At 35.5% G+C, this 72,089-nt stretch overlaps 5 protein-coding genes across 14 annotated transcripts; 2 read left to right on the top strand and 3 right to left on the bottom strand.

Moving 5' to 3' along the window:
• The first annotated feature begins 6,854 nt into the window (after window positions 1-6,854).
• SAM-2 (S-adenosylmethionine synthetase 2) lies at window positions 6,855-11,232 on the top strand. The gene is made up of 2 exons (XM_006840245.4): window positions 6,855-6,949; window positions 9,716-11,232. The coding sequence occupies exon 2, from the start codon at window positions 9,734-9,736 to the stop codon at window positions 10,925-10,927; it is 1,194 nt and encodes a 397-aa protein (XP_006840308.1). The 5' UTR covers window positions 6,855-6,949; window positions 9,716-9,733; the 3' UTR covers window positions 10,928-11,232.
• Window positions 11,233-14,919: 3,687 nt separating this feature from the next.
• Window positions 14,920-21,149, top strand: LOC18430084 (protein MANNAN SYNTHESIS-RELATED 1). Of its 10 annotated transcripts, none has more exons than XR_016050319.1 (7): window positions 14,920-15,474; window positions 15,585-15,726; window positions 16,204-16,274; window positions 18,414-18,499; window positions 18,600-18,792; window positions 19,067-19,660; window positions 20,628-21,149. XR_016050319.1 is itself a non-coding variant. In XM_088859747.1 (7 exons), exons 6-7 carry the CDS (start codon window positions 19,112-19,114, stop codon window positions 20,922-20,924), a joined length of 846 nt encoding a protein of 281 aa, XP_088715873.1. In that variant the 5' UTR covers window positions 15,146-15,474; window positions 15,585-15,726; window positions 16,204-16,274; window positions 18,414-18,499; window positions 18,600-18,792; window positions 19,067-19,111; the 3' UTR covers window positions 20,925-21,149. The 10 variants fall into 10 exon arrangements, 7 of the variants coding, with proteins under 7 accessions (XP_006840309.2, XP_088715873.1, XP_088715875.1 ...); XM_088859747.1 differs by having other exon boundaries at window positions 15,146-15,474; XR_016050317.1 differs by lacking the exon at window positions 18,600-18,792.
• A 982-nt stretch (window positions 21,150-22,131) lies between these two features.
• On the bottom strand, window positions 22,132-29,330 carry CAF2 (RNA-binding CRS1 / YhbY (CRM) domain-containing protein). The gene is made up of 7 exons (XM_006840247.4): window positions 28,575-29,330; window positions 27,709-27,836; window positions 26,482-26,707; window positions 25,160-25,287; window positions 24,388-24,493; window positions 24,212-24,292; window positions 22,132-22,655 (listed from the first exon to the last, which is right to left on the bottom strand). The coding sequence occupies exons 1-7, from the start codon at window positions 29,221-29,223 to the stop codon at window positions 22,261-22,263; spliced, it is 1,713 nt and encodes a 570-aa protein (XP_006840310.1). The 5' UTR covers window positions 29,224-29,330; the 3' UTR covers window positions 22,132-22,260.
• An 8,970-nt stretch (window positions 29,331-38,300) lies between these two features.
• PPR2 (Tetratricopeptide repeat (TPR)-like superfamily protein) lies at window positions 38,301-44,892 on the bottom strand. The gene is made up of 2 exons (XM_006840248.4): window positions 44,330-44,892; window positions 38,301-39,984 (listed from the first exon to the last, which is right to left on the bottom strand). The coding sequence occupies exons 1-2, from the start codon at window positions 44,768-44,770 to the stop codon at window positions 38,848-38,850; spliced, it is 1,578 nt and encodes a 525-aa protein (XP_006840311.3). The 5' UTR covers window positions 44,771-44,892; the 3' UTR covers window positions 38,301-38,847.
• A 3,653-nt stretch (window positions 44,893-48,545) lies between these two features.
• SPL1 (squamosa promoter binding protein-like 1) lies at window positions 48,546-60,254 on the bottom strand. Its single transcript, XM_006840249.4, has 10 exons — window positions 59,072-60,254; window positions 56,035-56,216; window positions 53,204-53,904; window positions 52,843-52,917; window positions 52,614-52,721; window positions 52,398-52,515; window positions 52,082-52,211; window positions 51,672-51,837; window positions 50,565-51,185; window positions 48,546-49,211 (listed from the first exon to the last, which is right to left on the bottom strand). The coding sequence occupies exons 1-10, from the start codon at window positions 59,620-59,622 to the stop codon at window positions 48,723-48,725; spliced, it is 3,141 nt and encodes a 1,046-aa protein (XP_006840312.1). The 5' UTR covers window positions 59,623-60,254; the 3' UTR covers window positions 48,546-48,722.
• Window positions 60,255-72,089: the final 11,835 nt, after the last annotated feature.

Raw genomic sequence — 72,089 nt, 5'->3', positions numbered from 1 at the left:
TGATGTCTTTGTATCATATAAAAACAATCTCATTGCATAATGTCCCTTTTTTAAGTGGGGCAACTTTTCATCCAGCTACCTCATGAAAAGACTCAATAATGTATTTGTGGTTAGGAATCTAGGAGTTTCTCAGCACCTCCAAAGTCCAAGAGGTGGTGATTTCAATTATAATTCATTTATTTTATTGATTTATTGTTGGCTGATCATATTGATATTATGCCCCTAGATTTCGGTCTCCATTCATTGTTGAGAAAAGTTGTTGGCCATTTTCATGACCTCCATGCTTGACCTGTAACTATACATACACTCGTCATTGCCAGAAAAACTCCAAATCTCAACAACCCAGTAAATGTTATAGGCACGTGAGGAGAGAGAAAGAGAGTCATAAAAATTCAGCAATAAATAAGAGACCTAAGTTATTTGACTAGAAAGTTATATAGAATGAGAGAGAGAAGAGAGATCTGAATAGAAGATTTACCTAGCAATTGTCAAATTAGTAATCCCATGAGTTTCACATAAGACTATGACCTGAGACTAACCCTTGATGACATAGACAACAAGGAACAGGCCAAACATTGAAAAAAATGAAATTTCCCTTGTCAAAACCTTTGATTAGTCCACCTGTTTAGGTGGAGGAAGGCCACCAAAAATCTCCATATTTTAGACCACGGCCCCTTTCCTTAACATCATTTGTTCTTACACATATGTTTTTAATTGTTTGACTTAAAATAGAAAAAAATTTATATAAGGTGTCAACTTTAAAATGTAGAATTAAATATGCATCTCAAAACTCAACCAGAAAAAGCTGTATTAATGTTGAAAGACCCTTTAATTGATCATCTCGACATTGAGATTTTTTTACATGAAAAAATAATAATTTTTTAGTACCAAAAATAGTGCATATTGCAACATATTATCTAGACCGTCTATTTTCAAGATTTTCATATGTTTATAGATCTACTTGATTTTAATTATTTTTGGAGTTTAAAATTTTATAATTAGAGATGAAAATTGATTTTCCGATTATCCTAATAATTTTTTACACCAAAATTACATATTATAACAAAATTTGAAGGTCTGTCTTAATTGGATTGTTTAAGGTTGCAACCTTGTATAAACCAAATAATGGGTTGGGGTTGGGGTTGGGGTTGTGGTCGTGGTAGTAGCACCACCTATGCTCTAACTAAGGTCTAGACTTTTATTCTCACTCAACGCTTTCAAAAACCACTAACGATTTAAAAAACAGGCAGGACTCATCATCCCCACTGAATTACCCCAAAAGAAAAACAACTATACAAACCACACCTTTTTTTTAATACTTTGATTTAAAATTACCAAACAAGGAAAGGTGTGGAGTCCCAAACCTTAAAAATGCGGAATTTAAACAACACAATATTTTTATTTCTTGTATTGTTTAGGTAGGTGGAGACTTGGACCGGGGTGATCCTATAGAATTTTATTTATTTGCCTTATTTATTTAAACAAAGTGTGGAAACATTGTGGTGCATGATCTATATCCTTATATGTAGCATGCTCCCGTGGGAGCAAGCTATGCACTTTCTCCCTCAGGCAAGAGACCTCCTTAGGAAGACGTTTTTTAGTTTTTACGTGAAAATTTGGGATCTATTTCAAAATCATCATATGCGTATTTCAAATTTTGAGCAATCAAGAACCATCTCCATGTTTAATTCTATGACATCAATTTCTTTTTTGGGATTGTATACAATGAAACTATTTACTTTTGATACAACGTGGTCACAATTATTTACAACCATTTGATGTGAAATTTGATAGCTTGGATGTGTCACAAAATTTGAAAATTTTCTTTTGAAGTTTGAGCTTGGTCAATAGAATCGTTGCAGCCACCAAATTTCACATCCAATGGTCAAGATTAATGTGACCATCTTGTATCAAAGGTAAATGGTCTCATTCTATACTTTTCCTTCTTTTTTAGGTTAGATATTAAGTGTGTGTGCATGTAGAGCTATTTTATGTTATAGTACTCTAATGGTGAGTTTAGTATTTTCTATTCCATAAAGTTTAACCACAAAATACCCTTTAGGTGTAAAAGTTATAATCGTAATAAATTTTTTAGAAATAAAAAAATATTATATTTATAAATATAAATTACTTTAAAATTCAAATAGAATTCAAAAAGACAAAATGAATCGCTTTAAATTTGAATTTAATTTAAGATGAATATCAAAATACATGGACAATCATAAGCAAAAAATAAATTTTTTATTGGTCGTTCGGTTGAGGAGGTCACATTTTTAGGTTAAAAAACCAGTAGTGATGCCTCCCAAGTTATTATTCTAAAAACAAAAAACAAAACTAGTAAGTCCAAGTTTACACGAGGGAATAACATGTTATCAATTCTTTTTAGCTTTGGATTTTAAGCTTAAACAGAAGCGAAGTGAAGCCTCATATTGTTGTTTCGGTTAGATTTGTGAAAGAAAAGTGTATATTATGTATCGGGCTAATATAGAAAGTATATATTACAATCAGTATTTATGGGAAGTGTTGATAGAGTATCTGTACTTTATTATAATTTTGGGTATGGTTTAGGTATCTATGATTTAGTTTCTATTATTGTCACTTGTAATTTGTCTATAAATGACAAATCTGTATATTCATGTGATTAACGGACACACGGAGTCTCTTCAAAGAAACCTGAAACTCTTTACAAGATTAAGTCCCCTTCGAAGTGCTTTGGTCAAATTCGGGTATGTTTCAGGCCGATTCGACTGAAGTAAATAAATATTTATATAAAAATATATTTTTATTTTTTAAAAAACATATTTTTAATTTTTTTTATTATTTTTATATATTATATATATAAATATCTAATTTATTTATATTAAAAAAAAAATTTAAAAAAAATCCAAAGCCTTCGCCTGAACTGAATTGCTTCATTTTTCGCACCAAACCAAAAAATACACCAAACAAAAATAACTAAATTGGTTAATAGAGTACATTACACTCCTGCGGGAGCACACAATCTTTTCCTTTGTACCTCCCTAGGCAAGTTATCCATATAGAAAGCGATGGACATAAGCCACCAACTCCCTCCCTGTTTGCTTCAGCTCCTCACCTACCGTTGAAACCGGATCGTGCCGGTTTCCCAACCTTTTGGGGGCTTACGAAACTTTAGCAATCGGCTCAAACCCAAACAACGGCTAAACCATCACAATGGTCAATGACCGACGCGTGTCCAACCTGAAGCAAAGGTGGACAGAGAAGTGTAAAATACACATGATGTGTATGCTTCACGCAATGAACCTTTGAGGCATCTACATCCATTGCCAAGATAGACGGTGATGGAGATGCATTGTAGCTAAGAGATAGTGATCGTGACTGTCATGCTTTACATAATGCACATTTATGGCATCTACATCCATTGCGAAGATAGACGATGGCGGAGATGAATTGTAGCTAAAGACAATGTTCGTTATTGTCATGGTTCTCCCCCATTGTCCATCTTGAAAATGGATGCCAATACTTGTAGGGATTGTACATTATAAGACTAGCGATAACCGAAATGCATTACCAAATAACTTAGTAAAATGGATATGGCCACTACAAAATGCCTAATACTTAATAAACGAATATCACCTCTAGATGGGAGAAGATCCTCTTTGAAAAGTAATTTGGTCTCATATGTTATAGCTTGAAGAATCCCTAAAGAACTGGTGTATTCTGGTCCAATGCATTGTTGTATCCCTGCAGATATTTATCTTTCAATGAGACTTGTGCGATGTTAAATCTGACAGCTTGAGATGTGTCATAAAGTTCGAAAAATTTCTTTTGGACTTTGAACTCCGTAAATGAGATACCCTCAATAACTTAATTTCGCATTCAACAGTTAAGATTAAGTATGACATCCTTGAATAAAAAAAAAATACTCGTATTAATGTAGTTTTCAATTTTTAACAATAAAATATACACTAATATTGTCTACTTATAGTAAAAAAATAATATCACAATTACTTCTACGTCATAATCATCGTCATCCAAATCTTATCTCAATTATTTGGGGTTGGTTATATGAATCTTGTTCCTCCATTCTAAAATATAATTCCAAAATTTATAATAAGATGTGGTAAAGCTTTATGCATATCAAACAAAACCCACCTCTTTTACCTAGATGTGGTAAAGTTTAAGATCTCACTCTTACTAAACCACTTTGGGACTGTCATATAAGTTACATACCATATCTCACTCTTATTATACCACTTTGTGGCTGGTGTGGGCCATTGACCCGCTCGATGTAAAATGATTTTCTTGGAACCAAAATAAGTTACACGCCCATTGCTGCTAAATTTTGCACCTAAAAGCAAGGGTCAATTATAAACCCTTTAAACTTAAGTATATGGTATTTTTAATATACAATCCCCTGCTTAAAATATTTGAGAGGAGTGGGATGAACTTGGATTCTAAATTTAAGGGGAAGGGACTTTACCTCGTTTATTTAGGAGTACAACATGTGCAGCACATAAGTCACATTTATGCTATACTTTCCTTGAAAAACACAGTAATGGTTATCATCTATTGAAATGGCTTCTTAATAAGTGATTATAGAAAGATATGGGCTCTAAATTTAGGAATAAGCATGAGAATCCTACCTCTTTCATCGCATATTGCTAGATAAAGCACCAGCTTTGTTGTTTATCTACAATTATAATTGTAGTAAATGCACAAAAAACCATTTAATGGCGTCTTCAAATAAGTGATTATAGAAAGATATGGGCTCTAAATTTAGGAATAAGCATGAGAATCCCACCTCTTTGATCGCATATTGCTAGATAAGCACCAGCCTTCTTGTTTATCTACAATTATAATTGTAATAAATCTATAATAATTATGTTAGTTTTTAAAGTCGTTTACAAAGGAAATGTATAAAAAAAATGCATTTTTTTTTAGTATAAGGAAGTCACATTTGAAATCGGATAGTTGTAAGAGCGTCATTGACTAGATCCGAAGTTAAAAAAAATAAAAATTTGAATTTCGTGACATTCTCTTAGCTTTCCAATTTGACATCTAATGACGAGAAGTAATTGTGACATCTTTATAACAAAGATGAATAGTCTCAATGTACAATCCCATTTACGAAATTATACTAATAAATGCTATTAAATGACATGTTTTCGTCTTCCACACTTTCCTTATGAGAGACTAAGGAGGATGCATCTACACTAAAAAAGAGGTCAGATACATTAAAACCGTGCGGCCCATGCCCATGTCTACCATTTGACCCGACATTTATTCCATGGTTTGTGCTCTTCGCATTTATTCCCTATCCTTCCATCACTCCAGAATATTTCAAAATCGAAATTTAGAAGCTTTGACCCAAAAAAATGATATGGGACCCAGAGCCGACCTGATCTGAAATCACCGAACTTGGACACGAACTCGAAAATATAATGTGGGACTCAGATATGGACCCAGTCCTGGACCGGATTGGACCCGACCCAAAAATTGGGACCCAAAAAATATTACTTGACCCAAACCAGAATAGTGTTTGGGTCCAAGATTTGGACCTGGACTCGACTTGTGTGGTCTAATTTTGGACCTATGCCTGGACCCCGATTGGGTCTACCTCTCGAGTTCTAGGTTAGGTCTAGGTCCATTGCGACCCATGCTTCATTGCGTTCACAATATGCAAGGTAATCCCAAAAACCCATCCCTCAACCACAAATGTTTGCTTAACGATCGCCACTCAACCAAGATCGGGCCAAGAATCATGGGCCATCCTAGTTGGTCTTCATTTTTACCATTTTTTACCTAGTTGCCCCCCAAATAATTGATATTAGGCTTAGATCATCATCATCATCAGAGTTTTTTTCTAACTATTTGAGATCAATTATATAAATCATAATTTGTTATTTTGCTCTATCAAGGGTTATATCCACAGTAAAGCTATAAGTCTTAATATATTTTCTCACGACTTCCAACCATGCCCTTTTAGGCTTTATTTTTTTTCTTTTTTCAGCCTTTTACTTGAACTAAATTAGCACTTCATAACAAGTTATATGCTGGGTTTGTACTGTACATGGCCAGCCCATTCAAATCTACTTTCTTTCATCTTATCACTTATTGGAGCCACGCCTAAATTCTCTCAAATGTATTAGTTTTGAATTCTAGCCCTTATTGTCTTTTCACTAATCTATATCAACATCATCATCTAAGCTACGCTCATTTGATAGGTATGTGCCCACATCCCACGTCATAAAGTAAAGCTGATTTCGCATTTGTCCTATAGAATTTCTCCTTCAACTTCATTAGTGTGCAACGAAGATATAAAACTCGAGTTGCACATCTCTAAATTGTCTACGAGCTGTAATTATATGTGCGACACTTTTCTTAATTATTAACCTCCTTAGCTTGGATGATGGTGACGATCTTTTTATTTTGGGTTTTCATTAGGCCCGACAGGCATGCTTGAACCTGGGCACAACCGAGCTGGACGCGGGTCTACCGTGCCCATTGCCTGCCCTAATTTAGCCTTTTTGGTGATTGCAAATCTTTTAATTATGAAAGTAAACAACAGGTTCAACAAGCCGAGCCGAGCCGAGCCGAGCCGGTGACTTAGCCGGTAGAAACCGGGGGTTGGTGAGAGGCGTTTACCGGGTACCGCCGGTTGTTAGGACGGGCCCCCGGTTGACGCGGCGCATTTGGAAAAAGGTCGCCTTCGCTCACCGACTCCCAACTATTCGCGACGCCCCATCCGACGGCTGAAATCTTGCGGTGGGTGTCTGGATCGCCGTCCGATCTGGATCCGAGCAAGCGGCTGAGATCGCGTCCAAGTGTGAGCCGCTGTACTATAAGTAGGACTCTCGGACGAAAATGGAGGTGTCGAACCGGTGGGTTTCTCACTATACAAAGTCTTTAAGGGCCTCTCTCACTCTCTCTTCGTCTTCATTTACAAGGCTTGTGCCGTAGGTTTCAGGTTTGCTAGTCTTTCTCTACCTCTTTCATTTCGCCATTGTTGTGAAGTTATTTGCAAGTGTTTAGATCTGCATTTTTTGTGGACGAGGGTTTATTTTTTGCTCGGTTTCTGCATTTATACTGGGTTTTTGCTTGGATCTGGTTCAATTTTTGTAGGAGTTAGCTTGGCTACTGTTTGTTTTACCGTACTTTTCATTTTTGAAATGGTATTTTGGTTTTTATTTCTTTGTGCCAATTTAGTGTTCTGCAGACTGCTAGATCACGTGTTTACTTTTTTTATTGCTTAATTGCAGTCTCTCTTCTGATAGTCCTGCTCGATCTGTGGTTTTTTAGGGATTTAAATGCTTTCTTTGTGTTGATTTTTTATTCTGGAGTGTCACCTAGGAGATTTTAGAGCTGGATTTAAATATGTGGAAGATCCCATGTTTTCTATGTTTTGTTCACTAGTTGATCTGGAAGTGTTTTGATTCAACTCCTTGAGCTCAATAGAGAGCTCGTGGGTTGTTTAATAGAAGGGTTTTCTCTGGGATTTGTTTTTGCTTTCACTCTTTGGGTTTATCAAGTGACTGCAACTCCACTCGTTAAATATTTGCTTGTTATGGCTAGTGCTGGAAGACCTACACCTTAGCTTATGGAGCCTCGTATTCATCTAATCTAGGCCATTATTACATTTTATTTATGAACTTGAGATCTGGCCTCTAATTGTGTGGTGAAAAACTAAGATAACCATTTCTCTTATTTTCTTTTGAAATTACCTTTCATTTTTATTCCTTTCTTTTAAAATTACTGGTCTTTATATCTAGGTTGTCTCATAAGATTAGCTTGAACTTTTCAGATACAAATGGTACACCAGATTTTTGTTTTGCCTTAATATTTGCATGGTTCCAGTCAGATGAAAAATGGAATGGTTTCTGATCTAGTTACAGTTTTTAGACTGAGATTTAATGAAACTATTAAAATGATTTTTTTTGTTGTACATACACTTTTAGACTAAGATTTGTGTTAATTTCTTTCGATTGAGAGCGAAAAGCATGCCTCTTTTTTTCCTCGTTTGACTTTTGACCAATTCCTTCAAACTGATGTTGAAGTCTTTGGTTGCATGATTCATGTTTACTGAGTCAACATTTTGCCTTTACCACTCTGCAAGTAATGGAGTACTGGACGAAATTGTAATAATAAAATTTATTGCGGTGAATAAATATTTGAGAGCTCCTTTGAACTTAAATAACAATATAAAAAAGGAAGAAATTAGCGTGAAAAAATCAGAGAACACAAAACAATGGAGATCCTAAAGGAAAACGATGAATTGATGACTACTTAATATTGAGGTTTCCCAAACAATGGTTTCGGAGGATTAGGATGTGATTGTAAGTTATGGAGAGGAAGTGCTGGTCTTTTCTTTTAGAAACAGAGAGCCAGTGGTCTTGTTCCTCCCAGTACCCTGATATGGAGCTTCTCCAGCTTTTTTTCCGAGTTTCAAATATGGAGCTTCTGATGCAGGAGATGCATCTTGATTTTGTTTATCATGGTATATTAACCCAAAAACAACTTTCAGTGAACTAGGGCTTCAATTACTTCTTGATTGAAATAGGACATCGTCCATCAAATTTCCTCATAGCAATCCATCCAACTTTTGTATATTTGGGTATATTTGGGTCAGATGAATGATAACTCTGTTCAGAAATAAGGTTGGATAACATGTGGGGATGCTATAGTAGAGGGACTGGTTTTTACAGCAGCAATAGTTTAGATGCCCTTTGTTTTTGTGCCCATTGAGTTTTTTTTTTTGAAGGGCAACGGCCCTCAGAAACTTGGGACCACCACAAGGTTTTTAGTTAGAATTTATGGTCTAGAATTCGAGATCAAGATAGTTTTTTTTACTCCAGAAGATATTTGGGGTCCCATAAATTCGCACAGAGTGTCCAAGTAAAGTTGCAGAATCCGATGTCGAAGTAGCATGAGGGGGCTCAGAAATCATATCCATTGAACCAACTCAAGTTCAAGCTGTTTCTGTCTCGTTCTATGTCCTACTATATTGATATTCCGACTAGCTTCTTGATATGATAGTTGCTTTTTATAAGAAAAGAAATTATCATACATACTTTTTCTGTAGGTATATAGATAATTGATAGCTTCAGTCATATCTTTTGCATGTGTATCAAAGATTGCATATATTGTACACTGATTGATAATTCACATGATCGCTCGCATCTACCTATGATTCCATACCACCTTCTACCTAAATGTTGATTTCCTTTGGGATAATTCTTTATAGTTTTTCTTTTTATTCAAGGTTCTTGGGGATTATTCTTCTGGGAATAATATTCCCTTAAATGAGAGCTAGAGTGTTCTAAGGAACCAGATGTTCCTCTAAGGCCCACTCTGCCCCTTGGATGAGTTAATAGGTCATATTTAGTTTGCTTTACAGCCCCTTTATTCCAGTATCAGAAGCTGAGTCTCAACTGATATATACCAAAGGCACCACCACCATTTTGATTCGACCCTTTAAAAATGAAGGCGTGCTTTTTGTGCGACAATTCATTTATAAAGCTCTCTGTTATGTTCAACATTTTAAGTCGAGTGGTTGCTTCTTCGCTCTCTCTCTTTCTCTCTGTCTCTCTCTCTCTAAAAGATTAATCCTGAACTGATATTATCGGTGCTATCTGATTTATGTGCTCACTGTCATTGCTCTCAAAGTTATTCTTGAACTGGCACCTTGATGTTTCTTGAGACCATTTGATTTACGTGTCCATTGCTATTATTGCAGAGTTAAAGGAGAGAGAAAATGGAGACTTTCCTCTTTACATCCGAATCTGTGAACGAGGGGCACCCTGACAAACTCTGCGACCAAATCTCTGATGCTGTCCTCGATGCCTGCCTTGAGCAGGACCCTGATTCCAAGGTCGCCTGCGAGACCTGCACCAAGACCAACATGGTCATGGTCTTTGGTGAAATCACCACAAAGGGCAATATTGACTATGAGAAAATCGTCCGCGACACCTGCCGCACCATTGGCTTTGTCTCTGATGATGTCGGCCTTGACGCTGATCACTGCAAGGTCCTTGTCAACATCGAGCAACAGAGCCCTGATATTGCCCAGGGTGTCCACGGCCACCTTACCAAGAGGCCTGAGGAGATTGGTGCCGGCGACCAGGGCCACATGTTTGGATATGCAACTGACGAGACCCCGGAGCTCATGCCACTGAGCCATGTGCTAGCCACCAAGCTGGGCGCTCGGCTCACCGAGGTACGAAAGAACGGGACCTGCCCATGGCTGCGCCCTGATGGCAAGACCCAAGTGACTGTTGAATACTTCAATGATGGCGGAGCCATGGTACCTGTTCGTGTTCACACTGTGCTGATCTCGACCCAACACGATGAGACTGTGACCAATGATGAGATTGCAGCTGACCTCAAGGAGCATGTGATCAAGCCTGTGGTTCCTGCCAAGTACCTTGACGAGAAGACCATCTTCCACCTCAACCCGTCTGGCCGCTTTGTGATCGGGGGTCCGCACGGGGATGCTGGGCTCACCGGCCGCAAGATCATTATTGACACCTATGGTGGTTGGGGTGCCCATGGAGGGGGTGCCTTCTCAGGCAAGGACCCCACCAAGGTTGATAGGAGCGGGGCCTACATTGTTCGCCAGGCTGCCAAGAGTGTTGTGGCTTCAGGTTTGGCTCGTAGGTGCATTGTGCAGGTCTCATACGCCATTGGTGTCCCCGAGCCACTCTCCGTTTTTGTGGACACCTATGGAACTGGCCTGATCCCTGATAAGGATATATTGAAGATTGTGAAGGAGAACTTCGACTTCAGGCCTGGAATGATTGCTATCGACCTCGACCTCAAGAGAGGAGGTAATGGGAGGTTCCTTAAGACTGCAGCCTACGGTCACTTTGGTCGGGATGACCCTGACTTCACTTGGGAGGTTGTAAAGCCACTCAAGTGGGAGAAGCCAGCCGCTACAACCACCGCATAATTGAAACATGAGATCTTCATCCATCGATTCGACCCTTTATGTTCCGAGCTGACGGCCAATAAGATGCCGAATTCTACTATTATTTCTACTGGTTGTTATAAGTGTTTGTATGAATTATGGTGGTTCTTTTTTTTTTTTTTTTTGGTTGCCTTCCTTTGGTGGTTTATTAGCTGTTTTTGTTTTTAAGGGTTGGGAGCATAAAGTATTTGTGGACTGGTATTTGGAAGCGAAAGACTGTAATTCTTTGACTCGGAATTTCTCTATGATCAACCCCATCTATAAAACCTTGGTGACTTTTCAAGGCAGCAGCGTCACTTGGTAACTCGTACGCAAGCAATTTATTGATGATGTTTGTGTAATTATTTTTCACTTGAACTTCTAGGAAAGGCGTTTGGTGCGTTGACATCTATATATATATATATATATATGCATTGTAGAGTTGGCGCTCGAATCTTGATTTTTGGGTGCAATCTCCACTTTTGAATGGTAAAGTGGAAGGTGGATGCATCGCCCCATCCTCGCCTGACGCATAAAAATAAAATAGAATCTGAGTATAAACTTCCTTAGCAGATGTTAAAGAAAAGAAAAAATAATTCATATCTTTTAAGCCGTGCATATTACATCATGGCTTCTTTTAGTCTGAATAGGTACGTCTAAAGAGAAGGGAGGAAAAACAATTGAACAAAATGTCTTCTTTTAGTCTGAATAGGTACGTCTAGAGATAATGGAGGAAAAACAATTGAACAAAGCAACATATATATCATTCTTTTATGAATTTCATTAGATTAAGCTCTTTCTCGTATGAATTTCATTTGATTCAGCTCTTTCTCGAGGAAATATAAAATAACAATAGATATCTATCCTTCTTTTATGAATTTCATTTGATTAAGCTCTCTTTCTCGAGGAAATATAAAATAACAATAGTGTTTAAATAAGTTTGATTTTTATCGGAACAAAAAAACCTAGAACAGCTCTTAATGTCTCTTTGGGGGTCTAACATCCCTCCATAGTAACTTTTCTTCTTATACGGTTCGAGAAAAAATAATTAAATTTATGTATTGTATTATGGCAAGGTAAATGAATCCATAAAATCGCAAATTGGATTATGATTTCATCGTCTTTTTTTGTCATCTTTTTTAAAACTTAATATATATATATATCTATATATATGAAAACATTCCTGTCAGCCCGTGGGCTGACATCTACAGTGGCAGATAATGATCCAGATTGAATCTAGGTTCAATCTAATGGTTACGATCTCATTTCATATTTGAATTTTTCATTTTTTTTATACAAATACAAATCACTTGAAATTTTGAGCGTCTATTTTTAAAAAATAGTAGAATCTAAAAAAGTATTAAAAAAATAATTCGAAAACTATAAATTGATCAAAATACCCCCGAAATATTTGGGGGGTATTTTGGTTAATTTATATTTTACGAATTATTATTTTTTATATTTTTATTAGGTACGCCTTGATGAGAAAAATATAACTTTAAATTTTTTAGTGCCTTGGATTTATAGAAAAAAATGAAAATTCAAATACGAAATAAAGTCGTGACCTTCAGATCGGCTGACACTATATATATATATATATATATATATATATATATATTATACTCAACTCAAGTTTGAAGCCGAATGATCCTCTCTTTCCATTTATATTGATCATCAGACTAATTAACATATGGGAAAAGTTTATATAGAGCCGAGAATCTAAACAATCACATTAGAGCCTACCTCAAAGTTTTCATTAGAAGAGGTTGTTTTGATGCCCAAATATCATCAAATTGATCATCTCAACATCAAGATGCATAGACATGAGAAAAAAATGGATTTTAAGTTTTGTAAATAGTGTATTTTGTAACGCATTTTTGGACCGTCAATTTTCAAGATTTTGAAGTTTTCATAGATCTGTTGATCTATACTATTTTTGAAGTTTTAAAGTTTATAAATAAAAATGAAAATACATTTTTAAGTTATCACAGATTTTTCGTATTGAAACCGCATTTCTCTTGAAGGTAGGCTCTATACTAGCCGCACCCCTTAAAAATTAAATTTTAAAATCCAACTCAAAAATAGATTTATTAAGAGGCCCGCATTTCTACATATGCGGGCTTGACTACATAGAAACCGGGTCCATCTATTTTTTGTGTTTAGAAATAATGATCTTGTGATTAATGGTCAATCATGAAATTTCATATTGAAAAGATCCTTATAGCTAGCTATTTCTTCAATAATGTACTTATAGCTAGCTATTTCTTCAATAATGTACTTCCACAAGAGCTATAAATCCTTTCTCAAAATTTTGTGAATGGAATCTGTCTTGATCTTCACAACTTTTTTTTTTTCTTTTCCATATTTTATACCCCTTAGAAAAAACAATTTTATAATAATCCTATCCTAATTGACGATAATGTCTTCTCTCTAAACCATCCAATTTTACATCTAATGAATGTGGGTAGTTGTGACCTCTACGAAAAGAAGACAAGGATTATTATAGAATTAAAATTTTCTTTGGAAAAATTACATAAATATCCGTTTTAGTTTACTTATTATTAAAATATCAAATACTTTCCGTTATTACTGATATGTTCGTTTTTTTAACTTCATAATATTTTTTTTAAAAAAGACAAAACAACCTATTATCAGTTTTTCAAAAACCGAAATCAAACCAATTTTGGTTTTTGAAAAACCGAAATTTTAAAATTTTCGGCTCTTCAAGAACCAAAAAATGTTTCTATCTCTTGTGGAGTATTCTTTCTCTACCTCTCGGAAGTTATAATTATCCGATAAAATTAAAGGGAACAACTAATTTGAACCCCTAATTTTAAAAAAAATCTACGGGATTATAAGATTAGAGATCTCGAAACAGCCTCCTTTTTCTTTCTATACGCCCACAGCGTAGGTTCCTCTCTCTCATCCTTCCTCTCTTACAACTTTTCTCTCTACTCCCCCATTACGGGAAATGAGCTTTGTGTCAGTCCCCTCCCTTTCCTTCCAAATTAAAAACTCAATTTTCCACACTTCTGCAACCACCCAATCCAACCCCAACTCAATCTCCCAACACTTTTGCAACTACGCCCCAACTCAATCTCCCAACACTTTTACAATCATCCAATCATACTCCAACTCAATGTCCCAACACTTTTGCTCCCATCGATGCTCTTCCTCGTCATTAATACGCTTGACCGCGGTAATTGTGGCCTCTCGAGAGAATCGATGATTGTATCCTCGATGCATTGATAGTACATTTCTTGAAAATTATGAATTGGCTAGTTGTAACCAGGGCTATCGAATAAAAGATTATCCCCGGATCTACACCAAGGTATTGACTTGACGGTAATTTTCAAATATCGCAGAATGTGATATGATGATATAGAAAGGAATAGAAACAAGGACAGGGAACGGGTTACCTACTCCTAACAGTCAAAGCGATTCCTTTAATGAATGAATCTCCCCAAGTAGGATTTGAACCTACGACTAGTCAGTTAATAGCCGACCGCTCTACCACTGAAATACTGAAAAACAACGGGAGATGGCCTGATTCAAAGGCGAATTTGCAATTGCAAAATACCATTATAAACCTTCTATCCTCACTTTCGCTTGGTTTCGATAGGCCCTCTCAATAGGATTCAGTTTTGGCTTGTATGAGAATGGAAAGTTGATGACCCATCCCATGATGACCTACCTTCAAGAAGACATCTTTCGTCCCTCTATCAATAAGCGGGGCGAAACTTACCCGAAAAAAGACCTTGGGTGAAGGGGAGAGAGAGTTAAAAAAAAAAACTATTTTTACCCTTGTAATGTAAAGAGAGTGAGGTAGAGAGAGAATACGTAACGAACCCACAAGAGAGAAAAAATTTTGATTGTTGAATAACGAAAAATTTTAAATTTTTATGATTTTGGTTTTTAATAATGACAAAAACTAAAACAGATATTTACATAATTTTTTTTATTTTTTAAATAAAAAAAAACAAATCTCACTAATCAAAGTTTTTAATCTCAAATTCAAAACTCTCTCTCTCTCTAGAAAGAGAGAGAAGCAATTCTCTCTCTCAGTCCTGTCCAAATTGGATTCTCTCTTGCCGCAATTGCCTGTCACTCCACTCCAATTAATTTATTTATCATCCCTCTTGTGAAGTAGAGAAAAGCAAACCTCTCTCTCTGTACCCATTAACCTCGTTCGAGTTTCTCTCTCCTCCAAAAAGTAGAGCTGTCTCTTCCAAAATCATGATAAACGTCATTAAGCTCACATTCGAGTTTCTCTCTCCTCCAAAAAGTAGATCTCTCTCTTCCAAAATCACGATAAAAGCGAGAAAGGGGAAGAATTGCAATAAATAAGCGTGAAACAAGTGTAGTCTCTCTCTTCAGCAGTCGACCATGTAGAGAGATCCCCAATCCCTTCAATCTTCTCAATTTATACTCTTTCTTTTGTCGTTATGAAGATGAAGGAGCTGAAACGGTTGGTTGCTGTTTTTGTCTCCTTTGGGGTTTTCGCCATGGTTATCAATCTTCGCAGCAATGGCCCCTTCTTTGATTCCAAGGTGATCATCGAAATCTCCATTTTTTATTCCTCTTTTGTCCTCTTTTTCTCCATTAAAATTTCTGATCTTTATGCCCTATGCTCTAATGGAGTATCTTTCTCTCTCTCTAGGAAGCAAATTTGCTTCCTAATTTTAACAAAACAGTGGTGTTGGAGAAACCACAGTTGAAAGCCATTAGAAAGGAGATTTATCGCCAGCTATGGCGACACCCTGAACCAGTTCTACAACCTTGTTGGGACAAGCATCTGGCCAGTAAGTCTCCCTTTGCTTTCTGAGTTTTATTGGCTTGATCACCTCTTCATCCTTCTGCTTTACTAAGGTTAGTGTTTTCGGTGCTGCCGCTTTATATGTTGGGATTTTAGTCTGCTTATTCATTGGTTCCTTGCTTTTGAAATTCAGAGAATTGCACTGATGTACCCTATTCTACTATAATACCATTTTAAGATGATTAATTTCATGTAATTTTTAGGCATTTCTGTCGTATGATGGAGCTTTGATGCTTGAATTAAAAGATCCAACCTTTGACAATTGTTTGATTGATTTCCTTACTGGTATCTTTTTTTTCCTTTTTTTTTTTATCACTGGCATGAAAGCCCATAATCAATTGTTGATCCCTACTGTAGTTATGTAGACTTCCTTTCCTTATTGAGTTCTGGAAGAACACAGATTTCACCAATCAAATTACCCATACATACAGATGTTTAATGATGAATTCTGGCTTTTCTTCAGTGCTGAAGACCAAGCCTTGGGGATTTTTAGGTGTTAGACTCTCGAAAGGTCCACATTACCATCGTATCCAGGTATTTCTTTTGCTATGAGATTCAGTTGCTTTTAGAACATTCACACACATGTGCAAATATGTATTGTTATTGTTAGTGAAGTAAGCTATCAATCTTTTGCATGGTGAAATAGTTGTTTCATGGTCAAGTATTGTTTGAGGATGAAGACTCGTTGTGGGTAATGAACTAATGATGTTCCTTAAGATTAGGACTGACTAATGATATTCCTTAAGATTAGGACTTTTTTCCCATTTCAGTGGAGGTGACGAAATCTGCATTTGGGAGGTGACGAAGTCTGCATTTGGGAGGTGACGAAGTCTGCATTTGGGTTGTGACTTTGTTAAGTGAAACCCTAATATATGTGTACATCAGCAAAAGAAGGGAATTGTGGGATTGTGGTGTACCAAATTACCATTTTTCACTCGTTTGCAGTGAAAGTGATGACAAGTAGCTTTCCTCACTGGTTAAGGCAGCAATCCTCAAACCTGTTGAAAACTTTTACCTCTTGATAACAAGTTAACATGTTCAAGAAAAAACTTTTACCTCAATAAAGAAGGCTTGTTATACGACAAAAGTAACATTTTTTTTTTTTATAATGTTAACTTTTAATTATAGTAATAAAGGAGTACAGAATTTGGGAAAGAAGAGGCTAACCACAAGGCGGAGAGCGCAAAGTACAGAACCCTTATGAAAAAAGGGGCTGAGAGAGAATAGAATAAAAAAGCCATCTTTTTAGGAGTTACAATGAAAGCATCAAAGCAACCAGCAAAAAGATGTCGATCCCAAACAAAAAAAAAAAAATAATGACCAACTTGTGCCGCTCCTTCCTTAACGAGTGTGTCTGCTGCTTGATTTCCTTCCCTCCAGATATGCCGCCATGAGACGTGCATATTGCTGCAAAGATGGTGAATCTCATAAAAAATATGAGTGAGGATCCATGGCGGGAAAGAAGATTTGGAAGCCCATGCAATGATGTTCTTGGAATCTTCCTCAATGGTGAAGGATTCAGAGTGGATGGGGAGTAGTAGCCTAACCCCCTCAACGAGCACAGTTGCCTCTGCCTCCATAGAGTCTGAATGACCTATAAATTTGGAGATGGAAGAATAGAGCCTGAGTGGTCCCTGAGAATCGCCCCTATACCAGCAGGCCCAGGATTTCCGGGTGAGCACCCATCAAAATTAAGTTTGAAAAGGCCTGGCTCAGGAGGTCTCCACAAAGATGCCCGAGGTAGGCGCTTGTTACTGTGTTGTAAAGTCTAGGCCCAATCCAGGAGAAAGGCTGAGGAGGGAAACCCTTTGAAGTTCTTGTGATTGGTTGCCCAAAACACAATAGAGGATTTCAGCTTGGTAAAAGGTATTGTACTAGAGAGAGTGCTCTCCCTGGAAAATCCTGTTATTTCGCTCAATCCAAATGGCCCAAATAGTAGCTGTCACTGCTGATTTCCATAGTAGAATACCTGACTTAGGCCAAGGATAAGGTTGCACTGATGTAAGAATGAGGGGTACTGAGGCAGGTAACACCCACTTACATTGAAGAGACCGAGCAATTTGCCCCAAATACTAAACGCATACGGGCAATGGAGAAACAAATGAATATTGGTCTCCTCATCATTCATACAAAGAGCACAACAATTCGGTAAAGGAATGCTGCGTCTTTGGACCATGTCCACAGTGAGGACCCTCTGACGTCTTTCACCCTGCAAGAATAAATAAATAAATAAAATAGAAAACAAATTATAGCACTTTGCTACATCATTGTGGCTTGCTGTCCTTAATAGCTTTTCTAGGGGAAATTCATTTGATTTTTCTTTTTCCATTGGTTTTCAAGTGAACAGGCCTAAGTATTGTTCATGAACTCAGCATATCTATATTTGCCCACTGTCATGTGTCTAGGATGTTTTAAATCTGAAACTTACATGCCTAGTATTTTAACCGTGACATCATGGCTTGCTGTCCTTAATAGTTTTTCTTGGGGAAATTCATTTGATTTTCTTTTTTCCATTGGTTTTCAAGTTAACAAGCCTAAGTATTGTTAATGACCTCAGCATATCTATATTTGCCAAGTGTTGTGCGTCTATGATGTTTTAAATCAGAATCTAGCATGCCTAGTATTTTAGCTGTAACAATACACCTATGTTTCTAATGCTAAGTGCACTCACAGGTGGCTGAGGCAGTTGTGATAGCAAAGTATGTAAGTGCTACTTTGTTATTACCAACAATTAAAGATGGTGATAAAGAACCCAACGGGTGAGTTCTTTTAGAAGCTTGTTCTCAAGCTCCATTTCCTCTTCTACTTTTATACAGTAATTTTTGCAAATCTGAAGTGAAGATTGTTTCTTTAAAACAGTAAATTCGAAACAGAATGAATGCTTAAACCTGTCCCCAAGTAGTTCATAAGTCAAATGAGCACCGAACCTAATAAGATCCTGATGCGCTCGAAGTTCTGCCTGTTTACAATCCGGCATACTAAGAGGACCATCAGAAGAATGGTGTCCTATACCAAGTTTGGCATATTGTGATTCCAAGCCCCAATAAGTTCGGTATCCTTGTTGCACTTAAATCAAACTTAATTATCAAAAAAAAAAATCTTCGGTGAAAATTGAATTTCAAACCTCACTCTTCCAGATTATTAAGTATATCATTCTTTCTTTGTAAATTGTCAAAATTGTTGAGATCTGCTGCTTATTTGGCAGTGCAGTCATATGCTACATTTCTTACAGTTAATTAACAATGAATTTGTTTTTGTCTTGAATCTTATTTACCATTTCACATGCAATTCTTTTATTGTTGACAGCTTGACTGAACCTTCACTAGATATGCAGGCAGTTTGACAACATTTACCACCCAACTGCATTTATAATGGGCCTGCAAAATGTATTGAGAGTTGTAGGTCGCCTCCCGGAGGACATGAGTTCCGTCACTCCTACAGTTATCAATGTTCCATATGGAGCAACTCCCAAGTACATAGAAGAAAACATTCGCCCCATCTTCAGACAAAAAGCTCTAGTAATCATAGACAATTTTTTCTATAGTAATAAATTGGAGGAAGCACAACCTGAACTGGAGGCCTTGAAGTGTCTTGTTATGTATAAAGCCCTTAAGTTCCACCCAAACTTGATTAGACTTGGAAATCATATAATTGATCGAATGAGAGAGGCAGGTGAAGTAGCTGATGGACGCTTCATTTGTCTTGACTTGCGGGTTGAATACTTACTCCGAAATGGTTGTAATTTCAGCATGAATGAGGGTGATATTTTGGATAATAAGAAATGTGTAAATGTAAGTTATATTGGAGGATTTTTGGAGCATATTGGGTTCCCGGAAGATACGGCCATATATTTGACACAATCTCGATGGGATATGAGGCTGAACCCTCTAGGAAAAACGTTTTTAAATATTCACACAAAGGTATGACTTGTTTCTTTTCTTCTTTGAGCTAATTATCTCTTTCACTTTCATCTCTCATCAAGATAGCCTTTTTTTTTTTGGGGCCAGGGGGGTGAACACATTCCTTCAACTGTAAATCTTGAACTATCTACATTATGAATAGAAAACTGCCCCATATTATATTAGAATTACAGTGGCAGCATGACTAAATCTCTCTCTTTCTCATAGTTTTCTTGACCGTTTATTGCACAATGTTTACTCGGATTGTCTACTGCTTGTGTCCTGCATTATTTCAATCATGTACATCACTGGCCGTGCACCACATACTGCACCTGCATCTTGTACTTCCTGTCACATAATACTAGTTGCAGAACAGACTTAGCTCTTTTTGAACACCAGGGTCTTTACTGCAGAAGTAGAAGCAGAATAGAACAGTTTAACACTTTCAAAAAAATAATGGTCTTTTTACTAGGCATGATCAATAAGATCTTTCTAGTTGGCATGTCAATAATCTATTATACTTAAAGTGAAAGATCAAGTCATGGGTTCTTTGATTGAGAATGATTTTCCTGATCGATAATGATTTTCATTTTCTAATGTCATGTTGAAACTCAGGAACATGTGGACGTCATTAGGTAATATATCTTGAATAAATCTAGCAGGTGTTTTCAATTGTTGGAATTGAATATTGCATCTGACTAAATTCAATCTAGCAGGTGTTTTCAATTGTTAGAATTGAATCTTTCATCTGACTAAATTCAATACCTAGGAATGAAAGTTAATTATTGCATTCTTATCTGTTTCTCATGATCTTGAAAAACTTCTAGTAAAATCTCATTATTGCATTGTCACAAAACGAATGAGAACTTTTTTAAGGTTCTTCAGACCATGCAGCATCTTTCTGCACAAATCAAGACTAAGGCCTGGTTCATTTCAATTTGAGATAGAAAACAAGGAAACTCATCCTTATCTTTTATTTATTATTCAGGAATACAGCATGCCATTCAATGAAGAAAAGCAGATTCTTTACTCCGGGAACACTCGGTTTGAGAGGGCCCTGGACTTTTATATATGTAGCAGAAGTGATGTCTTTGTGCCTGCATCCTCAGGCATGTTCTACACTCACGTTGCAGGAGAGAGAATCCTTTTGGGAAACACCCATATACTTGTTCCTTTCCGCAGGTGCAGTTCTCTCGCTAAAGACTGCCCCATGTCCAGGTATGTTACAAGAAGAGAACATTTTGTGTACAAGTGTGCATGTGCTTTCAATTATACAGAGCCTTAGAACCGGTAAACCTTCATACGATTTTTCAAGGAAGCCTCAGTGTTCTTTATGGGCAGAGATTGTAAATTTTTTCCGAGAATTAGTAATTGTATTATATTATGATTAATCTTCATTGTAGTCCTATCTTTTTTCAAGTGTTTGGCCTCTGAAGGTCACATATTGGTCAAATTTGTTGAATACTGAATGGTTCTTAAACAGAGACAGAAGCCGAACTTTTATATTTCAGTCCGGATTTTAGCTGAAATTTAAACCCTGATTTTCTTTTTAAAAAAAAACAATAGAGGGAAAAATGGGGGATCGAGAGCTTTGGCTTATATTCAAACAAAATAGGATGAGTTATAATTCAGAAGGGTGCTAACAAAGAAAATGTGCGAATCAATCTCTGATTCTCAATTCGGTTGAGGAAGAATGATTGATGCATGGACGCTGTCCTCTACACCCATAACATTGGTCTTGGCTGTTGGCCGAATCTGAAATTGGGTCAAAATTCACGGAAATTTGGTCCTGGGTCTCAAGTTCTCTCCATGATCAAGTCCTGAATCCATTTCAGTTTTTCAACAGTGAGCTGTCGTTTAAACCTAATCACGTATCCAATGAGCAAAGTTTTGAACTGAACATTACCCAAAATGGTTAATCAATATATTTGATCCAAGAGAGAGCATATTAGAAGACATCATTTGTCCCCCTATTGTTTTTTTCAGTTCGACATAACTCGCGAGGCTGGAGGTGTTCTACTGGTCGCTTTCATAATTTTTTTCGAACTCCATTGCAAAGATACAACACATCCCTCTTATACTAAAGGAAAACAGTCTTATAATTTATAATCCCTTGCAACGCAACTAATGTCACAAGAATGGTAATTTATAATCCCTTGCAACTAAGGTTACAAGAATGGCTTCTGAACAATCTCACTGTCCTTGAAATTTGATTGGTGGTTGCCAAAGACCAGTTGTTGATCATCGACTAGGCACATAACGAAGATCGAGGCAAGAACAAATAGAGAGCTTTATTTTGTCACTCTATTTAAATCTTTTTATTTTTATTTTGTAGGTTTATACTCACATATGAGGCTTTACATCAAGAACAATTATACAGTAAGAATAAAAGTATGCAATAAAACGTTGATACAAAAATTACCTTACCGTTAACTGCGCTCAAATGCTAGGAAAATATTTCAAACACTGTGAGGGAAAAACGACACATTGTAGACATACAATTTTACATTTTATTGCTCGAGGTGTTATGTGACCTTTGCGGATGAAAGCTAATGATCATTGCATATAATCTTAAGTTACATCTGGAGAGAGTGCGAGACAGAGACTCAGAGAGAGTTATATTAATCTGAACTCAACTGCTCTGCAAGGAAATCCACAGGTAAAGAACCTAAAGGAACTGACTCATCTATTACTTCAAAATCCTCACCAGAATCATCATCATCATTATCATCATCATCATCTTCGAACTCCCAACTTTTACCAGAGGAGTCTTCCTCCGATATCTTGCCTGCTTCAGCTTCAGGTAAAACTACAGCAGGATAAGAATGCTCCATTGCTTGAGACACATTCTGGAACTCCTCAACTTTCTTTAAAAGAGCATCAGGATCAAGGTTTATCTCTTCAAGGAACAACGCTTTCCTTGACTCTATTGCACTCTTCCACAAGGACATCATTCTCTTGCTTTTGATCTTAGGAGAGCTTGCTCCCACATCCAACCCAACCATTTGATCTGAAACTGCAGCAAAAATTAAGAAGGTGAAAATGATGATATTATGCACAAGGGGCACTTTTGCATTAGGAAAAGGATTCTATGAGTTTGCAGGTACAAAAAGCCCGCTGACTCTTCAACATCCATCTTTAAAATCGATGTTGTTTTAACTGCTTGAGGTCAAATCAGATATGGACGGTGCAAAAACATCCCAAAAAAAACACATTTTAAAGTTTCAATTTTTTTTTTTTTTTTTTTTTTTTTCATATTTATGATCAGCTTGGCTTTAGATGATGAATCCCTTAAATTTTGGATAAAAAATCCATCTTTAGAGTGAATTTTAGAGGGGGGCTGCACATGTACATATGAGTCGGCCGACTCATAGAAACCCCCTCCTTTGCATAATGTGTACTAGTAAGAGGCACAAGCCATGCAAGTTTTTATCTTTTTATCAAGACAATTACAACGTTGAGAGGTAAAAGTATAAAAAGAGACCATTTACTTTTAATATAAAAAAGCCACAATCACTCTTGCTGATTAGATTTCCAGTGGTTATAAGTGTGCCATTGAATAGACTCAAAGTTCAAAAAACAATTTCTTGAACTTTGTAACACACGCTAAACAAATCCAAATTTACATCTAATGGCTAGTAGTAATTATGACCTCTTTGTAACAAAGATAAATGATCTCATAATATGCATTCTCATACATAAAATATTTATTTCCAAAGAAAACTTAATTTGGTATTTCCAGTGAAGTGTTTTTTTCTATGTTTTATTGTCTGGGTGAAGTTAATAATCCTCAAAACAGTTAATTTCCAGTGAAGTTAATAATCCTCAAAACAAGAAAGAACCTCTTTTCACGTTTATTGGAAATATACATTCCTCAGCTTGGATAAAGATAAAAGTATTTATCAAAGAGTGAATGACCATTACAATGCTAAGATGCAACAAATGCATTAAAAATTATATTTGGAAAAAGAAAACTGAATTTGTCGTTTCTAATGAAGTTAATAATCCTCAAAATAGGAGAGAAATTCTTTTTATGAACATCTGAAATATATAAAACGTAGTTTGGATAAAGATAAGTGTTTATTAAAGAGTGCTTTTCTAATCAATTACATTTTATGTTGTTTATTAAGTGGGAAATGTTTCTATACTTCCCAATAGAATATTTATTATAGGAAGAGATAGAGATTGCGTTGAAGTAAAGGCAGTTACCCTAAACTCCCACGTTGTCTGATTCCCTTTGTAGTTACCCTACCCTAGTCTCTCTTTCCATCAAGGGGTCCCACTCTCTTTGAATAACATGTGTCCCTAGCTCTAATGTGCCTTAATAGTGTACATAAATAGGTATGCGTAAGGGTACTACAATTTCTTTGCTTTTAAGGGCAATTTAGCTTCATTTCAACAGTAGCATAACACACACACGTACACACTCCGGATTGGGTAAAAGAGTTCCAAATTTTCAATTTGATGGATGATTAAGAAATGCCTATGATGGCCCAAGGTGCAAAGGTATCTTACTGGACTAAGCTCTAAAGATGCGAAAGAAATACAATCAAATATAAAACCAATATTTACCAAGGTTTTCGGCTCCAGTTGTGTCGTCCGAAGACAAGAGGCTCGTGTTATTCAAGTTCGAATAATAGGTACTATTGTCACCTGTAAATCCATATTCCAAAATTATTATTCACTAAATCATAGAATGACTGAGCCATCCATGCGAAGTAATGAAACTATATCACAATGGTGACTACCTGAAACTGTAGGTGGAGTATCCTGATACATAGATTTCCAATCTTGACCCCTCCACATTAGTATCTGCTCATCATCAAAAGAAAGAAGAATACAAGGAACCAGCTCCTGTGAACCACCACAAGAACAATGGCAGAGAATGGTCCCAGTCAGAAATACGAAAGAGTACCCAATTCCATGACAATGGAAGTTTGTAAGAGATCTATCCAATTACCTTGGTGAAATAATATCACTATTGTAAAATAACAACATATTTCATATGTTCCTTTTCTTTTTGACGAAAAATAAGATGATCTTGCAAATTCATAACAGATGCAAGAATTCAGGAGTTTTAAGTTCATTATCTATAGCAATCAGCTGATTCAATTCAGAGAAAAGAAACAAATTCTATGGCAAGATTGGTTTAATGTACTGACAGACTTGATTGCCATGAAAGTGCACACAATTTAGCATTGCTAGATCATTTTCATGGAAGCCTCAGGACTCCATGGCTATCGTCGAAGAAAAATCAACCGCCACTTCCTTGTAACCTATAATTCAAGAATAGATATGCATGCTTCAAGTGCAACATAAGGTTCTTCTACGATCGTCACGGATCCTTGTGGGAACGCAATTCACAAATCGTCATCATTTCAAATATCAATTCAATCCTTTTGACAGGACTGTACAAAGTATTTGAAGGAAAAACAGATCTAGAAAATCAACAGAAACATAAGTAATGCAAGTCCAATTCAAAGCAAGCTAGCTAATGTAGCTGGATAGTCACCATCTAACCTTGAGTTTGGCTCCTAGCTTTTTGTAATCACTTGCATGCATTCCTTGGCAATTTATTTTAACTATACTTGATGCTTCAAAAGCGTCCCTCACATCTTTTACAAGAGTAATATATACTCCATTTTTTGCTGCAAGAAAAAAAACTAATGTGAGGCAGAACACAAGAATGAACTAAGCCTATACAACAATCCAAGTGGTTGATATGAGAGCCCCTTTGCCCCACCTTACTGGATGGATAACAACAACACTAACTGAGCATTAAAATAAGAGATAAAAAGACAACTAGATATATATTGCATATACTTTTGGTATAAGGACGTCATAATCATTCTTAGCCATTAGATGTGAAATCCTATAGATTGAAGTATGTCACAATATTGAAGAAATTTTTGTTTTGAACTTTGTGCCTAATCAATGTCACATCCCCAACGACCCGATCACATTTACCAGTCAATAATGATCTGTGACCTCCTTATACCAAAAGCAATGTTCCGAGACGTGGCCGACTCCATGAGTTACACATACTCGCCCATTAGACTCGGCCGAGTCCACAAGTTACTCATGCTTGCCTTATGGGCGAGGCCGAGTTGGGGCAAGTTCTTCGACAACTCGCCCCACCCTTATATATGTCGTAAAAAAATAATAATAGTAGCAAAAAAAATGTAGGAATATTGGGAAACACCATTATATTAGTTAGAATTAAGTTTGAGGAAGTATATAATGAGACCATTTATCTTTGATACAAGGTGGTCACAATGAATCTTGACCATTGGATGTGAAATTCGGTGGCTGCATTTATTTCATTGACCAAGCTCAAAGTTCAAATGAAATTTTCTCAAAATTTGTGAAACCCCCAAGCTATCAGATTTCCAATCGGATGGCTGTAAGTAATTGTGACCTCCCTGTATCAAAAGTAAATGATCTCATTGTTTACAATCCCATTAAGTTTTTCGATGATTTTGGTAGTTTTTAAGATGATTTGAGAACTTTCATATTTTCCCCCTTGTTTCTACATTGTTTTGAAATATTCAAAATCTAAATGAAAATTTTCAATAATCCATATTTTATAGAAATTTTTCATGTTTTTAGTCTTGTAATGCTTTCTATTACCTCTTCTTCTTTTTTTATTACTTTAACTAACTCTTAAAAAAAATTACCCTTTTTTTTATTTTTTTTTGGTTATATCTCAGTTACTCACCTTGGCCAATGGCTGAGTACCATGGCCTAGACAACTCATGAACCTTGACCGATACTAAATGGCCTTATTATATACATATTTCCTTTCTTATGTTTCTATGAGACGCAAGGCAATAAGCAGTTACCAAGTTTGCATATTGGCAACAGATTCTTCCCTTTCTTTCTCAGCTCATCGGCCTCTGATTTTGTCAAACCTTCTGGAGCTTCTTGTATGAGCTTTGGATAGACAGGAGTAGCAGGCTTCCAAAGCATTATGGGGTAGCGTGGACGAGTTCGATGATCATAATTCCGTCCACGAAAAAGATAAACAACACCACCCATTCGGAGGATAATTTTTCCCCTTGTCCTTTCCTGGAATTATATCAGAAAAGAGAGCAATAAATAAACCAAAGGTCATATTTAACAAACAGGAACCTGGATATTATGACAAGTACAAGCAACTTTTTTTTTTCCTACTGCGATTTAAAAATTATCCAAGACATCATGAGAATAGTAGCAAAGTTTCAAAAAACGCTAGGTGACCTGCCTGGCGCCCAGCGCCTAGGTGGGCACCCAGAACCTCGAGCGCCCCATAGTTTTAAAAAAACAAGAAACGCCTAACCCGCCCCGGCACCCCCCCAGGCGCCCGCCTAGCCTGCCTAGGCGCCCTCCCAGGTACATCCGCTCTGGGCGCCCGCCTAGGTACATCCACCCGTGTAGGGCCGCCTAACTCTAGGAGAGTGGATTTTTGGTCCAGGCCGCCTAGGCGCCAAGCATACTGTTTTTTAAAACATTGAATAGAAGAGGTCTTTCAACCCTGAAATTGAAAAACAAATTTGTGCATGAAAAGAAGTGCAAGTTTAAAATGTGCAAGGCAGCCGACAACTAAGTTTCAAATTGATAAGTTAAGGCTTTATCAGACATATCTTCTGATTTAGGCTTGTAGTCATTAGTTTTAAATCCTCGAGTTTAAATGCATCAACGAAAATAACTAGTAAAAGAAGTCCATCAACTGTGAGGTACATAATATATGCAACTAAGATATATTCATGAGACAAACCTCATTGAGACTCTACCATGAACAAGAAATGTCTAAAGCATATTATATTTCTAAGGTTTCTTCTATTGCATGAACAAGAAATGTCTAAAGCATATTTTGACTGAAACCCAGGAGAGGAAAAAACATTCATAAAGTTCATACCATTTTTAATATTGCAGAAACTACAGACTATGGAACTATGCTCAAGCTAGGGATCAACATCTCCTTTACTTCCTTCCCCCTTCCGCCCCACCCCACCGCCCCACCCCACCGCAGCCCCCGTGCAAACAAAAAAAAAAAAAAGAAGTTTAGTAACAGGTACCAAAATTTCTACCTCAAGGTGATGGCACACATTGTCCATGTCAACAGTTGGAACACCTTTGCATCGAACCTTACACACCGCCTGCCGTCTCCAATGTGAGTGTATTAACTCAAGCATATTATGAGTCAAGCCATCCCTCCCTATAAATTACAGCAAAACCATATCACAAGAACACCCAACAAAATATTACAAGTTAATTTACAGTTGCCTCTCCTCAAAAATAAACATTACAAGTTAATTTCTTCATTGGCTGCACCAAAAACAAATTTCATAGAAAGAAAAAGACCATCAAAATGGAGCTCTCAAAAAGTTGAATCAACCAATGCATTATTAATTAGTGCACACATACTTTTTCCATTAAGCAGAGTTAGCCGTCGAGACCAAATTCGGAGCATTTTCATCCCGTAATGATCAATGTGTTCATATCAACCAAAATATAGCACATTTTTTTATCCATATTATCCAAAACTGGACAGAATTCAGATAAACATTTTTTCCATATTTTTTTTCCTTTTCCTTTCGAGTAACTTCATGCTTTTCCCCAAAGTATGGGATTTCACTAAGTGGAATTCATGCAAAATTCAGCTGATTTTCCAACTATTTTGGCTATAATACAAAACGATGCAAAATAACAGAAAAGATCAGATTGATTTTCACTAAAGCTACGAGTTTTACCTTTTCCATTATTCAAAAAAATACAGAAAACCAATGCTTCAAATGTTCCCAAGAATTTTCAAACCAGAGAGAGAGAAGCTTCTAACCAAAGTTTCCAATTGATAATGAAAACCACACAAAAACCGGAAAAGCAGCAAAAAGATCAAAGAAACAGACTAAAAATGGGAAAAAAAAGAAACAATAAACAGAAGTAATAATATTACCAAGATTAACCTGACGATTATTGGACAAGCAAGGCTTAACCAGAGCTCGAACCTCCCCTCGCTTGACCGGAGAACCAAGTATCTCTTCTCTGCTCCTTTTCTCTCTCATAGACTCCCCAATCTCAAAAGGTCGAAGCATATGCATCATCTTCTTCTCTCCGTTTTTTTCTTCCGCTATTAAAGAATCAAAGGAATCGAAGAGCTTGATCTTCCTCTTCTCCTTCTTCTTCTTCAATGGAGCCTTACCAGTCCATGGCCGCCCCATAGTCGGCGGCGCAAAGGGCAAATGTGCAGGCTCTCTAATGGCCAAAGGCTTACCCTTAGGCGTCTCAGAATAACTGAACTGGAACTCAAATGGCGCACCTGGTATAAGATAAGAAACCCCTGATTCTCCGATAACCACTGATCGACCGTCCTCCTCCGCCGAAATGACGCCATCAGAGACTGGTTTATAGTAGTTGGTTCCTCTATGTGGAGCTCTGAAAGCCTTCTCCAATGGTGATTTCTCTCGTTCTTGCCTCTTTTTCGGTGGGTATTTGGGAATTGGGATTGGAGGGTTTGGAGGTCTTTTAATGGCGTCGTTTTTGAGAGGAGGAGAAGGGGGAGAAGAGAAGAGGTTAGCACCGGAAAGGCTCGCCATAATAGCCATTTATAAAATAGAGAATCGTGTAAAGAAAATTGATACGAAGCTCCATGAATTTTTTTTTTTTTTGGCAATGGAGCTTTTTCAGTAGTTTTAGACACGTGTAAGGATTTGAAGATAACTGGCACACGTGTGCTAATCTATATAAGCTATATATATGTCCACACGAAATTTTTAGGATGGCGGTCGAAATATCTTCGAGGGTCGTCGGTAGGGGTGGCAACGTTAGGTCGGGTCGGGCCGCGACCCATTTCCAACATTACCTGAATTCATCAAGTCCAGACCTGACGCCTAAGAATAACTGACCCGATTCGACCCAAATAGAAAATTAGAATATCTATATATTTAAATATATTTTATCTATTGGGACTTGAAAAATATTACTGAACTCAGACCTAGACTGGACCAGCCGTGTCCAATTTTTGGACCAACATCTAAACCCAAATCAACTCTGCTCTTCGGGTCCTGGGTCGGTTCGGGTAGTGCCAACCCTGAGGATAAGTGTCTCATTTGGTTTATTCAAATAGTCAAATCAATAAATCACTAATGAGAAAAGTTTATAAAGGGTCAATCTTGAAGCAAGGTCCACCTTAAAAATCTACTAAAAGAATGTTTGTTCAGACATCAAAAAGTCCTATAATTAGCCCGACCATCTTGAGATATATTGATATATATATAAAAAATTGTATTATAAATTATGCACCTTTTAATACATTAGTAGAGATCGTCTATTCTCTAAAATTTCAAGTATTTATAGATCTATTTGTTGATTTGGTCTACACTATTTTTAAGCTTTAAATTTCATAATTAAGGGTAAAAATACATTTTAAGACTATCATCAGGATTTTCGGCACTAGATTGCATCTTTTCGCTAAATTTAGAGGTGCCTTGCTTTGATTGTTTACGGTTACACTTTATACAAACCATACCTATCACTAATCAATGCAAGTGGTTATTTAACAGGGAAAAGAAGTGATTAAAGTCCTAATTAACATTAGAGAATTTAATTTCCTCCTTTTTCGTTTGTGAGTAATTTATAATTTTTAGAAAATAGGTTTTGAAGATGCACTCGAGTTAAACAAAAATTTAAAAGCAAACCTCCTAATTTTTTTAGGAAAAAATTTATATAAAGCCGAGGCTCTAAACAATCAAATTTGAGCCTACCTTAAAAATTTTACTAAAAGAGGTTGTTTTGATGTCCAAATGATCATAGGCATGAAAAAAAAATGGATTTCAAGTTTTGAAAATACTGTATTTTGTAATGTATTTTTTTTACAGTTAATTTTTAAGATTTTCAAGTTTTCAAAGATGTCGTTCTACACTATTTTTGAAGCTTTAAACTTTATAAATAAAGATGAAAATGTATTTTAAAGCTATCACAAAGATTTTCATTATTGAAACCACATTTCTCCCACTATTTGAAGGTGGGCTTTAATTTGATTGTTTAGAGCCTAGGCTCTATACTAACTGCACCCATTAGGCTCTATACAAACTGCACCCATTTTTTTATGCGCAATTGCTGTTATTAATTCAGATATTTTTACTCCCTCAATAATTTGTAATGAGTTTTAGATGATATTTTATCTATTTCATAAATGTTTTTCAACAAATTCCTCATGCACGACTTAGTCCAATGATCTATACTCGGGATTAGATTTTTCAAGTAAGGATGGTGTTTCTATGGATGCTAATATCAAATGAGAGAGAAAAAGCTATCGGATGAGACCATTTACCTCTAATACAAGAGGTCACAACTACAAAAACATAATTTTAAACATAAGTATCCACAGGTCATGTGTCTTTTATTTTAGGGATTGTATGCAATGTATGTAAAATCTTACAGCTTGGGTGTATCATGAAATTCGAAAAAATTTCTTATAAAGTTTGAGCTTGATCGATAGAATAAATACAACAATCTAATTTCACATATAATAGTCAAGATTAATTGTGATCACCTTTGCTCAAGATAATGGTCTCATTGTATACTCTTCCTTTATTTTATCAACACTATTAAAAAAACACTACAAAGAGTGTCCATGTTTGCATATATTGAGCATCAAACAGCATACTGTGCATACATATATGACTCAATTTTCATGCATCATGAGTATTTATTTGTGTTGCATCCTTGTGCTTTGTGACTTAGGCATATTGAGGTATGTGTAAATGGAAGATTAATACCACGTGAAGTTCGAACCATACTTTTTCTGTTTATAGCTTCCTCTGTAAGCTGTTTTCCGATAGAAGATACCAGACCAATAACGGCCTTACATACATAATATTGGCCTCACAAACTTAATATGAAAATATATATATAGATATATATATATATATATATATGAAATGTGAGATCCATGTAGCATATGAATAGTATAATAAAGTCTCTCTTGCATTCCCCTTATTAATCCAGCCGCCTAGCCATCATGCGAAATTGCAGGTCCCAAAATAAGCTGTCAAAAAATAAATTTCAAACATTACTATAAGGGAAGCATTATATATATATATATATATATATATATATATATATATATATATATATATATATATATATATATATATATATATATATATATATATATATATATAAGGTTGTGTTTCATTATTACCATAAGATAGTTGCATGAAATAACTCCCATTTATATATATGAGCTGGCCAGATTTAGATATATGATCCAAGCAAATTGGGACCTTCATGAAGTAATTTGGACAGTAAAGAAGAAGAAACAAATTTTACCGTAACATGAATACTTTACTTCTTTTTTAAAAAAATTTGTTTTGATGAATAAGTTTATATTTAGAACTAAGTATTGGTTTACAAAAAGGAAACCAAAATCTATGAAAATAAAATGCATTTTACAATAAATATAGGGTTCATTGAAAGCTTACTTTAAAACCATAAAAAACCTTTTCTTTTCTTTACTAACTTTAGTAGCTTTTAGATTTCGTTTGTTTCTAGACAATTTTCCCAAGAAAACCACATTCCAAAACTCCCTCTCATTGTGGAAATCAGAATAATAAAAGGGAAATTTATCACAAAACACTTAAAAGTTGAACTATTTAATATCTTACCCTAGGTGCATCTTGATAAATTCCAAAATCCATTTTGATTTGTCATTTGATGGGCTAATTGAATATTGATAAAAAAAATGATGGGCTATTTGAAATTTGATGGAAAAATATAGTATTAAATAGTTCAAATCTCAAATGTAGTTTGACAAATTTCCCTCAACAATACTTTGGATCGCCATGCTTGTGCTATGTCATTGTTTGAAAACTCAACCCACTGAAGTGCACAGAGTTGTATTAGAATGGTCCTAGACTTAAAAATTTTGAAACTCAATGACCCACCTAAAAGAGGTAAAATACATGGATATAAACTTTCAAAAGAAATAATTGGAAGGCCTAGTAATTAACCCCAAATTAACTTTTTAAAAAAAAGAATTGGACAAAGGGAAGAAGCATCAATACTACTAGCACTAAATAAATAAATAAATAAACAAACAAATGGAAAGTAAAGCTTACATGGATTTTCATAGACAACTATGCCAGACTTGGAGAAATCACAGTTGACTGGGGCTTGGCCCTTGGCTTTGTAGTAAAGGTTCATTACAACTGAGGCATGGGCCTGGAGATTGTCAGGAGAGTAGCAGCTTCCTCCTTGCTCAACCACTGAGCAATTCATTGCTATGGATTGACAAACATAATCTATGTTATTTCTCAGCCTAAAGTCATCAACACAGGGCCTAGCAATGCACCATGATTCACTCAAATCCAGTGTGGCCTGTTTCAAAACACAAATCTTTCAAAACACAATAGCTATACAGATCATTGGAGAATAAAAGTACTTCAAAAGTTGAAACATATAAGTTCCCATAAACCCTAAATAGTATGATAAGTCTTTGGCCTTCTCTTTTTTTTTTTTTTTTTTTGAGATGTTGCCCTTAGTTCTTCACTTAATGTGACATACCGGAAAAGGGCAAAGTGGTCAGTCAAAATTGATGAAATAAACTCAAATATAAGACCCCTTTACTATTATGGGTGTGAGCTTGCATAGCACTAGCCCGAGTAATGTACAGGAGCCCCCCCTATCCTGAAGTTGTATGCTTCTACTCGCCTCGGCATGCTGCCGAGGCTGAGTACGAGTCGACTTGGCCGAGTTTTCAAACACTGGATAAAACATGTCTTCATGCTTTAAGTACGGTCTATGGCCAAAATGAGGAAGGTCGGATTAAACAAGTGCTAGAGGAACCTCTATGTACTTCCTCAAAGCAAAACAAGGCAATTACTTTGAAGAATTTACTATTGAATAAGAAAGAACTTTTTACATGTCTAGCCTTCATGCCTTCATATTCTCCCATCATCATCGTCCTTGGCTTCATGTGTGCATCTTTTCTCATAAAGTCTGGCATCATCATCATCATCATGAATGCATCATTGTCCATCATACGTGGCCTCATCATCATGGGTTCCTCCTTTTTCATCAAATCTAGCCTCATTGGATCCTCATTTGTCATCCTTCCTTCTAAATGATATCATTCATTGAAAAATACATTAGTTTCAAAAGACTTGGCATAAAACAATCTCAAATTATTGGCCAAAATATAAGAACTCATTTGTCATCCATGCTTCTAAATGCGATTAGTCTATCTACTCACTAATAATAATCTCCCTCCTTAACATTCAAAAAATACTCTCTCTCTCTCTAAACATTCAGGAAAGACAAGAGAAATAACGTCTATAATTGGCTTGTAACTGTAACATAAAACAGAAAAGCTAGCATTTACTCACTGACATCTTGATAATAATCTCGGCTCTCCAGTAAATATTAGAGAGAGAACAGTAAAAACAATATGGGATTGTATACAATGAGATCATTTACATTTCATACAAGAAGGTCAAATTTTCCTACAACCTTTCCAAGTGAAATCTAATAGGTTGGCTGTGTTACAAAGTTAAAAAAAAAAAAAAAAAATGAAACTTGAGTTTGGTCAATACAATAAATGCAGCTATCAAATTTCACATCCAATGGTCAAGATTAATTGCGACCCCTTGTACCAAAAATAAATAGTCTTATTATATACTTTTCCAAAACAATAATGGGGCTCATGAAAACAAGAACAATAAGCTTTCTTTATTATTTAAACGACCTCATTTCTTTTATTCTTTCTATGAGACGCTACTTTTCGTGATAAGAAATGGGGACTTCGGACTAAAGACAAGCAATTGTTCTTTCCCTATAGCATTTGGGGAAGTGAATTTTTAGAGAGAAACGCATACGTTGGAAATTTTAGTTCTTAATAAATATTAAGAAGCACCAATTTGTGGTTTAATCAAAACATGAGCATTTTGGGGTGCCTTTCTTGTTATGATTTAATTCCTATTTCTTTTGTTTTTCTTTTTTTTTTTTGAAGGGGGCGAAGAGAGAGTGTGTGTGTCCGTACATATGCTGGAAATTTTTTTTTCTCGATATCATATTAAAAAATACCAAAATTGTGAATTTCTATCAAAAGGAGTTAATTACTGGAACATCGTGAGGGATTCTTTTATGTTATAAACGCAGTAATAATTGTGTGTGAGAGAAAGAGAGAGAGGTGAATATTTAGTTCTCAATGTCGTACAAAAAAATATCAATACTGTGAATATTTATGAAAACGCATTAATTAATTGAAAACTGTGGAAAGGCTTTCTTCTTGTAAATTCATTAGTAACTCTTAAAGAATTATTTCTCTTACAAGAACCACTATTTTTCTATTTTCCTTTCTAATCAATTGCAGCCAGCTCAAAAAATAATAGTGAAAATTATCAAAATACCCATATGAGATAAATTATTTATCATTGTACTAATATTGTTTGATTTAATTTCAAAATGGCCATAAAAAACTAGATGATGTTAAGTTGGAATAGTACCAACTATGAAATGCTAAATAATGCATCTCTCATGTGGGTATTTTTGATAAATTTCCCAAAACTAAGTTAAAAATATTGAGCATGGACTCTCTCTCACACATACACACAGCATTGTCCCCTCTCTGTCAACAATCACCTCTCCCTCTCTCTCTCTCTCCCTCTCTCTCTCTCTCTAGGAGACAAGAACTAAGACATTGAGAAGAGAGAGAGAGTATCGGAAACAATAATACATTAAGAGAGAGAGAGAGAGAGAGAGATCAGGAGATAATAATACATTCAGAAACAGAGAGCATAGCAGTCATCAATAAATTAACAGAGAGCTAGAGAGCAAAGGATACATTAAGGAACAGAGAGAGAGAAAAAGAGCAGAGGAGACAACAACACATTAAAGAATCCACTGGTCAAAACAATCCACATTGACATTGCAATAACAAATCGTTTGGGTGGAGAGAGAGAGAGAGAATAATGGAAACATATTCCTGAACATTTAGAAGTCATAGGCATAAACAACCCACAATGACAAATGCAACACTAAATAGCTCAAGAAGAGAATCCACCTCAGTGTTCCTACGAAAGCCAAAGAACCAACAACCCAAAACCCAAGTGAAAATTCACCCCAACAAATCCAAAATGATAAGAGCTTGAGAGAGAGAAACACCATAATGAACTAACTTGTTTGAAACAAAGCTAGATAGAGAAACACAGTAAAAAAACTGAAAACTAACTGGAAATCCAAAGAGAAAAGAATAAACTACAATACACAAAGGCCAGTAAACACCAACTTCAAATGTAAAGCTAGAGAGAGCAATACTAAGAAATTGACTAGAAATTCAAAAAGAAAATGAATCAATATCGAACCTGTGGTAGTTGCAGAGCACAGCAGAAAAGCAGCCACAAGAACAACGAAGGAGGCAATCAGCTTCGTCATGGCTTCTTTCTTCTCAATTCTCTTTCTCTCTCCTCAATTCTCTCTCTAACAAACTTAGTGAGAAACTCGTGCTATTTGGTGGGTTTTATAGAGGAGAGATGTAACGGTTTTGTAGTGGAGTTCCTCTGTATATCCTATTATTGGAATTACTTCTTCACAAATTCAAATAAGTCATGATGCAAAATCTCACCAAAAAGCATAAAATTACAGAGAATAATCCCCATTTTTCTGTGCATGTCTGACAATGGTTTTGTGGTCCCTAATTCCTAGGCCGCGTGGTTTTCTGTTATCACCCACAGTTTTAAATCGCCGGAAATATGTGACTCTGGTTTTCCAGTCAATTTTCTGGCCAAGGTTCCGGCGAAGACGCTGTTTTTCTTATTTGGGAGAGTAATTAGATGGGTTAGTGTTGAGAATTTCGAAATAGGGGATGTAATCAATGGTTTATTTGGTTGGCTAATAATATAATTTATTGGGATGATTTGCTAGAATAGTTAAAGACCTGCTAATTATGGATTAGTGGGTTACAACTGGGGTAGATTATCTCTCTCTCCCTCTCTCTCTCTAGTAACCTAAAAAAGCATCTCTCTCTCTATGAATTTGTCACCAACTAAACCTTTTCAGCGTCCCAACTCACCAACAACCTCAAGGAAATAATTTAAGTGAAACTTCCTGATAGCTGAAAGGCATGCCATCTCAAAAATATAAGACTGTGATTAATTGTACTTATTGTCTTAATTTTAAATTCCTTCAAGAAAACACGTACACCCTCCACCTTCCATTGCTGAGATGAACTCATAAAGAATTTCTTGTCTATACTCCTTACCTTTAATCTCGAACCAAACCTCGTTTATACATGGATTATCAAATCCATCGTAATACAGACTCTGGGTTCAGTTCGTAATCTCATTTTCGTAGGCTTATCCATGAAGATGGGTTTACTTGCACTTGATGAGATAGGAAACAAGAGCTCAGGCTCCCAAAAAAGCATAAGAAGGTTCGGGAGCTTGATCCATATGGGAACAGTATGGCGAGACAGTTGAACAGAAAGGTCCCACTCCTGAAAAATTAAGCACTTCTTGTTCATAAACCATGGACCACTAGTACAAACTATTTTCATCTCTTTTTTTGAATGGAACCGGAAAACAAGAAAACCGTCATCCATAACAAAAAAATTCAAGTTTACGTTTCAGTGTTCACATCTTCTCTCCACGTCTTCTGCAACGTATCTTTCACATATGTCCATTTAAGTCGACGCTCCAAAAAAGAGCCCAATAAACAGTTATCCTATAAGAAAATACACCGTTCTAGAATTCGTAAAACATGGAGTAACTCTTAGAAGTTTTATCAGGTTTGAAGTGAATGAGGCATCCTAATTGGGGGGAGAGAGAGAGCTGAAAAACAAGCTAAATCGTTGACCAATATTTTGAAACTCGAACAACTTGATTCAGAATCGGCGGAGACACCATCCGAAAGGCTAGTTGTATTGACAAAGTTGGGTTTATTAGAAGGTTCTAATTGAGTATAACAGAAAGAATGGTGGTACAACAATGAATATTGGAATGATACTAAGAAATATGGTCCGAATAAAAAATTTAAAAAGATATTAGTAAAATCACTAATAAGTGATTTTCATTTATTTTTTAACAAATTTTATGTGCTTCCTTTTTCATGAGCTTTTATGAGCTACTACATTACTCATGTGGAACCATTCAGACTCACCCGTGTTAGTTTGGCTTTGGCAAAGGCCGATTCCCGAGCCTAAGCAATTTCACATTGATATTAACTCAACTTGTTTGGCTTGAAAGTATTTCTTATTAAGGAAAGTATAGTGGGAGTCAGCGGGCACAAGAGCCCTCCATCCCAAAGATGAACGTTGTGCAACATAAGTACGATATGGACGGTGATCATATTTTGGCCTAGGATAAATCTATTAAAAAAAATTAGTTAAAAAATATATCTTTAAAATGTATTTTAAAAGGGGGCGTGGCGCATGTGTACATATGAGTCGGCTGACTCAGAAACCTCATCCTTCTTATAAACCATTCATTGCATATCATATATGCGAGGGAAAGCATGCTGTGCATTCGAACCATAACGTGTACGATCATCTCAACAGACGATGGAAACAATAACCATCATAGCGCCTATTGTGTGTCACTGCTCCATCAATCACAATAATGGTACATCTCCATGGTCCATTCTTCAGTTGAGAGGTGGAGATGATAGTATACTATTACAACCGAGATGAAAAAACAATTGTACATTAGGCATCAAATGAAGATTACATGAAGCATTTTAGAGAGAGAGAGAGTTACAAACTTACGGGCAGTTCAAGGAAATTGAGACTCATTTGTACATGGGATTCATATACTGCCATTCAAATTGATTAGTAAAAACAACTATGAAGGAAATCTTCCTTCTTCCTAATTTGAAAACAGGAAACTAAGACCAAAACGTTATACATTATCATGTCAGATTTGAATCGTGCTGGATTTGAACACAAAATCCCTTGAAACCATGAATAAAGTCAATCTCATCTACCATAAAGCCTTTTCTACCTTGCGCGATTCTTTCAAATCAAGTTTAGACCTGAATCTTAACAGTTAAAGCAGTGGTTCTGTCAATGGAGATGCCAGGTGCTTCAAAAACCACCAACACCCGAAAATGTGCCCACCCCATGAACAAACAATCAACCCCACTTCGAGCTCAAAAAACCCGCCTCAAAGCCACTCCAAATCATTCTCTCTTCCTTTCAGTCATAAACCTGATGGTGCATTCCTTCTAACTACAAGTCATACCTCTTCAAGGTCCAACAACTCAGTCACCTCAAAACCATCCTTCCCAATCATTCTCTCTCTCTCTTCATTCAAATCTAAAACCTTATCACGCATTCCTTCTCTCTCAAATGCCCCAGTCATGATCATATACGTCTCATCGTTCGGAGCACATTTCTTATCTCTCATCCGAGCATAAACCCTCTCCATCTCCATCAAGTCTTCTGCCTTAGCACAGGCAGATATCACTGAGTTGAAAAATGTTGAGTTCGGTACTATTTCCAATTTCTCAGCCAATCTAATGATAGTTACCACCTTATGGAAAAGACCCGCATTGCTATACCCATTGATCAGACAGCAAAAGGTCTTTGTATCAGGCTTCATACCCTCAGCTCTCATTTGATCGAAGGCAAGCTCCATATGCTTCGCATCACCCGAGTCAGCAAAAGCCTCGATTATGTTGTTATAGGTGGAGCTGGTCCATGGATATGAGAGCTTCCTCATATACTCCATAACTGCAGTCATCTTGTCATACATCTTTTTCTTTCCATACGCTCCAATAAGAATGTTGAGAGTTCGGGTTTCGGGTGAGATACCAATGCTCCTGAATCTCTCATACCATCTTTCCATCTCTTCTACCTGACCCACGTTGCCAAAGAGCCCCAAAATGATATTCATGGTCCATACATCTGGGTTACATGAACTGCTTTCTAGCATTTTAGAAAGAAGTTCCTCCATTTTATCAAACATTCCGGCCTTTCCATAGCCCCCCAACACAACATTTAGGGTTACAGTGTTTGGGGTTATTCCACGATCTGACATCTCGGCTAACAAGCGGTCGACAAGTTCAAAACGAAAAGCTTCAACACAAGCCTTTATGAGATTAGTGTATGTGTATATATCAGGCTGGCATAAAGGGAGAGTCTTCATTTTTTCAAGGATTAAGAAGGCTTGATCGATAAGGCGGCTTCGGCAATAGGCAGCAAGTAGGGCCGTGTAGAGTTCTGAAGTGGGTTCCAAACCTTCTTCATTCATTAGGCCAAAGAGTTTTTGGGCTTGCTCTGGTTGGGCTGATTTACCAAGAAGAATCAAAAGTTTGATGTATGTTCCCTCTCTTGGCTGGTAGAATGGCTGCTCTCTAAGCATGTCAAACACCTTCACAAAGTCAAAGGGATAGTTTAGTGGTTTCAAAACTGGTTTAGCTTCATTATCAGAGGTCTATATACCGAAATGCCAACAAGGATCAAAAGTATTTTGTTAACAAAGAAAATTGTCAATATACCAGAAATGCCAACAAGGATCAGAAATATTTGGTTAACAAAAAAAATTGCAATAGCTCGAAAGAATTATATCTAGTACAGGAGACCAACCATAGTATTAGAGAGCATTTTTCAAAAAGAAAGTTACAAAATAGTTTTTCTAATGGCATGCAAAAAAGAAAAAGCCCAAAAGGACATGGTTGGAAGTAGTGAAAAAAGATGGGGAGTTAAGTTATGGTCTTACAGAAGGTATGGCCCTTGAAAAGTATAATGGCATACCAGGATTCGTGTAGCCGACCCCATATAGTTGGGAAAAGGCTTTAATGATGATGATGATGATGCAAAAAAAGAGAAAACTACATTGGCTGAGGTTTCAAATAGTTCTCAACATTTCTGTCAATCTACAAGTACTACTGCTTGGACTTTGAATTGTGCTCTCAAAATCAGTGCTTGAAAACCCAGATCGGCCGGGCAAATTGGTCGTTTGGGAACCGGTCCAGATCGGTGGACTGGTCGGTTCCGGCAGATTTGGAATTAAAAAAAGAGGAATGATCCTATGAGTCCCTCCCACACCCATGTGTGTAGGACCCCAAAGGATCACCATCAAATTTGGCACAGATCTCTAGAAAAGTTATCACATGGGTGTGGAACTTGACTTTTCTAGATATCTGTGCCAAATTTAATGGTAATCTTTTAGGGTCCTACACACATGGGTGCGAGAGGGTCTCATAGGATCATTACTCTTAAAAAAATTGCTAAATTTTTTAAAAATCTAGTTTTTTATGTTCCCAAAAAAATGGGGGTATTGCATTATGGATTTTCATTATTTTAGCAAAAATATATAAATACCGACAACCTTTTCATGTCTTAATATTTGTTGACCATTACATGCATTTCGTACTCAAGATGAAGTTTAAAATGCAACTCATTGCAATAAAATGGATCTATAAGAGCATATAGTGATCAGGAAATTATTGTTATCATGAATCAATATGGTAATTTGAAGTTCAAGCCATTTTACAAAATGACACTCGTATATATTAAGCTCCCTGATTACAACAACCTGATGACTCTACTCTAAAAGAAAGAAATAATGAGCTGATCGAGAAATAATGAGCTGATCGTACACAGACAATAGTTAACAGTCCCCCTGTATGCACATCATGGTCATTTAGCTGACCCAAAGATTTGGCGCTACTCACTAATTTCTGTGAATATCAAATTGAAAAAATATTAAAAATATATAATGTTATCATGACAGAAATCAATATAATAAATCATTTACTACAACAATAGTCATTATAGTTACTCTAAAAAAATAATAATAATTATAGTTTCATTAATTATAATTATGATGATTACATTTATTATCAAGATTTTATTAAAATACTAGTATTGTGTTTTATTATTGACAATTTTATAAATCCATACAATATATTTTATACAGAATCTTCAAATAAGGCTTTATACTTAGTGAATTAATGATTTTTTTTTTTTATGGTTTTTTATTGTTTGGTCACCAATTCGTGTGTTCTTAAAATTAATGATGTCTTTATAATTTCGTTTTCTAAATTATAATAGACGTGGCCATCTTATTCCATTACAAAGCAACAGTTCTGAAGCACTAGCAAAACAATATATATCAATCAAGAGGTTTTTTTTTCTTTTTGTTTTGATGTGTTAACTGTATATTAGAATTAAAGGAGAATGCAAACAATCAAGAGGTATCTAGATATTATTTTATTCTACTCATGGAAAACAATAAGAACAATCTCTGACAAAATCAGTAAACCTTCTTTTTCTTCCCCCCACCCAAAAAAAAAACCCTCTTTTCTTCTACAATAAGGAACAACGGGTTCAATTGATCTACAATAAATAATACAGAGGACGTTGTCCACAACCAGCGAGAACTGATCATTTCCTAATGCTCACCATGTACTTCACTTGTTGCTTTGAATCTAATTGAATCACCTTCATTCCAAGGAAGAGTTCTGAGAATTTATTTCGTAGAGCATGAACACTCACCATGACTGGGTAGTTTACTTGAATATTTCTTCAAATTATGTTGCGCAAGTTTATTAATCCCCGGCCTTCATCAATCACTAAGGGTTTTGCCTCACGCAATAAACAGTAGCTAAATCACACAAATCAGCACCCCAAAGTAGGATTTGTCAATATTCTCAAGATTATGTAACTTGCACTCCATCAATGAAATCTAATCAGCATGACATTCAACTCTAAAAGTGAATGGTTTCCTTCTATATCAAACTTCTTATCAGTGTGATCATTGATTCCAGTATGCGCCACTTCTATATCAAACTTCTTATCAGTGTGATCATTGATTCCAGTATGCGCCACTTCTATATCAAACTTCTTATCAGTGTGATCATTGATTCCAGTATGCGCCACCACGCAACAAATAGTAGTAACCGCTATCTTCAGTATTGAATTGAACTACTCTCTCACAAGAACAATGGAAATATAAAATGGATCAGCTGTGCTCGACTTGCCTTTATTACAGCTACATTTCGGCTTTTTCTCTACATTTCAAATAAATTTCTTAAACATGAACATAACTATCATAGCTTCTACTACCGAGAGTTAAAAAATAAGTAAGCTCCAGCTCTTTTCAGTAATATTTATCATTTTTCTTCCTTCTTTCCATGCAATCTAGTCTCTACTACAGTCCCTCAAATTGGTGTCTTCACAACAAGTGTTGACACACAATTTCCCTTCATCTGTTTTGCACTACATTCGTTCTCTCTTACTAAAATTAAATTTGAATTATCTCCCAAATGAGGAGGGACTCTTTTCTTCTTCTTTTCGTTTTTTATTTCTTTTCTTCTTTTTTTTGAGCAGTACATGTGGAGAGACTTTCCATCTCCCCAAAAGATTTCCTTGTTAGTGGATAAACCATATCCCCCAATTTTTTGCCTCAAACACCAATTCTTTTCATCATGTACAATGCAATGTGTGCAATGTGGTTTTATGTTAGAGTATTGTCCCCAAATGACTTGAGATAAACTAAACTTGTTACTTCTCCCAAATCTCTTGTGCTCTGTTTGCCTTCAATAGCAAAGAAAAAACAGAAGAATTGTAAGTTGAACAAAATCAGAGAGTTGAGGAAATCCCTGCATTCTGATAATCCCTTGACTGTAGATTTCAAGTTGGGGTTATTAAGTTGCTCTAATACGTAAAACCCAGGGTTGGAAAAGAAGTAACTTTCTTTTATCTTAAATCACTGTCTCAACCTTTGCCTCCTCAATTCTTCCTCTACACACTCACTCCTACTTTTCCCCAATGTGAGAGTTAAGGATATTGGCAATAAGGATTCTCCTTTTCCTTTGGTTTCTTCCTAGCGTTGATTCCAAAGTCAACACACAAGCACATATACAGAGGACTCAATTGAATGCTGAAGCGACATATTGCACATGAGATGCACAAGAAGGAAGGATGAAATGGTTGGACTTTCAAATCGCAATCCAAATTATGAATATAACTAGGCATAGAGTTGAGGTTTTTTTGGGCACCTACTCTATCAAACCATACAAAATAACATATCTGCCTTTGATTTCTTTGTTACATGTAGAAGTGAAGATCGATCAATATAATACTATTGATACAAACAGAATCCTTTCAAGAGAGGCTTTTATTAAGTTTGGATTTTCAAATTAAACCCAACAAAGACATGAATATAACAATTACTTAGCCACACATATTAAGAAAGGGGACCAATAAAACCAACACCATAAACAAATAACTGTAAGCTCACTGCTTCCAACTATATCATGCCTCCTTTCATCTATGTCTCATGTAACAAAATTCGAACACAAAGCAGAATTTAAGACATTGGAAACAGAATTGCCCAAAGAACAAAGGCAATGACATTAATTTCCCGTTTCTCTAGAAAATTGCTACATAGATACAACTCACTGGAAAATACAAGAAAATCAAAAACGCAAAACTGTATGAAGACAATAAACAAGGAGGAAAGTATACCAAGCTTCAGAAACAGAAAAAATTAAAAAAATGAAAATAAGTCATACAGGTCTCATTTCTCAGCAAAATTGTGATGTTGGTATTGAAATTACACGCAATTTAAGATATTTCAGATACCTGAAATAAGAATTAGAGGAGAGAGAGAGAGAAAAAGAGAGAGAGAGAGAGAGAGAGCGAGAGAGAGAGAGAGAGAGAGAGAGAGAGATGGAGAGAATGAGAGAGCAAGAAAGATACTGGGTTACCTCAAGAGCTTCCTCCCACTGCTTCTTCCTCATACGCTCATGGAGCTCCTCAGTAACAGTATTGGCCCAAGCATTTGCATCCTTCTTATCATCCAATTTCTTCTTTATGTTCTTTATTGCAGTTCTGGGTGACCCCAAAACCGAAGAACCCTCTGAAACTCCAGGGAATTCTCCCTCTTTCCAGTGCCTCCTCTTTGGCGCCTCTCTAACGGGCTGAGACCTCACAGACCCACTTCTCAAAAGCTTAGAAAAACCCAAATCACCTTGCTTTCTATCTCTTCTATTCACCCTTTTTCTCAGTTTCTGCAACTGCATCTGTATATCCAGTCCCATAGGCCAAGAACAGGTGTTAAGCTGATGGGTTTGGGTCATTCCAGAGATAGGGCGAGGGTGAGGAGAGAGGTTCAGGGTAGCGCGCGTAGAGAGAGAATATGGAGCCATTTTAGTGGAGTGAGAAAGCCCACAAGAAATATGGAAATTTATACTAGGCACCTTCAACTTGGAGCTAGACCAAGTGCTCTCCCTCTGTCTCTTCAGGACACACCACGTGCTCTCTCTCTCTCTCTCTGTGTCCAGGTTAGATTCAGGGCCTAAATACTATTTCTTCAGGACACACTGCCCCTCTATCTCTCTATTAACCATAACACTAAAGGACTAAATGCTCTCTCTTCAGGACACCATCCATCTCTCTCTCTCTCTATCTCTCGTAACCATATAATATCCCTGCCCACACATACAAATATATATATCATTTATCTTTTATAATGTAAAAAGAAGTCCAATTATTAACACTCATTTGATATCAAATTGAATGACTTAGAATGAGTAACGAAATTTGAGATTTTCTTTTTTTTTAAGAGTTTTGTGTATATTTAATGACACTCTTATAATCATCCATTTTGAAATTTAAGAGACAGAAGCGATTTGACCTCCTTTTACAAAAGATAAAAAGAAACTATATAATGAGGCCATTTACCTTTGGTGTAAGGTGATAACAATAAATCTTGACTATCAGATATAAAGTTGCATTTATTTCATTGACCAAGCTCAAAGTTCAAAAAAAAAAATTTTGAACTTTATGACAGACCCAAGCTATTGTATTTCACATTAAATGATTGTAAGTAGTTGTGACATCTCTATACAAAAGATAAACAATCTCATTGTATATATTCCCAACTAGAGAATTGATCATTTATTTGGGGGAATTGGCTGGTTCGCAATTTATGGTGGGAACCAGATAGGCCCCATCCATTTTTAGGTCGGACCAGTAATTCTGACCTAACTAAACAATTTTTAAAACATTGCGTCATCTAAAGTACTTTACTTTCTCATCTATTTAGACAAGTTTTGTAAAAATATTATTAACTTTTTAATATAAAAAAATTGTTTCATGTAGGCTAGACTGCATTTCTATATATGCTGCCCATAAAGTGTCCAGCATCCATCTTAAGGATGAATACAAGTAGGTGTTTCATCTAAAAACAATGAAAACTAATTATTCAAATGTTTTTTTTTTAGAATTATTATTTTTAGTTTCTAAATTTTATTTATTTTTTCATATTCATGATCATATTACATGTCTTTAATTTTTCTTAAAATCCATTTCAAAAATAAATTTATTAAGAAGCCTGCATTTCTACATATGCAGGCTTGGCCGCATAGAAACCAGGTCCTTTCAATAATTTAATTGTTTATTTGTTTTCATGGGGTCATGTGTAGTTGACAGGTATTTGGAAATTAAATAAAGGAAAATTGCATATAGTCGTTTATTTCAGCTTACTCCCCACCTAAGCTCTTCTAACAATTATTTCTCAAAAACTATGTTTCCTAGCAAATACCGCCAATACAAAAAGTGAATTTTTTTTTGACAAAGAAACCCTTCCCATATTTTTAGAAGTCATTTTCAGGTTCAATAAAACGAAATTACCGAATCGAATTTGTTTAATACCGGAACACCCCTCCAACAGAAAAAATCCCCAGACCGCAATAAACAAATGTCGGACTAGCCTCCCCAACCGTCGGACTGCCCCTCAGAATGCCAGACTGAGGCAGTTCCAGTGAGATGAAACGTCGGAGTGCCCCATGAAAATGCCGAATTGCCCTTCTTAATCGCCGGACTGGCATCCTAACCGTCGGACTGCCCCTCAAAACATCAAACTGTGGCAATTCTAGTGAGAGGAAACACCTGAGTGCCCCATGAAAACACTGGATTGCCCTTCCTAATCACCGGACAGCAGTGTACGAACATCGGACTAGTGACAGCGGGTAAATCGTGAAGAGAGAGAGCGCTAGTGAAGAGAGAGAGCGAGAGTAAAAACAAGGGGGTCAATCGTGAAGAGAGAGAGAGCCAGTAAAGAGAAAACGTGAGAGTAGAAATTGGTTCATGGGGGGTATTGTCTTAGATTTCTTCTTTTTTTTTAAGTGGGGGGAGGGGGGTATTTGTTAGGAAACATGGTTTTTAAAAAACAGTATTGAGGAAAGTTTAGGTGGGGTAAGTTGAATGAATAGTTGATTTCGAGGGGATTTATGTAATTTTTTCTAAATTTTATATAGTGAATCTCTGATATTATTTTGATGAATTTCCCTACTCTCTCTCTTTCTATCGTATCTAGTTAGAATTTTGAAGTATTAAAATGCAAAAGCCACATTTCACTCTTACACCTCTGTCTCTCTCTCGCCCCTCTCTTAAGCCAGTTGGAAGTGCTTAACATAAGACCAATTATCTTTGTATAGGAAGATCACAATCGTTTTTTTCTCTGTTAGATCTGAAATCCAAAGGGTGAAGAGTACTCTATTACCTAGACTTAAAAGTTCAAACAAATTTTCTAGAATCTTGCGATATACCCTAATCAATTCATATTAACATTTGATGGCTAGGATTATTTACATTATCCTCATGATAGGTGGTCTTATAACATACAATCCCGTTTGTAAATAGTTATTGTTTTGAAGTATTTTACAAGCTTGTGATGAATATACTACGTTTCATATACAGGCATCTCCCTCTCTCTCTCATTTCCTAAAGAGAGAGAGGGAGAGGCTCATAACCCCAACCTCTTTTTCCTTTCGAAGGAGAGAAAGATCGGAGCAGATTGAACTATTGGTCACAGGTTTGTATCTTTACATTAACCATTAATAATGTTTTGAAAACCAAATATCGGGTTTTATACCGATCCGAATCACCATAAGATGAACCGGTGGGAAGTCAAGTCAAAAATAATAAAAATAAAATAAAATTAGGAAATTCAGTGGGAGGTGGATTTCCTATGGCCCAACCACTGATCCGATGATCGATAATTTCCTGAATCGGTTGACCGATAGTTTCCCGATCTAGGTCGCGAAGATTTAAAACGGTGATGGTTTGCTAAACCTTCATCACCTTCTGCTAAATTTTTTAATAGAGGGCTCAATCTTGTAAGTAGAGAGTATCGTTCACTTACTTGCGCGAGGGAGTTGCCATTGATAAGTAATTAACCTCAAGAAAATACCTTGATTTTTTTTCATTTTAGATGAACTTGTAAAAAAAAATTAAATGATATGTACTAAACGTTTGTCTTGCTTACAAATATTCACAGCATTCTACCAAGACTCAACAAAAAAAAGTCCATCCGTGTTGCTTTTTCCTGGATTTTTCTAACTAAACCAGCAACCAACCATCACATTGAGGCTATTTACCTCTAATACAAAGAGGTCCCAATTAAGTACAATGTTAAACCTGATAGTTTGGATGTGTCACAAAATTCAAAAAAACTTCTTTCAAACTTGAGCTTGGTCAATAGAATAAATACAGCCACCCAATATCACATCCAATGGTCAAGATTAATAGTGACCACCTTGTATCAAAGATAAATTATCTCATTATATATTTTCTTCTATTAATTTAAAGGTAATCAGCTTGACTTCAACCAATGAGCAAGACCGTTCTGCAAATTACATTCCATCGACCAAATCTATCAATTTTTAAATTACATTCCATCGACCAAATCTATCAATTTTTAAATTGTGCAAATCGTAAGAGCTTGTTTCTTTTGGTCCACCATGTACGTGTATGTGTGTGAGAGAGAGAGAGAGGAGGGGGGAGTTGATCCCCCAGCCTTTCAGCAGAGCACTAAAAATTGCAATCAGCGGAAAAGCCCAAGAAATCACCCCTCCATTACATAAGCAGACATTTTTTCCATATCTCCCAATCCAAATATCGGAGGAAATGCACAAGAAATCACAAATGAAATCTGCCCATAAAGAGCAGCACAGAATACAATGCCTATTATTTAATGGAACAAGATCAATATACAGAGTATGACTATCGACTAATACAACAACCATAACACATCAGTTTTACGTCCCTTCAAACTCTAATCTAATTCACACAGGCCAAAACACAAACCCCCCAATCTCAAATAGGGCCATACCCCAACAATTCCCATCTAAAGGGAAACACGAAGATAACCTCAGGTGGTCCTTTGAGAAGTAACCCTACACAAACACAAACAGCTGCAATGGCCACCATTGAAAGCATAGCAGGCCTATAAAGCAGCGATCTCTTTGCATTTTTGTAAGCCAATTGTTTGTCACAGAGCTTGCAGTAATGTAAATGCCCAGCTGTAGTGCCTTTGTCAATGTTGAAAGAGGTTAACTTATCTGAGTTTTGGCATGACTTTGTATCTAATTTAATACGTATGTAATCTATTTGTTTGGTTTGGGCTCTATTTGGGGTTGATAAGAGGCCAGACATGTCAAGGACCACATGCCCAACTGCTTGTTTCTGAGATATTACCTTTCGTTGTACCTGATCAATGTAGCCGGTGTAGCCTCTGAGTCGAGCGTAGTCTTCGGGGGAGAAACCTGTTTTATCTTTGGCATTCTTCCATGCCTGAATTCCGACCTGAATCAGGACTATGCACATTAGGAAAACTCCAATCCAATGTCTAGAGAACTTTAAATATTTTGTTATTTTCAAGTGGTTAGAGTAAAAGATCAATAGATTACATGGACCTCCATACAAGTCTATAGAAATACATACACAAATATACACAATACATAGTTATATACATATATACACATGTAGTAAAGATTTTGCCTTTATTTTGCAGAAACTTACAAGTTGCACAGATGCCAATTTGAAGAGTGATGAAAGTTACATTTCAACCACTATTGGGAAATCAAACCAAAAACCCACAATAGCCATACCACAAGGGCCAAGTAGTTGACTTCACGCATTTCAGTTGACTATAGATAATAGCATTTCACAACATGGACAAATGACAGGTTTGCAATTGTACTGTTTTCAGAGATAATGAATTTCAAAGACCATGAGGAGATCTCATCGAAGGTTCAGATGAGCACCAACACATAAATAAACACATGAAAGATTGCTTACATGCAGCCTCACTGAATATTCCTCAAATATCCCAAAGCTTTACTCCTGACCAAAGTTTCACAAAGGTGACTAACCCAACTAGTGTACAGGCCAACAAAGCCCTAATATAGATAAATAAAAGAAATTATTAAAAATAAAATAAAAATAATAAAAACAACTGAAAAAAAAATTCCAACTAAGATGGAAAAAAAATAAAACATGGATTTAGAAAAAATTGATCTATGACTAGGGCTGAGAATTTACCTAGCCGGATCCGAAACCCGAATTTCGGATCCGAGTATGGATCCAAGATTTGGATCCGAACGGTCAAATCCACATCCAAATTTTACATCCAAATAGTACCGCGGTACAAGTGGATCCGACCCAGTTTTTAAAATAGCATATATTATTTTATTCATATATACATATATGTAATACATTTTTAATTAATATATAACATATAATTTTTAAAAAAATTATTTAATTTATATATAATATATATAATTTTAAAAAAAATTAGAATACCTAATCCTCATCATACATTTATGGAAGATGAACAGTGGGGATTGGATCCTCGCTACTCTCTCTCTCTCTCTAAGCTCACGAATTAGGGTTTCTCCGTAAAACCATGGATTCGAAGTTGCAGTGGAAATAGCAGCCCAAGGGGTGTTAGAGCAGAGGGTGGACCAGCTGGAGGCTAGCTTTTTGATGGCTCTTGACTACATGTCCCCAGAAGCATGATAATTGAGTCATTTTCAGAGTATTTTAGGCATTATGTTGAAATTTTCATTGGACAAGTAAAAGGCACTTCAACAATGGTCACTTCCCTAAACAAAACAAAATTCGCCATTGCGAATGCACAACTGAGGAGTAGCTTACCTGCCCGGGATCATCAGTTAAAGCATCTAAGACGCCCTCTGCACCTTCCATACTAGCTGCTATATGAAGAGGTGTCACACCAGCCAGCCCAATCATATCAGGTCTAAAAAGAAAAGGTTTCCCTTCCAATTCCCTACGCATGGCTACTGTTTCTTCCGAAATTTTTGTAGGGACATATCTCAAGAGGAAATCCACCATGGACCTACAGTTTCTTCTTACTGCTCTATGGAGTGGACCCACTTCACATAACATTAACTCAACAGAAGAGCGTTCCCCCAACTCGAACTTTCCCTCAAAAACAACGTCCAAAAGCTTTTTTACCACAGCACACCAGTCACGCTCCATGGAGAATTCCAAAAGCCACTTGAAACGTGCAAGAGGGAAATCATAGATATCTGAACCATTGGATAAAGACATCAACTGATTTCTTCGAAGAAGCCATCCCATCTCATTTAGAAATTCCATGACTTGATTCTTAGTTTGGACTTGGTTAGCTCTCATTTTTGGGTCATCAAATTCGGATAACTCAATTGTGCTCTCCAGTGTACGAATTTCAGAACATACATCTTGCTCTGCAACTACGAAGGGAAAGAAGCCACTGTGCAGGTCATGGTCTTCAACCTGAGTAACCCACAAATGAAGTTTATGTTTCACAGTTTGTGAGGATGGAATGGCGTAAAAGAAACTAGTACATAACACGTACATCTATATGATTTAAAAAACCAAGAAATATAAATTACTTATAAATGTTACATGCACAGCATGATGATCAAATTCTATATTGGAAAAAAAAAACAGAGAGAAAAGGAGCCATGACAAAAAAATAAAAAATAAAGCAAGAAATACAATTAAAAAAAAATTAAAAAGAGAGAGAGAGAGAGAGAGGAAGGAAATAGGGAATTGTCAAGCATGCACAATATGATTCATGCACTGTTCTTGGATTTTTTCTTTCACCAAACTAGGATGCAAAGTCTTCTCTACACTAGATTCATGTGTACTAGCTAGATCCATTTAAACTTTGAAGTGATTGGCTCAATATATTAGATGGAAATTTACACCAGGAATTCATACCTCTAGTGCATCTCATATTAGAAAGCACAGTAATACCTCAATGAAACCTCCCCCAATAATATCAGGGAAAGAACAAGTGATGCTGAGGGATTGGATGGTGTTCTCTTCCTCATCGGACTCACTGCTCTCCTCACAGAAATTCTCTTCTGCTGTGGAGTCACTACTCGAATTTAGATAATTCCCTTCATAGGCACAAAGCAACCTGATATTGAACAAAAATACTTCAATTAGATTATCTGATACAGCCAACTCAACTTTTGGGAAAACAGACCAAAAATCAGATCTGAAAGAGAAGGGTCTAACCAAATATTAGCTGAGAAGGAGAGAGAGAGAGAAAGAGAGAGAGAGAGAGAGAGAGAGAGAGAGAGGGCGGGGAGAGAGAGAGAGAGGAAGAGAGAGGGGGGGGGGGAGAAAGAGAGAGGGGGAGAGAGAGAGAATACATATACCTGGTCTTTGAGTGTGAAAGATTAAAGCCTTTCAAGGTGAAGTTCGCCTCAGCAGAAACAGCGACAGCAAATGGGGTGACACTTAAAATGTTAGATTTTGAGTGATAAGGTAGCTCTAGCATGACTCGACCTATACATCAAACTTGTAGCAATTAGTGGTAGTGACCACCAGGATAACTCCATCCCAAATGATCTAATGAACACCAAGATAATGTGGGCACAATCAAGTGAAAAAAGAAACAGCACCAAAATAGCATGTGCACAAGTGATCAATGTGTGCAAGATAGCATGTTCAAATAAACGAGTTTAAACCAACCATTATATATAAATGCTATCCGATGCTGCACTGTGGCATATATCCATCCTGTTCTCCAGAAATTATCATTCGAGAGTTCCAAAAGCCTCCCTAAGCTAGAGCTGAGATTGCTGCTTAGCTGTACATGACAAGAGTGAAATGAGTAATTTATTTGATAGTTTGGAACAAACGAAGTGAGATACTTCATCTAAAACGAATAAAAATTTAAGTATATACCTCCTCCCACATGGACTCAACCAAATGTAAGTAAATTGTTAGAACAATACAACCAGGCCTAATGTAGCTCTCAATGTCTGTGGGGCTGTGAGACAGCCAGTCAAGGATCTGCATATATAAAGATCATTCAAATTAGGAATCAAGTGGAAAACATATAAGCTTCAGAATTCAAGAATCACATTTAGATTCCTCGATATTCATTAAGAGATACAGTGTGATTTAATGATACCTGCCCCCGCAGTACAAGAGGAAGATCACTAGGGTCCTTATCAAAGAGTTTGAAAACAATCCTATCTGTACGGCTCTGCATTAATAGAAAGGATAATTTTTTATGCATGTTTTATTCATAACCACAAAACTTTAGCACAAAGACCAGAGAAATAACTTAAGGGCGAAAATATATGAAAAAAATGTAAGATGATTGGTTCGAAATGGAAATCAGTTTTTCTAAGCCAGAAGAAAATCTTGGCAGAATACAGAGCAACAAACACTTTAAATGGAAGCAACAGTTTGTGATGATCAAAAGTGTGAACAACAATAAAACACAGAAATAGTATGAAATATTTTAAGAAAGAGCACGAAGTGTTTACTTGAACATCTCCACTTGAACTAGATGGTGACCGGTCAGATGCTGAATCTGAGGCACCACTCGTCTGAGTTGGACTTATTTGGTGAGGATCATGTACCAAACATGAAGGCCAATCTGGGGAATTGGTCTCGACCATCGTATCCACAACACAATCCTGAGATTCATTGTAGATGCTGTTCAAATCAAAATTATTTGGCTTTACACACTGCTTCTCCAAAGAGGATTCCTGCACAATTATAGGTAACATCGAAGATCCAGCTTGTGCTTCTCTAAGAATTCCCTCCTTTACTGTCCATAGATTCTTACAACTTTCAAAAGGTACAGCTCGAAAAGCCTCACTTGCACAACTTTGTGTCACAGTGACTTTTTGAGGCATCCCTGGTGCAGCTACAGTGACAGCTTGATCATTAGCCCTCACCATAGAATCTTGATAATTAAGGCCCTTGGATGCTAAATCTGTTGGCTGAGAAGGTTTTGAGGACTCTTGACCAGTAGCACAAGAAATGGCATTTGGAAACATAACAGGCTCCTTCTCTGATGATGTTCCACTAGAGGTCCCAACAACATTCTGTAGAGTTTGAGATGTTTGAAGTAGTCCAGCTAGTTGCATCCCATCAAGTGCACCAGCACCAGCAGAACCAGCAATATTCCTCAAAAGTTGCGATAAAAGATCCTGGCCTTTTGTTCGCTCTGAGCTATTTGCTGCAATTATGTAGAAACCCAATCAACTTGCTGGAAGAAGACACACAGCACCCCCACACACACACACAGATACATACGATGGGAGAACTATTAGAATTTCAGTAAGATAGATTAAACAGGTCATAATGACTTCCTTAGAAGTTTACAACAGCTACATTTTTCTGTCTTTTTGGGGATCATATTCCAATGGGAGCTACGTTAACATCGTCAAATCAATGTGAACATTTCCCAATTTCACATCTTACAATGCCAAGGAGAAGAAACACATAAAAATTATGTTGGGAGATTGGGCCTATGGTTCAATCACTCAGCACAATCAACACTTGTCGAAATGTAAGCCAAATGGTGATGGTGTAAACCAAGAGATGAAAATGAACAAATTTGTATGCACTCACAAAAGCCAACACAAGCAAGGAATGATTGGGTGTGCATCATAAAAAGCAGGGTTGCAAACATCTTGAAGTCTACATGGTAATCTTTCTAATATAGAGCATCAAAAGCGTTCCTGATTTTCTACACTGCAATTTGATAAATTAACTAGCATTCTTCCAATGCATATGGCCCTTAATAAAGCGGAATGGCTTAATAGTATTCGTGTAGCCGACCCCAAATAGTTGAAATAAGGCTCAGATGATGATGATTCTGATGCATAGTTGATTTTCAATAACCTTCAAATAATGCAAGAATCAAAGATGGTCAAACTCCTTTCCTTCTTGAAGTTAAAGGCAACAAGAATCCTAAAGCGAGTTCAATCATTATTTTTTAACCTTCTTAATCAAGCAGTTCTTGAAGTTAAAGGCAACAAGAGTCCTAAAACGCGTTCAATCATTATTTTTTAACCTTCTTAATCAAGCAGTTCAATCAAATTTTTTGACCACCATATAAAAGCAGCATGTCTGTGGATGATAACCTTTCAACCAATACTAAATTAATAATCCACCCACCCTAAAAAAAAAACACCCAAAAATTTTGAAAAAAAACAACACCGCAAGCAAAAAACAAAATGCTCACAAAAACTTACAAACATGCTCAGGGTTATTATCAAATAAGTAGAAAATGGTAAATTACATTTTATATATATATATATATATATATATATATATATATATATATAATAGGAAAAAGCTAACAATAACTGGGCAACTATAATGAACAGTAATATAGGTGGAATCTCAGCTGTCAGATCTTCATCATATGGTTCAAAATGCATATCACCATATGAATTTTAATGTTTTCTTTCTATAAATCTGATTACGATGAAATTTTGGGTGTATATACCTAACACTATTGCACACCACATAAAAATATAAAAAAAATATTTTCAATAATTTAAAAGGACCAAATTACCCCCATCATTTTTCAGGGGTATTTCGGTCATTTTATATTTTGAGAAATATTTTTTAATTGTGTGCCCTATTGTTTAGTACACACATCTAAAATTTCATTATGATCCGATTCTAAAAAAAATATTAAAATTCATATGGTGATATGCATTCTGAACCACATGATGAAGATCTGATGGCTTCCATTCCACCTATATTACTATTCATCATAGCTACCCAGCTATTGTAAGGTTTACTTAGCTGAGAGAGAGAGAGAGAGAGAGAGAGAGAAATGACAATATGAGACCCTCGCACACCCATGTGAGTAGGACCCCAAAGGATCACCATTTTAAATTTTGACACAGATCTCTAGAAAAGTTATGACATTGCTGCGAGAGTTTTCTAGAGATCTGTGTCAATTTAATGGTGATCCTTTGGGGTCCTACTCACATGGGTGTGGGAAGGCCTCATAGTATCATTACTCATATATATATATATATATATATATATATATATATATACACTAAGAAAAGTGTCGCGACATTCTGTAATGCTTCAAAAAGAAGTGCCAAATATAAGGCAAGGCATCTCACACACCACAAAAAAACATATATAAAGCATGCTATCAATACACAAAATAGATCATGATAAAAAAAATTACTGAGAAAATAATTATTTTTTTTTAAGAAAAATAGATCATGATAAATTAATTGTTGACACGTAGAAATGGCATTCGTGAAAACAATCAGTGACATTGATATGCTAAGAACAGATTATAAAATGGACGTGGAAATCCTACGAAACTTACAGTGCATATAAGAAAGAATCTTTAGCAGACTAATCAAGAGAAGGCCACTAGCTCGTTCATCATTCAAATTATCCCCACCAGCAACCACATCAGGATGTGTTTTCCTCCTTCGCCTGTTATGGCCTGCCAAACGTCTCCGACAACTTCTCTTCCCTTCATCAAATTCTTGAAGCACATGAAACCTAAAAGGAGTGGAATTATAGTTAACAAGATTCAGATATAAGCACACAGTCAATAAATTCCACCAGATCAAAATTCATGTCCTTTGCACTCTCACATAGGTACATGAGGACTCTTACCCCGTGCATGTGTACAGCATGCACTCGCGCTTCATGTTGATTTTACTTAGCAAAATAAATAAATAAAATTATACAGCCAAAGAAACAATGAATTCCAATTATGCAATAAACCAACGTATCTTGAAATCTACCAGTAGAGTTCCAGTCTTAACAAAAATGTGTAAATACAGAGAACATGTCTTAGGTCTTAGTGCTTGTTGTCCTTTACAATCATTTTACAGTCAAAACAAAGTTTGAAATGCATCTAATTGCTATAAAATTGGATCTCTCTAGCTCAATTTTATTTTTTTTAATAATCTCCAATGCCATTTGCAGAAAATGGTTTCATTTTATAGGCTTGTTTATAGATCAGAAAGAAATGCAATGCACAAAAAAAAAAATACGACAGACATACCCATTTGTTGCATCATGCCATCTCACAAAAGGAAAAAATTTCTCCCTTATAAAACTCAAAGAAAGATCTAGATAAATTGTCCTCAAATGAATGTTCCACAATGGGTGCCTGAGGATGATTTGGAGCATTTTTTGAGCTCTAGTATTGGATTTTTTTAAACTAATCATGGGTAATTATTGGTGCTTCGGAAACTTCAGATAAAAGAATCCCAATGGAGGGTTATATGCTTACATATTTAAAATCACTTGCAAAATCATTTACTGATTGAGTCTTTCTAAAGAAGAAATAGACAAAATATAATGACACATGGGATAAATGAAAGAATATTTGTAGAACCTTGAAAACGAAAAGGGCATGTATTTTGACCTTATCCAGCTTATCCATGGGTCCACATGTACGTGTAGAAAAAGAGAGAAGAAACGAGAAGAGAGGTTCGCACTTTGTAGAGTTAGATGATACCATTCTAATAAAAGTGGGTAGAGCGAGAACTTTTATTAGTATGGTATCTTGGTAAATCCACCTTATATATGGATCTGCAAGTTTTTCTATTCACCTCATACATGGGTCTACAAACTCCTCGCAATTGCCATCACGAGTAGCTTACCTTTGCAGTGCACAATAAATATTCGCACAGCAAAAAACATTGTAGAAGAAATAAAACAAATGTGTAGGTTTGCAATTTTTCATTCAACAAAATGTGATGTGGGATGTATGTGGGGAGGCAAACCCCTATAAAAAGGATAAATGGAAACATGAAATTGATGGTTGCCCATTTAATAAGATGGAGGTAGGCCCACTCCTCTTTAAAGAGGGGGGCCCACTATGTAATAAAAAATAAAATTTACAAAAATAAAAGTAAAAAGTATTAAAATTTTGTTTAAAGGAGGTGGGGCTCCTTCTATATAATAAAATATAAAGTACAAAACAAGAATAAAAAAAATTGGGGAACTTGGGAATCTGGGCCAGTTATTTACTTGAACCAGCCAGAACCTATCGTGTCATGGGGGGAACCGGCCAGCTCCCAATATTTTATGGGAAGTGGTTTGCCCTGATTCATGATCCGGATAGGGTAATTTTGATCCGGATCAGCATTTTTTAAAAACATTGATTTGACACAAGGGTGAGCATCCATATTCCCTATTTTTATCATGGGAGGAAAATACATTGAACCCAACCTTATATAACATGAGACACATCACCAGTCCAAAGTGAATCAAGCTTAGCCCAAAATAAGTTCCCCTTCTCTCACATGAATGGCCCATAAACAGTTCATAAATACAAACAAAATCAATCCAAACTAGACTGCAACCGCACCAAAATAGAGTAGTAAATGATCAATAGCTCAACAACTCTTGCTGTAACACTTCCATCCCATATAGCTATGATTAACTGTGAATAAAGTGGACCATTACATCAACACTCATGACCTACACTCTGCCAAAATTTAGTTGATATATAATTCTCCTTTTAAGGCATACTTGATGCACCGATATCCTTCTCCAAATTGCTACTTGATTTAAACACGTCAATCTATTCTCACTGACTACGGCACAGGTATCATCTTATAATCATCCAATAATATTGAAGTATTTGGTGTTGAAGCTGCTTGGTTAGTTCAGTCATTTCTTTACCAAAAGAAAATAGGTTATAAATCTTGTATTTCCAAACCTTAAGAATGCCAACATGCAAAAACTTCTCATGAGCTTAATGTTAAGTTCTCTGTAAATGACGGGGTGCTTTTGGATAACCCAAAAAAAGTGCACAAGACGGTTTAACAGCAAAAATCTTCTAAATTCATATAGACTCATAGATTTTCCACTTTATTCATGTAGTTAAAACAGTTTATGCAGATTACATTTTTTCATTTCTATTGCACTAAATTTACAAACTGATACCAAGCTTACCAAACTGATACACATTGATAGTAATCTTGAACACTAATTGCTTTCCTTTTTGCCTTTGGTTGGTATGACAACATGAAACAATTACAAGTAGTTCATTGCTTGAGAAATTGAAAATTATAGCAGTCAATATATCTCAACGTCGTTCTCTCATCTATAAAACTCTCCCTATTCATAAAACTGCTTCTCAGTTATTTGTTGTCCTGTTGATAAGTAGCTGTGTCAATATATCCACATGCACAAATCATACTAATTTCTAACAACCCAATGAAAACTTGAGCTCAATACCAAAATATCAAGCTATGTCTCTCTATCTCTACAGGGGAATTTCAAGTTCTATTATCAAAGCTGGCAGTCCATGATGGAATAACTCATTAAGCTAAACAAATCAAATGCCCAACTTATTAGAAAGTAAGAGGCCCGAGAAAGGAAGAACAACTGACCTGCTACACTGTTGACAAAATCTTTGCATAACTTGACCAACTGGCGCATTTGTTGCCTTGGCATGCATTTCGCAAACTTTGTGGCGCCTATGATAATCCTTCGCATTGTTCAGATCAGCCTGGCAATCATCCACTTGACAAGTAGATCGATTCCCATTTCCTCCCTGAACTTTACACTTCTTCCCACCTTTCCCTTCACAATTCGAGGCCTCCATGTCCAATATTGGATAAGCATGTTCTCCAAGCTTCAAAGTAAGAGATCCCTCTTCATTATTCGACTCCGCTTCAACTCTCCTGCGTTTTCCAGCCTCTTCAGCGCCTGAATTCCCAGCTCCATTGTTTGATCCAGGAAGAAAAAACTGCTTAATCTGGCAATCTTGAGCAGTGGAGCTCAAAGGGGTAGCAATGAATAAGTTCGCATCCCATTTCCAATCGTTGGGATCCCAATCTCTGCTTTGTTCAACCACCACAGGACCTTTCCCTTTTAGCATGAATTCAGGCACACCAGAACTATAAAATTGTTGAGTCCGACCCTTAATTCTCGCCTCCATTAGAACCACTGGAGAACCCAGAAAACCCCCTTTCCGATCAAAAGCTGAGCATCATTACCTAACTTCGAACTTCATCGAACCAGAACCAGACAAAAAAAAAAGCCCTAATTCTCAACAACTACATCCCGGAAACCCGAAATCTCTGCAATCAAAACGAATAGACCCCGCAATCTGACTTCAAACTTCATGAAACCCTAACCAGAAAAGCCCCAAAATCCTAATTCTCACCAGTCCGCTTCACTAGTCCGCTGCACTGCACCCCCAGAAGTCCAGAAACAAAACACCAACACAACCCTGGATCCAAACTAGAGCTACCCACATAACCGAAAACCCTCAAAAAAACAGAAAAAAGGTGAAGAAAAGCAGAAACCCTAAAAACCAGAAAAAGCTTTTCACAATCTTTAAAACCAGAAGTGGAAAAGGACAAAAAACCGCTCAAAAGATAAAAGAATTTGAATAAATACCGGTTTCTTGGGAACTATTGTCAGCTAGAGTGTGCCCACGACCATCGCCGGGAAATTATCATTGTGTTGCCGGAAGACGCCGAAATTCACCGTAAAGAGCAAAAAAGGGCACCCGGCAAATAAAATATTCAGCAAAGCTGAAATTACGGTGATTTGTAAGCAAGAAGCGAATAAGTGCAATGGCCAAGGTCACTTTTATGCGAAGCCGGCACTCTTTTGATATTTCTATTTCTATTTCTATTTCTATTTCTACCTGTGTTGTTGCTATATGCACCCGACATCTTTTTAGTTCCACCAGTAAAGGGGTGGGCCTTTGGAGAATTGGGCGGGCCAACCCATGGGCCTCTGGCAAGAGCTGAGTCCGGAACCGATTTCGACCACTACTGAGTCTCAGAGTCAAGCTCATCATACGAGGCCCGATCACTATGATGGTCAGGAAGTCTCTCTCTATACATGCAAATCGTATGTAGAAGTTATACATGTACACTAGCCCGACTTGTACAAGCCCATTTTAAAGTCACATGGTCTCTCTCCCTCTCCCCTCCCTACACACCCAGAGCATGCATATATGCATCCTCCGCATGTAATGTGTCTACAATTTGGACATATGCATGTTAGAGTTGAGATTGATGCCTTAGCGCTATGGCTTGGGTCTATCTCAAGCCCTCCACACGATGATTCAGAAAGATCATTAACCTTTTTTTTTTATATATACAACGGAAATATTTGACATTGTACTTGTATTGTTTAATTCAATTTTAAAATGCTACATAATGCATCTCTCATGAATTAGTGGAGTATCAACTCAGTCCCTCACCAAGGAATCAGGCTGATTTCAAGAGACACAGCATTTTGTCTTTGAGCTGTTTTTTTTTTTTTTTTTTTTTTTGGGTGAGTACATTGAACCTGTCAAGGCAATCTAAATTAGATTCCCACTAATTTTATTTTATTACTTTGGTATTTTTAGTGTAAAAATTTTTATTACTTTGGTATTTTAAATATAAAAAATTCGAATATTTTTTAATCAGCAAATTGGCTATTTCACTCTTCCAAAATCCAAGTTTTAAACTCCAGTTCCACTTTCACATTTTAGATTTAAAGTGAGGTTTGGATAAAGTATATCTGACCCAGCTCATTGTCAGCCTTAACTTAACCAAAAAATATATCAAAATGTGAAAAGGTCACGTTTCTATAAGGCCTAGGCTTCATAAAAACAAACTAAAGCCCCACCTCAAATCCTCACAAAGCACTATTCCTATCAAACCATTTTCCAATATAAAATGGGTGGCAATATTGGCCGAGCCCTGTTGTAGGGGTAAATGACAATTAATGTATGGCACGTGCCAAACATCGCACGGTTCTTGGATGGTGGGCCCATCTTGCCTTTTGTCTTCTTGCTCATGTTCGTCTTGCTTTGTTTTTTTATTTTTTCTTTTGACCAAGGAAATTAATTAAAAATCTACCCAAGTACAGATGAGTTAACATTTTGGTAAATTCATGGACGGACCTAAATTAATTTCTAGAATTAAATCATGGGCTTTGCTACTAGACATATAAGGGTGAGGTTCAATTTTTTAGAATTTTTCTATTTCTATTATCTCCTAAATTTAAAATTTTGATTTTGAACCACCCAACTCACAGAGAAAAATTTTAAAAATAATAATAAAATAAATGTGTTTGTCAACTGCCTAAACACTTAGTTTTATGTATTTATGTTGCTTGGAAGGTTCACACTAACGTTTTTTTTTTTTTTTTTTTTTTTTTGTATATTGAGAAGTTGAAAAGTTAGATTTTCAAACTATCAAGATACTTCGTGTTTTAATGTTTTGGGTGGTTAATTGGAGCCCGCTGTAAAATTTTCCAAAATATTGAAATAAAATGGTAATGAAAAAAATTTTAAAAATAAGTTTAGACATCACCGCTTACTGTAAAATGTTCCAAAACCAACTTCAAAATATATATTTGCTTATACGCATCTCTTACATTTTATTCGTATTTTTTGAATACTATTAGCTCCAAACTACGTAATGCGAGGATTCAAGGGGTCCAAAACTAATAATTCCAGGTTAATTACAAAAGATATTAGCATTTATGCCCTAATTATTTTTAGTATTTAAAAACTCGGATTAGCATGGTGCCAATCAATTGTGAGGTTGATCCAAATCGACGATTCTCCCAACTATATGAAAAATATTAAAATATTTTTATATTTTAAATTTAATTAAAATATAAAATAAAAGATATATCAGGTGGGAGCCAGGCAATCTGGTTAATCCGGATCACCAGGTTCTCTGATAAAAGCAGTCCAATCCTTTCAAATTGATTCTATTCCCAATTTGAATAGAAGCAAATTGGTCCCCCACCGATTCCGTACCGGATTAGTATTTAATTTACATTTTTTAAATTGATTTTTTCTTCAAACCACCCTTTTTCTTTTTGACAATATTCGTAAATTTTTTAAAGCACCCTTTTTCTTTGTACTATGGGAGACAGGAGTGCTCCACGTAATTCAAAGTTGAATTTCTAATCACACTTTCAAACCTGGTGCATTGCACATAAGAGAGAAACAAGAGATGAAAATAAACAGAACAGAGTGAAGGGAGTATAACCTAAAAAAAAGAAGGAATCCAGATATCGAACTAAAATATGGTAAAAAAAGTAAAATATAAAAAGGAAAAAAAAAAAATGACTTAATTAAGATGTTGAAATTGAATATATATGTATAAAAATAAATAAAAAAATGATGTGCGGAAATCAGGGTCGCAAGCAAGACGGAACTCGAAGATCGAGCCTACTCAAAGCTGCATCTCGACCCGGACATTGGACCTAACAAGTCGGGTCCTGAATCCTGATCCAGGTCCAGCCTTGACCATACTAGTCGTGATCTAACTTTGATATTTTCTTGTAGGGTATCGCCGAGTCAACCATACCCATTAGGAAGAGAAATGGAGGATAAATGGAAGGAAAATGGTTCGATAGTATTGCAGCCCTATCAAAATATGTAAAGTCTCGTCTCATAATTCATCAAAAATTATAATTCAAGCATTGGAAACATTTACATTGATCATCTCGGCTTGAACATTATGGTTGTGAAAAAAAATCAGATTTCGAGCTTTAAAAATAGTTCATAACATATTGTCTAGACATTCCATTTTGCCCTAAAAATAAGCGCTACATCCGCGAGTTGTACACCATTTTCTGAGTTTCAAATTTTATTGTTGGTGTTAGAAATTGATTTTTAAAGCTATCATGAAGATATCCATTGTCGAAAATGCTTTCTGGACAAGGATTTGAGGTGAGGCTTTAATTTGTTTTCATAAAACCTATGCTTTATAAAAAAACTTCATCATAAATGGAAAGGATACATGTAAGGATGGAAATTTTACTTAGAAAATTGAGAGAGTTTATTTGTAATTTTCTAAGAGACAATGATTGAGTTTAGGAGAAAAAGCAGGAAAATATATCTTGTCAAATTTAAGAGACTTTTCTAGAGAATATTGGCACGATTTATGCGTGAAGAAAATACACACCTTAAACTATATATCCAAAAGGTCTTCATAAAGTACAGTACCCTAAATTCTCTTTTCTTTGAGGATCATTTTCTAGTTAAATGCCACGTGTCCACTATTTCGTTTTCGCTTAATAATGTAGCTCAAAGAATAGATATTTTATTGCACCTCTTTTAGGCTAAGCTGGTAACTTTTGGCACCAAAAAAAAAAAAACTACAACAAACACATGTAAAACGATTAATCTAACAATCCATGAAATCCAAGTGTTTAGATCTAAGTACAATGTTCATATTCGGTGCAATTTATATCAAGCGGCAATACTATTTGTAGGAGTAAGGTTCCAGCGTTTTACAATGTCCATATTTTTCTGGTATATTTCTTAAAAAAATGCTAAAGTTTAGCATATTTTTTAAGACAAAGTTAAATCTATATTATCGATATCTAATGCTGCAAACTTACTTCCACAAATGAGATTGTCACCTTGTATAAATTTTTTCTATTATGTTATATGCGGGCAATACATGCCTTCATGAATATCTGTGTGGGTTGTGCATGCATGACTTTGTGCTAGTTTGGACTAGGCCATAATAATAATAATATTGCTGCAATTTTAGAATATAAAAGCATCTTCTTTCTTTTCCCTCTCGTTTTTCTTGTTGGGAAATCTTTCTATGTTTCCCTTACAATATAGAAGTTATCCCTTATCCAACCGTCTATTTTTTGAATGGAGGGTTAAGATTGTCCCAATCACAATGTCACGTTTCTATACTATTTTGTTTTTTAATTTTTTTCTATAAACTATTTTGACACCAAATTTTGGACGTCCATTCTTCTATTAAACTCGTACTAACAAAAAATATAAATATATATATATATATATATTCTAAATAAAATAAAATGACCAAAATACCTCTAAAATTTTTAAGGGGTATTATAGTCATTATTTTTTATCAAAAAATTATTGTTAATATTTTTTATAGGTGCACCCCAATGAGAAGATGGCATGTACCAAATTTTATATTCAGAAAAATTGTATTAAAAAACTAAAAATAAAATACTTTGAGACTTCAGATCTCAGATCAAATGGTGAGTGACTCTCTTGATAAAAAATGGACAGCTGGATAGTAGGGGGAGGATAGAACTTCTATGTTATAAGGGGAACATTAAAAGCTTTCGCTTTCTTATTTAGGTTTCAAATGGATGGGTAAGGGATCCCACACATGTATGCTATAAAAGATAAATTTATCAAAATACTCATAAGAGATACATTATTTAACATTTTACACATTTGTCATTATTCCAATCCATCATCATATATAATTTGATGGGTAATTTAAAATTAAATCAATCTATATGGGTAAAAGATTAAATAGCTCATCTTTAATAGATATTTTAATCATTTTCCTTTTAAAAATAAAGATTTCAGGTTTAGTTGTCCATACTCCATACAAGCAGGCCGTTTAAATATGGTCACAAATTACATATATTGGCATGCACCTAGGCATCTAAGTATGTATACAGCTACGTAAGGTAACATTTTTTGTTAATCAGTCTTTAACTACTCGGTCCGAGTCTCTAGTACTCAGCCTCTCCAAGGGGCCGAGTGCTCGGGCTTACCAAGGGCTCGAGTTTACCCGAATTGGGTGTCCCACACAGCGATTTTAAAAAATCTCATAAAAAATCTCAAAAAATAAATAATTTATTTATGATATATATTTTTATTTTTTATGTTTTCTATCATTTTGACAAAGATTGGAAGTGTTTTGAATATAAATACTTATTTTTATATTTTTTTCATCTTTTTTGGATTACTTCAAAAATACTATTACATTTCCTTTTGTTTGTTTTTTGTATTTTTTATATTTTTGTTAACCTTTCTTTTATTGTTACAATACTCGACCCTGATAAATCAAATTTCAAGGTACAACAATTTCATATACCAATTGGCCAATACAATCAATAACAAAAAAAATTCCATACAATAAAACATCTACAAAATGGTTAACATAACCGCCATCTTCACACGAACACCATCTCCCAAATTCTTCCCTATATACAATAACTATTACACAATCTTATTGGATTTTAATAGCCATTTTAGATGCGGAAACAAAAATTCCAAAAGTTAATATCGTGTACTTATCCAACTGGAAACAATATAATACAATAAATAAGTTAATACCGTATACTTATTCAGCTATAAATAAAATAGGCGAGAGTATGAGACATAATACAAACAATCCCAAGAGGGCAACATCCACATACATGGCAAACTGAAATCCAATAATACCAATTAACTCTGGGTGTGGTTTCCATAAGGTTGCAACCTTAAACAATCCAATTAAGGCGCACCTTAAAATTTTATCATAACATATAATTTTGATGTAAACTACTATTAGGATTATCTCAGAATCTATTTTTATATCTAATTATAAAATTTTAAATTCCAAAAATGGTTAAAATCAAGCAGATCTATAAACATATGAAAATTTTGAAAATGGACGGTCTAGATAATATGTTGTAAGAGGCACTATTTATGAGCCTAAAAAACTTTTTATTTTTCATATTCATACATCTCGATGTCGAAATGATCAATTATAAAGTTTTTCAACATTAAAACAACTTTTTCCAATGATTTTTTAGGTGCATCTGTAGTTATACATTTTAAGGTTGCAACCTTATATAAACTTTTCATTAACTTTATATCAAAGATTATGTAGCAATGAAAGTTGCACCATGCATGAGGCACATCGTTTCTCTTCATTAGAAGCTCAATTCCATGGGAACCATCGTTTCTCCAGCCAAGATCTATCCAGAATCTCAATGGACCTGCTCTTTCTCTACAAGAAACTAGCCTTTCATTCTGCATGGCGCACATCGTTTCTCTCCATAGGAAGATTTCTTCTTTCTGAAGGAGACCTGGCTTCTCTGAGGCCCCTGCCTCTCCCTCTAGAGGAAGCCACATTTTCGGTATGGTGACCAAACAGGGCACGCATATTCTTCCCTCTTTTATTATATATATATATATATATATATATATATACAGCGTTTTAAAAAACGCCGAGTCGAACCGGACTCGCCCGGTTCGACTCGGAAATAGTGAAAAAGGAACCGGATCGCCCGAAAATCGGAAATCGTCCGGTTCTAGAGAGAACCGGACGATTCTGTACAGTGAATCGCCGATTCACTGTACGGAATCGGCGAGTCCGAACAGTGAATCGGCGATTCCTTACGGAATTTTTTTTTTTTTTTTTTTTTTTTTTTTTTTTTTTTTTTTTTTGGTAATCCATGATAGATTTTTTTTGTAATCCATGATCGAATTTTTTGGTTTTTTGTAACCCATAATAGAATTTTTTGTAATCCATGATCGAAATGTTTGTTTTCTTTTCTTGTAATCCATGATCGATTTTTTTTTTTTTTTTTTTTTTTTTTGTAACCCATGATAGAATTTTTTGTAATCCATGATCGAATGTTTTGTAATATATGATCGAAATGTTTGTTTTTTTTTTGTAATCCATGATTGAAATGTTTGTTTGTTTTTTTTTAATCCATGATTGAATTTTTTGTTTTTTGCTTTTTTTGTAACCCATGATAGAGTTTTTTGTAATCCATGATTGAATTTTTTGTAATCCATGATCGAACTATTTTTTTCTTTTTTTGTAATCCACGATTGAATTTTTTGTTTTTTTTGTTTGTTTTTTTTTGTAATCCATGATCGAATTTTATGTAATCCATGATTGAATTTTTTGAAAATTTGTGATTTTTTTTGTTTAATCCATGATCGAATTTTTTTTTGTAATCCATGATAGAATTTTTTGAAAATTTGTGATTTTTTTTTTATTCCATGATAGATTTTTTTGAAAATTTTTTTTTTTTTTTTTTTAATCCATATTATTCAAAGAGAAAACGAGAGAGATGATGATTCTGAGGCCACCCTATCCCAGCCATATTATTCACATATCGAGTCCCAACAGCAACAGTGTAGGGATGAGCACGAAATACTGTAAATTAAATGCTGAATGGCGGTTCATGCAGGGAAAGAACATATCAATATTCGCATATTCATTCAAAAACATGAAAATTCTTAATGGAGTACCCTCATTTTTTATTGAATTCCTAAAAACCAATATTTATAATGAATTTTAATAATTTTTTCGGATTTTTTTGAAGCTTTATTCTGACCGATTCATCCGATTCCGATCCGGATCGCCGATTCGCCGATCCGGATCGCCGATTCTCCGATCCGGATCGGTTTTTGAAAAGCCCGATCCGGGTCACCGATCCGGTTTTTAAACCATTGTATATATATATATTATTAAACTTCCGACAGATGTTATATATAAAACTTCCCATAGATGTTACATATATTCCAAAAATCAAGAGATATATCTAAGAGTTCTAATATTTTTCGATTTCAATTTTCTTTACAAAATTTATCAATATTAATCCCAAACACACATAATACATGATTTTCTTATGTAGGTGATTTTTTATACCACCGTATCCAACAAAACCAATTTTGCACATAAATCTATCAACTCCCTCAATAAACCACTAAAATACTTCTCTCCTTTTTAATCCATTTTATCACAGTTATAGAATCACCCCTCCCGCTCTCTTAATTTAATTTTGAAAGAACAAGTGCCAAACTATATGTGAATAATCTCTCTTAATTTAATTTAGAAAGAACTTAAGTGCCGAACTATTTGTGAAGAATTGGAATAATAGAAGTTGGACAAGTTGCTTTCCTCCCATAGGATGGACCACCTTCCTTTACTTGAAAAATAATTGTCAACAGTGAGATGACAAAAGTGAATCATGGTGGTGCATCCTATGAGATGAAAGCAACCTCCTCCAACTTCTATTATTCCAATTCTTCCCAAGTAGTTCTCCGCTTGTTCCTTGTTCTTTCAAATTTAAACTGTGGATTCTCTTATATGGTAACTAAACCTACAGTATAAGTGTCGCTGGTTTATTTCTATTCTTGTCATTTGTGTTTGTCTAGAATCCACAATCTGACTCGAGATTCACCCGAGTCAAATTGGATTGGCAAAATGGATTTTGGGCTCCAAACTAGCGCGACTCCCCCTATTTGTCATATTTTTAAAAACATTTCTTATGGTAAATTCCTTAATCCTACTTGGGCTCGTTCAAGCCTGTCAGCCTAACTAAGGGAGCTCAGGCTCGAGCCCTAGTGAGTTGAAGCCCCAGTCCGACTTTTTAAACGTTGATTGTCTTAATTTGGTATGATAGCTTAAGAACCAATATTTGGGAAAGAAATCAGTGCTTTAAATCTATGTATTACCATGATAACGGTAGTTGGCACTTTGAGAACAATGTAAAAAAGGTAATAATCATGGTGGTTTCCAATTCTCCGGGTAGGGTTATTTTCAATATTTTTATTATTGAATTAACTTTATATTTTTATAGATACACGATGCCCAGAACTATAGACAACTCAAATTTCAGCTTAATCCAATATATAAAACATAAATTAAAATAAGCTATGTACTCTCAAAATGTGGAACTTAGTTGGAAAAAAATGAAATGTACAGAATTATTGTCATTTTTTTTTTAAAAAAAAGAAGAAGTAAAATGCCACATTTTAAGAAAGGTGCAGTTTGTATAGAGCCGAGACTCTAAACACAATAACATTAGCGCCCACCTTCAAATAGTGTCGAGAAATGCCTTAAAGTATATTTTTTGTCTTTAGCTATAAAATTTAAAGCTTCAAAAATAGTGTAGATCGAGTAGATCTATAAAAACTTGAAAATTGACGGTTCAAAAATACGTTTCAAAATGTACTATTTCCAAAACTTGAAATCAATTTTTTTTCTCATGCCCATGCATCTTGATGTCGAGATGATTAGTGTCACACCCCAAGAATTTACAATACTGTTATTCCTGAGATGTGACAGACAAAACATATATACATCTATTGATAGGACAAATTTACAGTGGCGAGGTCTTACAAAGTAACAAAAGAAAGTTAGCACAACAACAATATCTTCCAAGGTTGATATTGACTAGCACTCAAAATGAATCCGCAGTTATCCTGAAAAAATATTTACCATAGTTTGATGAGTTTGGCTACTCAGTAAGTGATCATCATAATCCTAAAAATAATCATGATTGAAAGATATCAATATTTTCCATAATGAGATCTATTAACAAAAATGCATCAACAGTTTCACTTTCAATAAATGCATAATTAAGTATAATCCTAGTAATTGAAATGCTTATAACACTTTTAACGGCAGTGCATAATTCAAATGATTTCACAAAATACCCTACTAGCGTCCCAAGTAGGTCACCTATATACCCCATCGGCGTCCTGATGGGTCCACTTAATCCCTATCGACGTCCCAGATAGGTCCACTTAATCTCTGCAGGTCTACTTATACCTCATCGGCGTACCTGACGAGTCCACTTAATCCCTACCGGCGTCCCAGATAGGTCCACTTATACCTCACCGGCGAACCGGATGAGTCCACTTGCATACTTAAATTATTTCTAAATCTCTTTAAACATTCGAAAGCAGCAATATCATGTACTCAACATATCACTGAAATCATTAATATGAATTTCACTTAAACCATTAATAACAGTCACTCTCTATAACATTTCAAAAATAACCAATCAAATATTTTGGGCTCAAATTTAGAAAGGTAGCAGTTTGTAAAGGCATTCTAGCATAATTGCCAATTTAATATGTATAGAAAAAAACTCTTATAGAAATTCAAGAATACGGAATTATCACAATTTATGGGATATCAATCCACAAATAAACATTTCACAACAATATTATAGTCAATTGTAAAAATGTCAATTTTTAAATAATAAGGCAGTCATTTGCACATGAATTTTACAATGTCTAAATATTTAAAACAGTAGAAAGAAATATCACAATTTTACTAAAAGCAGAAATATCACATTTATTTCTAACAATAGACAAGAAAAATAAATAAATTTATTTTTCTAATTTACAGCATTCAAAATTTCTAACATAGATAAAATATCGCAATTTTTATTAAAAAGATTATTTTTCAAGATAATGAGGTCACGTGCGCATAAAATTTATCGCGCCTAAAATTCATGATAATAAGCATAAATAATTATTTTATTTGATTTTTAAAAAGAATGGATTATTTTTCGAGACAATGAGGTCATTTACACACAAAACTTATAAAATAAAGATCCTAGACGGAAATATCACTATTTATTAAAAACAAACTATTTTTCAGGAGGACGATGTCACTTACACACAAAACTTATAAAATAAAGATCCTGGACAGAAATATCACTATTTATTAAAAACGGACTATTTTTCAGGAAGACGATGTCACTTACACACAAAACTTATAAAATAAAGATCCTGGACGGAAATATCACTATTTATTAAAACCAGACTATTTTTCAGAAAGACGATGTCACTTACACACAAAACTTATAAAATAAAGATCCTGAACGGAAATATCACTATTTATTAAAAACAGACTATTTTTCAGGAAGACGATGTCACTTACACACAAAACTTATAAAATAAAGATCCTGGACGGAAATATCACTATTTATTAAAAACAAACTATTTTTCAGGAAGACGATATCACTTACCCACAAATATTTGAGAGGGAGCTTCCGATAAAAATTCGGTTCGAGAGAGGAGTTCACTGTGTTTCGACCAAAGAGAGAGAGATCTCAAAATTTTCTAAGGTGGGAGTGCTCACCTCCCCTATTTAAATTCTTATAACGTATTGTTATATTATTTTATTAGGCTCTACCTCATACCTGAGGTGTCGCGTTAAGAGTCTGTTTTTAACATATGAAAACCACGTCCACTAAAGGACGTGGCAAGCAGCAAGCAAAAGTTTAAACAAGTAAAAACTTTTAAAAATAGTGATGGTCCCCAAGGACTATCATACTCAAACAGACCATCACCTATTTAAAAGTATCTTTTTTCTTTTTTTTCTTTTTTTTTTGAAATTTTAGGATTGTTACAATTAGTTTGAAGATATATAAATTTTTGAGGTGGGCTCTAATTTGATTGTTTAGAGTCGCAGCTCTATATAAATATGTCCTTTTTAGGAACTATTATTAATGATTTAAAGTAAGGGAAAATTTTATGTAGAGCCGAGGCTCTAAACAATCAAATTGGAGTCTACCTCAAAAACTTCACTAAAAGAGGTTGTTTGGATGCTCAAATATTGTCAAATTGATCATCTTGACATCAAGATGCATGGACATGAGAAAAAGGTAGATTTCGAGTTTTGAAAATAATGTATTTTCTAACATGTTTTCGGACCATCAGTTTTCAAGTTTCTATATATATGTCCATCTACACTATTTTTGAAGCTTTAAACTTTATAAATAAAGATTAAAATACACTTTAAAGCTATCACAAAGATTTTCAATATTGAAACTATATTTTTTTATACTATTTAAAGGGAGGCTCTAATTTCATTGTTTAGAGTGTAGGCTCTATACAAACCGCAC

The sequence above is a fragment of the Amborella trichopoda genome, chromosome 2 (genome assembly GCF_054954075.1).
Source record: "Amborella trichopoda isolate Santa Cruz 75 chromosome 2, AtrichopodaSantaCruz75HAP2 v2.0, whole genome shotgun sequence".
Classification (NCBI taxonomy): Eukaryota; Viridiplantae; Streptophyta; class Magnoliopsida; order Amborellales; family Amborellaceae; genus Amborella; species Amborella trichopoda.
The sequence above is the reverse complement of the archived record's forward strand: the minus strand, read 5'-3'. Positions and strand labels throughout refer to the sequence as shown.

What these genes read in the sequence shown, in the direction of transcription:
- SPL1 (XM_006840249.4), bottom strand. Translation starts at nt 59,622, where the DNA reads ATGGAGGCGAGAATTAAGGGTCGGACTCAACAATTTTATAGTTCTGGT. An exon ending in GATTCTTTCTTATATGCACT is followed by an intron (nt 53,905 to 56,034) that starts GTAAGTTTCGTA and finishes ACATAATTGCAG; the next exon opens with CAAATAGCTCAGAGCGAACA. An exon ending in TAACTGATGATCCCGGGCAG is followed by an intron (nt 49,212 to 50,564) that starts GTAAGCTACTCC and finishes GTCCTGATTCAG; the next exon opens with GTCGGAATTCAGGCATGGAA.
- LOC18430084 (XM_006840246.4), top strand. Translation starts at nt 15,370, where the DNA reads ATGAAGATGAAGGAGCTGAAACGGTTGGTTGCTGTTTTTGTCTCCTTT. An exon ending in CACATTACCATCGTATCCAG is followed by an intron (nt 16,275 to 18,413) that starts GTATTTCTTTTG and finishes GTGCACTCACAG; the next exon opens with GTGGCTGAGGCAGTTGTGAT. An exon ending in GGTGATAAAGAACCCAACGG is followed by an intron (nt 18,500 to 19,074) that starts GTGAGTTCTTTT and finishes CTAGATATGCAG; the next exon opens with GCAGTTTGACAACATTTACC.
- CAF2 (XM_006840247.4), bottom strand. Translation starts at nt 29,223, where the DNA reads ATGGCTATTATGGCGAGCCTTTCCGGTGCTAACCTCTTCTCTTCTCCC. An exon ending in TAATCGTCAGGTTAATCTTG is followed by an intron (nt 27,837 to 28,574) that starts GTAATATTATTA and finishes TGTAATTTATAG; the next exon opens with GGAGGGATGGCTTGACTCAT. An exon ending in AGCTAGGAGCCAAACTCAAG is followed by an intron (nt 24,494 to 25,159) that starts GTTAGATGGTGA and finishes GGTGGTTCACAG; the next exon opens with GAGCTGGTTCCTTGTATTCT.
- PPR2 (XM_006840248.4), bottom strand. Translation starts at nt 44,770, where the DNA reads ATGGCTCCATATTCTCTCTCTACGCGCGCTACCCTGAACCTCTCTCCT. An exon ending in AGTGGGAGGAAGCTCTTGAG is followed by an intron (nt 39,985 to 44,329) that starts GTAACCCAGTAT and finishes GACTTTGTGAAG; the next exon opens with GTGTTTGACATGCTTAGAGA.
- SAM-2 (XM_006840245.4), top strand. Translation starts at nt 9,734, where the DNA reads ATGGAGACTTTCCTCTTTACATCCGAATCTGTGAACGAGGGGCACCCT.